The 63118-nt window shown below is 39.8% G+C and overlaps 5 protein-coding genes across 11 annotated transcripts; 3 read left to right on the top strand and 2 right to left on the bottom strand.

The window, feature by feature from the left end:
* Window positions 1-4944: 4944 nt before the first annotated feature.
* On the bottom strand, window positions 4945-10302 carry tra2a (transformer 2 alpha homolog). 2 transcript variants are annotated; one of them, XM_028598262.1, is made up of 9 exons: window positions 10123-10302; window positions 8492-8625; window positions 8183-8348; window positions 7603-7659; window positions 6727-6915; window positions 6253-6368; window positions 5796-5930; window positions 5651-5721; window positions 4945-5483 (listed from the first exon to the last, which is right to left on the bottom strand). In XM_028598262.1, exons 1-9 carry the CDS (start codon window positions 10156-10158, stop codon window positions 5473-5475), a joined length of 915 nt encoding a protein of 304 aa, XP_028454063.1. In that variant the 5' UTR covers window positions 10159-10302; the 3' UTR covers window positions 4945-5472. The 2 variants fall into 2 exon arrangements, with proteins under 2 accessions (XP_028454063.1, XP_028454064.1); XM_028598263.1 differs by having other exon boundaries at window positions 5802-5930.
* A 1628-nt stretch (window positions 10303-11930) lies between these two features.
* Window positions 11931-16248, bottom strand: ccdc126 (coiled-coil domain containing 126). Its single transcript, XM_028598397.1, has 3 exons — window positions 15668-16248; window positions 13011-13732; window positions 11931-12828 (listed from the first exon to the last, which is right to left on the bottom strand). Exons 2-3 carry the CDS (start codon window positions 13246-13248, stop codon window positions 12578-12580), a joined length of 489 nt encoding a protein of 162 aa, XP_028454198.1. The 5' UTR covers window positions 13249-13732; window positions 15668-16248; the 3' UTR covers window positions 11931-12577.
* fam221a (family with sequence similarity 221 member A) lies at window positions 15818-19379 on the top strand. 2 transcript variants are annotated; one of them, XM_028598396.1, is made up of 6 exons: window positions 15818-16049; window positions 16746-16919; window positions 17033-17223; window positions 17325-17398; window positions 17563-17695; window positions 19163-19379. In XM_028598396.1, coding segments are annotated over exons 1-6 (687 nt in total). In that variant the 5' UTR covers window positions 15818-16047; the 3' UTR covers window positions 19276-19379. The 2 variants fall into 2 exon arrangements, with proteins under 2 accessions (XP_028454197.1, XP_028454195.1); XM_028598394.1 differs by lacking the exon at window positions 15818-16049 and adding an exon at window positions 16056-16468.
* A 9550-nt stretch (window positions 19380-28929) lies between these two features.
* npy (neuropeptide Y) lies at window positions 28930-31699 on the top strand. The gene is made up of 4 exons (XM_028597382.1): window positions 28930-29058; window positions 29366-29553; window positions 31194-31283; window positions 31392-31699. The coding sequence occupies exons 2-4, from the start codon at window positions 29366-29368 to the stop codon at window positions 31411-31413; spliced, it is 300 nt and encodes a 99-aa protein (XP_028453183.1). The 5' UTR covers window positions 28930-29058; the 3' UTR covers window positions 31414-31699.
* A 308-nt stretch (window positions 31700-32007) lies between these two features.
* Window positions 32008-56691, top strand: pals2b (protein associated with LIN7 2, MAGUK p55 family member b). Of its 5 annotated transcripts, none has more exons than XM_028598022.1 (15): window positions 32009-32479; window positions 32854-32998; window positions 39092-39154; window positions 41847-42106; window positions 48721-48839; window positions 49077-49229; window positions 51012-51164; window positions 51304-51531; window positions 52332-52463; window positions 52561-52657; window positions 52987-53055; window positions 53147-53308; window positions 53405-53607; window positions 54055-54183; window positions 55450-56691. In XM_028598022.1, the coding sequence occupies exons 4-15, from the start codon at window positions 41974-41976 to the stop codon at window positions 55624-55626; spliced, it is 1755 nt and encodes a 584-aa protein (XP_028453823.1). In that variant the 5' UTR covers window positions 32009-32479; window positions 32854-32998; window positions 39092-39154; window positions 41847-41973; the 3' UTR covers window positions 55627-56691. The 5 variants fall into 5 exon arrangements, with proteins under 5 accessions (XP_028453827.1, XP_028453823.1, XP_028453824.1 ...); XM_028598024.1 differs by having other exon boundaries at window positions 32010-32479; window positions 48721-48821; XM_028598026.1 differs by lacking the exon at window positions 41847-42106 and having other exon boundaries at window positions 32008-32479.
* Window positions 56692-63118: the final 6427 nt, after the last annotated feature.

Below are 63118 nucleotides of genomic sequence, written 5' to 3'. Positions count from 1 at the left end.
TTTGTATATAGAGACAGGAGTCATGTGAGTGCTCGCCTGACTGTGTCGGTTTAAATGAACTGCATGGCTGCAGTGTGTGTGTGTGTGTGTGTGTGTGTGTGTGTGTGTGTGTGTGTGTGTGTGCGTGCGTGCGTGCGTGCGTGTGTGTGTGCAGGAGGAGCAGTGAATGTATCGCTGAGGAATGTACAGAAAGTCTCCCCGCCCCCAGTTTCTCCTCGCTATGGACAAATTCCATAGGGGCACAAATTGACATAAAGTTTCAGACTAGACTGCATCTTATGTGGGAAGATTTCTGCGGTTAATGTCAGTGCAGGAAAAATAACTGACAAAATCGATCTGGTTAAACATAGTCTGGGATATTTCTAGAGAGAAAGAGAAAGGAGAGAGGAGGTAGATTGTTTAAGTAAAACGCAGTTTATAGCCCAACTTTGAGCTGTTGGCCTCATTCCAAGATATAGATAGTCTACATCGCCAAGCGCAAGCCTCTTTTACAAACCCCTTTAGGCTACACTCAATCAAGGGATTCTGTTTTCCGGTGAGATTGCTTTATTTCGTATTTATTGTTAGGCGATTCTAATCTTTAACAATGTTTTATTTCCACTTGAGCCTAAGCATTCCCTGGCTGACCGCTTCGGACAGAGTCAGGAAACACAGTGGTGAACGCCATGTTGAGGAGAACCTAGAGAGCCTTTAACATTAACTGATGGAAAAAATGTCGATGTTAACGTAGGCTAAGGCTTTTTTGGGGGGGTCCAGACATGTGTTTTCTATTTAAGCTACATCAATGAGTTTCATGCAGGCTCCAAAACATAAAAATATGGCTGTGTTTTCTCCACAGATTTGATGACACCCTTCATCTCATTAGAAAATGGCGGTTTGTGCCCCTTCAAAACACATGCCAAGGATTGGAAGATTTGTTTTTAACAGTAAATGACTAGTTATTGGAAACTTGTGAAATATTAAAATGGTACATGTATTCAAGTTATTATCTTTGCTATTTTTTTAAAGAATAAGATTAGGAAAGAAACTATTTTTTTGTCACGATTTCTCTTCACGTACACTCTTTTTTTCTTCAAACAAAAGCCAAATCCTGGAAAATAGAATGAGAAAGTTTACTCTATCTGGATCAACAGTTACAAAAATGATTATTTAAATGTGAGTATATTTTAAAGGAAATAGGTGGTGTCTTATTTTTGTAAAAAAACAACTCTAAAAAGCTATTAATAGCAGCCAACACAGTTACCGTCATACTAGTGTTTCACAAGACAAGTGGCAACATCTATCCCTATATTTGTAATTGAATATTTGTTTAATTTGAAGTCATTTGATTTAAATTCTGCACACGTTGCATTTCACGAGCTGCATAGAAGAAATAGCTTGCAATTTGTATTTATTTTTATTTCTCATTAATTCAACAAAAATCTATTTTTGTAATAATCATCTGTTGATTTTTGTATTGTTTGAAACCTTGAAATAACTGCATTTTTATTGTTGTTGACCATTTAATCAGAGTAACACCACATATTCAGGCAAGTCTAATGGAAGTGGGTGTTTTCACGCATGGTCACATGAATATTTGCAGACTTACTCACACATTGCATAATTGTATGTATGTTTGTCTCTCCTATATGAATATGTCCCTTCTGGCTGCTGTTGTTAGCTGGTTTCAGCACCTTGGTTAATTAGTTACAGTGTGAGAGGGAATTTCTCTTGGAAACAACTCAGCAATCAATTTCTTCAATATCTTGTTTTCTAAAAGCAGAGAGATGATTTGTGATTTGTTGAGCTTCAAATATTCACACTTGTAATTTCACATTAGATTCTGTTTATTCCTAAATAAAATGCATGATTTGTTGAATCTGGAATGGACCACATTGTGTATTTTCTCAAGTGGAAAGGTCTCTGCTGTATGTGAATATTGACTTGATGTAAACGTGTTGGAGGTAATCATTTATCAACTTGATGATATTGGCAATGCATTTCAGTAAAAAAATACACATTATTAGAAGTGGATTTAAAATGCCATGGCAGAGTAATTACCATTTCCGCTGTCTGTGCATTGTCACATATTAAAATCAAAGAGCACAACACTCATCACAAGTTTTAAAGGGTTTTTAAATGAATAATAACATATTTTATTATGTTGATACAAACTAGCCTACAGCCTAAACACAATAATTGCATTTAACCTCCAAAAATGTCATTTTCAGAAAACGTCTCCCTCTGATTAAGATCAAGAACTTTAGATTATCCCAAAGTAAAGTGATAAAAATGTCAGGCAATATTTCTTTTGGACCATCAAGAACACTGACTGATAAGTAAGGTAATCAGCATGTGCTGTTAATGTTTCTTATTTTAAGTGGAGCCTCATGTTTACTGCGTGAACAACTCAGAAGTGAGGAATTTAAGCCTACGCCCCCCCCACCCCCATCATCCTGTGTTTCAAACCATATAGAATACATGAACATGCTGTTAACCTTCAGACATTGTCCTGTACGTTAGGAGTGTGTACCCTCCCAGTTTTATTCTCAGAAATACATGATTTTAAAGCTACAGGTTGCACCTGGTGTATACCTTTGGTTCTCTATTTTTTATATATATATATATATATATATATATATATGGTAAAGTTGATGGAGAACTAAGAAAAGATTAAAGTAGTGTATTTTATATAGAATGTGTCTGGCCCCAGATTGCAACAATGATTTGGCTCATCTTTTGTTTTGCATGGTAGGTGTGTACTGCTTCCTCCAAGCAAATAGTTGACATTACTCTTTAGATTGTCCTTTCTCTAAACCAGAAAACAATGTACTTGTAGCTATCTTTCTGAATGTCTGAGTGCAAGTTCTATAGGTGAAATGTCGCTACATGGAATCCCAATAATATCAAACCTTCTACCCATTCTGTGCCCTACTGGTCAACCTATTGGTAGATGGCCCCTGCTACGCCATGACACAAGAAAAGAAATCCTTACATCACAACACAACCTCACATGTAACCAAGAAAATCAAGTTTTCCTCAATCTGCACCTCTTACTGGAACGGCTAAGAAATGGCTGTACTAGACTATGAATCAGTGGAATGTTTTAATTACACAGTTATACAAGAAAAATGTGTCTGAAGGAATACCAGTGATTAATATTCACTTAACATAAAAAGCAAAAAAACTGTTGAATCTTTATTGAGAAAGACTTCATACCTTGACCTTTGTATCCTTTCGGTTAACAGTTACTTTGGAACCTTAAGAATTATCTTTGATTCAGTGTTAATGAATGCATAACTCTGAGGGGCCCCATGACACGTCAGCCATGATTGTTAACCCTATTTGAATGAAAGTGCCTTACCATTGAGGCTAATGTTTACAGATCAAGAGCCATCCATTCCTTCAGGTTTACTTTTGTGATTAGCCACTCAGCATCAAGATCATATTTGTATCAACTGTGTCCATTTGGGACAAATAAAATGTGTTGATGCAATGTGCAAGATTTGGTTGAATGCAGGAAAATGCTAATTGTAACCTGGTCTTTCTTAGAACAAACTTTGCCACATTCTGTCACCTTTATAATGTAAAGAATACATTTGGCTCCTTTAAATATGTAAAGGTTCCAGTAAGGTTGTTAAAAATGAAGAACATCACTGTTTTGTTATAAATGAGCTATTAAAAGTAAGAAGTTAATTTGCCTCAAGTCTTATGAGTTCTCTATTTACGTTGCTGTCACTTTAAGACTTTCAGCTGGTAACCGCTATGTCGCGTGAGCGGTAGTTAGGAAGTAAACGAACGCTACAAACTAACGGTACAGTGATTCATGGTTGTAGTGTAGCAAGCCAACTACAGCAACATTTGCCTTCATTTATGCCTAGAGTAGCATCGTTGGTATGTATTCATTCACTGTTTTTTAAACAATTACATAGGTTCATAGATCATTAGTTTGATGTCAGTGTTATTTTGTGTTAAGTCTATATTACAAATGTCCGTGATCGCTGGCTTTGGTGCTGTGACTAGCGTTGCATGGTTGCTAGGCAACTATAAGTCACAGGACAGGCTACACTCGTATGAATGAACGTAATATTGTTTACATGTAAACATATCTTTGTACAGCATAATCACTATCAGTTTAATAGTTATGAATTATATTGTGTAACGGTAGAAAGGAAATATTTGAATTGATTAAATTACATTCTGAACAGAGGCTATATAGTATGTTAAAAGCTAGCATAGAATTGATTAGTCTGTTCTTGTATGTTACAGTTTCACACTTTCCTTGAAACGTCAATAAACCTGTGGACGTGGGAACGACAGTCTTCTTCAGAGTGTTGATGTTAGGAGAGAGTTTAGCTGGCTGTCAGTGTATAGAGCAATACCGAAGACGGCACAATCACAAGAAAGTAAAGAAGTCGCTGCCTTTTAATGTGCACCAAAATAATGAATTTTGACAAAGCACAAGCTCTTTCGTTATTACTGTGAATACAGTTACAGAATACTCTGAATAATTGTCTGTTTTCTTACATGTGAGCTTTGTATCTTATGTAATAAAAGCCAAAACTATAAAAGCTTATTAAAAGTCCCTTCTTTGCATGTTTTCAGTGGTGTTAACCTGAATGAGAGAAAACTCGACTTTTGGATAATCTATTGTAGTTTGAGTGGCTCCAGATCAACGACTTTAAATTTGTGTGAACATAAACTTATCATGGACAATGTCTTGGCACTGGTCCTGTTCTGTGAAACTCTCCCAGCGCGTTTTCCCACCTCACCCACTCAATTTAAAGCATTATCTCCCACCGATGCGACCAAAGCCCGATTTCAATTTCATGCGCATTAAATCACAAACTCTGGAGTTTTCATATATTTGTATTTCCATACAAAGAAACAATACAAAATGTAATACATGATAATAAAACTCTCTGGAGAAACTCAAATGATGACTTCCTTGACTTAAAAAAAAAAAAAAAAAAAAAAAAAAAAAAAAGAATGAATGTGAGCAAAAGAACCAACCACCTATTTCTGGTAACACTCCGTTTTACAGCCTGTTACCTGCTACTCACCAGTAAACTCAGTTAGTGCTAGGTAACATTGAGATCAAGCTGTGATTTACTGGACTGATACATTTATTTAATACAGGTTGTAAAATCAAATGTCACCATTATTTATCATGACAAGGGATCAGGAATATCGTTTAACAATCACTTAACAGGTAGAGAAAAGAAAAGGGTATCATTGCTGCAGAAAATGAAAAATGGAAGGAAGGATGCAAGTCTAAAGCAACAGTTGCAGACTTCTTTGCTCAAACTCAACATGGATGCATCAAAACGTCTAAAACTTAAGACATCTATTGCATGTAAACAAGAACCATCTCAAACGTAAGAGTTCTGTTGATATAGACATGCTAATCCAAAATGTTCCCCTCAGAAACACCTTGATGAATCACACACACCGTCAATTATTGGAGGGAAGCTGAATGTTGAAAGAAGAAACTTAATATCGCCCTGCGAACAGAAAATATAAAATTCATTAGTCCAAGTACATTACTTATAAATTCAATGTGCTGTCACCAGTGATCAAGATAATTACATCTGTTTAAATATGCATACTAACAACAGTCTGGATGCAGTTTGGCAAGCTTTCTATTGTATGCATTTCTCTTTATACTTACGTGGGCTGTAAGAGCGAGACCGTGAGCGAGACCTGTATCGACTGTAGTAGGGTGACGGAGAGCGCCTGCGACTGCAAAGAGAAAAATGTATTTACTCCCACGGAACAATGTAACAGTGACTTTATACTCAAAAATTATAACTCACCTGTACCTATAGTCATACTCGTCATATCTGTCGTAGCGCTCATAGCCACGGTCATAATGAGAGTCTCTCCCCCTCCTGCTGCTTCCACCGCCACTTCCGCCGCCACTTCCACCGCCGCCACTGCCACCGCCATTGCTGTTGGAAAAAAAAGCAAAACAAGGCCATGAGGTCCAGGTGTCTCATGTCTCGAGATTTACAGCACCATGTACAAACGGATTTAAATTGTTACAAATCACAGCTGTGTTTCAAGAAGGGATGCAGGATCAGATACAAAAATTAGTGAGCTCTGACATCAGAACTAACGCAGAATCTAACCCGGTTTCTTTGTTAAATTCTCCTGATGGCTCAAATGCACATTTAGGCTTCTTAAGGACCTTAACCATGTGATGAATATTCAATTCCACACAAGAGGTTAAGGAAACTGATATGCAAGACTTGACGTTAGAGTTGATCTTACTGAGTTGGTCGGCCCATGTAGATTCCAGGTGTGGGGGTATGAGCACGTTTAGTAATGGAATAATCCACTCTGATGCGCCTCCCGTCCAGCTCCATGCCATTGGCTCGCTCCATTGCCTAAGGAATACAAGAGGGAGGAGAAGACAAAGATGTTATCAGACTATTGTAAGCTTTTTGGTACTAATCATGTATATCACAAAGGCCTAACTAAATTACACTCGCTAACCCCCTTGCTATGAGATACATGACCGCAAGGAGAGGGAATTTGTGGCAAGGCAGACACCTAGTGGCATACTTATGTAATCACACCTACATTTAAAAAAATAAGAGGCTATTTGAAGCAGAGGACCTTTGACCCAGCATGTTAATACTATAAAAACAGATGACAAGACAGAAAGGGAGTCACTGGGACCAGGACTGAAGATCCTTAGGTATTTAATAAATAAACAAAATCACCACAAAACAATTCACATACCTCTTTGGAATCCTCAATTCTCTCGAAGTAAACAAAAGCAAAGCCGCGGGAGCGACCCGTGCGCTGGTCGTAAACCACATTGACCCCTGCCAGAGGACCGTGGCGGGAAAACACCTCCCTCAGGTCGCGCTCTGTGGTGTACAGGCTCAAACCAAACACCCCCAAGCATGTGCTGGGGTCAGGGTTCGCCTGGAAGGGACAACAGAAGGGTTATAGTTAATGGTGTGGCTTACCACGTATAACCGGCTGCTTATTTGCATTCAAAATCCATTTACTAGTATGCAAAACATGACTCTTTATGCACACCGCAGCACTGTACATGTTTAATGCAGTGTACACACTGTAGAGAAATCTCTCTTCAAAACGTAGCACAAAAATAACAATACTTTAAACCTTTCAAAACCACCATATTTGTATATTGTATATACTTTAGATGTGTTTTTCACGGTTTAATACTACCTGGCCTAATGTATTACTAAACATCAGTGTTTTCAAGAATAAAACATAATTTATCAAACATATTTGATTTTCTCTTAGCCGGTTTGCTTGCAAAATATCAGCCACCTTGTTACAAGAAAGTTTTAGAATGTATTGACTCAAGAAGTATGCCTATACATATTTAGTATATATGTTATCCATTATTTATTTAGTCATGATGAAACTCAGAAATACACACACAATATTGATGCAATAGAACACAGACACACACTAAGATAAATACTAAAGAAAACAAAGAATCAAAGTTATATTTGATCTCCAGAAGGTTGTATTTATCGCTGTATTATCCTCAGCCAGTACTACACCGGGAGCAGCACCTTTGATGACACAAAAACATTACATTGCTCTTGCTAAAGATATGTCAGAAGGTACACATACCCTAACATCAGCATCTCCTCCCCCATGACCGTTTGATTCTTTTGTGAAGTCATGGCTCTGTTGATATAATGAAAGGAATGGAAAGTTAATAAACAAATAAGGGGATATTACATGGTGGTTTACCACAGCATTAACCACATTGTCTGAAAAATTACAATTCCACACAGATAAAAGAATGGGGAAATTCAATTGATCTTGACTTTAAACTAAGTGTCACTTAAATCATATAATCCTTGTAAATATGTTTGACAATTTAACTCCAAGCCATATGAAAACTATTTAAAAAAAGGTATTTGCGATTTTGCTTGTTATAGCCACTGATTTATCTCTCTTCCCAAAACATTTTGAGCACGACTCATTTTGTATTCACTCTATTAACTAACAGGTCATACAGTTACACTCATGTCCTCACAAATTACAGGCTAAGAATTGCAATAAGTCAATCTCCTCAAAAATCTGAATGTTTAGGAGGTACTACTAACACCTTGTAAATGTGTGTGAGCATACACAACAGGTCCTGTGGTTTACTTTTCTATATCATAAGGTACTTTGCACCATCTTCAGATCTCTCGACACTCACCCTGCTGCCAGTCTGACGGCGCCGGTTCGACATAGGGGAAGTGCTCTGGCTCTTCTTGCGGCGGTACTCGGGACTGTAGGAACGAGAGCGGGACTTCCTCCGGCGGGAATAGGACCGAGAGCGTGAGCGGCTATAGCGGCGGTTTGAGTGCCGCCTAGAATGAGACCTGAAAAGGATGTTACAGACGACAATCAGTGACAGAAAAGCATATAGTTTATAGAATATTTCAGCCCCAATGAGCATTTATTTGGATGTAATATGATGCAATTACAGCATCACATGGGCTATCATAAAATGGCAGCAACATACCTAGTTTTGGACCGAGAACGGGATCTGGACTCAGAGCGTTTGGGGGCCCGGGCTGGGCTTGGGGAGGCGGACCTGCTCTCCGACTTTACCCGATCTGGACTCCCGCGATCCAATTTAGATGGGGAGCGTGAGCCCTATTGCCACAGAAGTATGTTAACAACTTACTCATGGACAAATACATGCATTTCTTTATACAGAAAAACAAATCAAGCACAGAGTAGTAAGATGTGGTAGAGTATGTTGGACACATACAGTACACCTGTCTAAATTGTACAGCTTATGTACTGAGGAGGAAAGGGTTAGTAATGCTATAGTTCCAATAAATAGCTACTTTGTTTACAATGTGGCCTATAATTAACCATATAAATCAAATGTACATGACAGGTCTATTTCCATGTCCACCTGGGTCATAAAGGGAAAAATAAAACATGCATTTTCATGTTACATAAAGAGAGCATGAAGAAAAGACATTTGTGACACAAACAGTGTATTTACTTAACCTAGGGACACATTCATTCTTCCAGATTCTTTACGCTACTCCCTTTTCTCAGGATTTCTATCCTTCTTCGTTCTTCTTTTTTCAGTTTTCTCATTTTCTGATTCCAGGTCTGTTTTTCCTCTCTTCACCCAAACTGAAACCAGTTTCATTTTAGCCATTACACTGCAAGCGCTTCTATCTGACACCATTCTTCCGTCACATTTTCTCCCTTTCCACTTCTATGTTCTGCTCTGTACATGTTTTCATTAGCCTTCTTTTATCTTGAAATTTTTCTTCATCATTCTTGGATAAAACTCTTCAAATCCTTCACGGTCAATAACCTTAATGAAAAAAGAACATTTAATAAAATTAAGATCATAGGTTTAAGAAAAGTAGAATATTTTAAATAAAATGAAAAGGAACACTGAATGCAGTACAATTACATTGTTGCTACATAAAGTTGAAATATTCCAAAAAGTATGCAAATGAGCAAAGTTACAACAATTACTTTACATGCTAACAAATAAAGAGCTTAGATATGTTTTAGCAATATTTGAATAGCAATTTGATAAAATAAGAGTGAAAGCAGGGAAGGAAGAGGTGCTTTGAACTTAAGTTACCTCTAAAGAAATTGAACGCTAGCTAGATCAGGAAAAACAAGGTTGCTTGAAAAACGCAGGTTGCCAATGTGCTTGAATGGCTGCAGTAGTGATATCCGCACAAAAGGACGATATACAAACGTCGTAGACAGTTCGTATTAAGTTTCATAAGCAAATGTGTCAGGTGCAATATGTTCAACTAGCAAAGCAAAAACAGTAACATTTGCAAATAGTGACGTCTAATCGCGGTGGTTTTAAGCTAACGATAGTTAGCATGCTAGTGGAGGAGGCTGGTTGGATCAGTCCTGCTAGCAGAGTGGGAACCGCTCATGTAAAAACTAAAACATGGTTGACAAAACCAGAACACTTCTCTGCCTCTATAGCACAGGAAACAAAGCACGTAAGTCAACGTCAAGCTATTAATTTAGCGTTGGCTCAAAGTTTGCCGTTACATTAACGTTAGCTATACATTAACGTTAGTGGTTTTCATCGACAGCCACACGGAAGGAATAGGAAGAAAGGGAAATATTTGATCATTCGATGTAACTACTTACCCGTCCTTCATAGTTTCCATCCTCAATATCACTCATTGTTCAGTAACGTTATAGTTCATACAACCGAGTATTTTTGATAGGAATGAGTCTCACTGAGGTTTAAACAGTTTTATCCTGGCCGGTTATTAGCTAGAAGATGGCGCGTGAGGAGGTGGGTAATATGTTTATGTACTGCAGCATCTGTCGTCACGTCCTGTCTCGTCTTCCACGCCCCCTTAATGCAAAAATGTAGCTAACGTCTCAAACTAAACTTTTTCATGGTCCCCCATGATCAGCAGTGGAAGTAGCTGTATCACAAGTAATAGTCCTGCATTCAAAATCTTCAAAAGCATAACCCCACAATCAGTTGGGTTATGCTTACAATTCAGTAAGCATTTCAATGTTGAAGCTGGTTGAGATTTTGCTAGTTTTAACCACTCTGTATAATTTTTGGTAGCTTTATCTGTACGAATGGATCACATTTTGTAAGCTGACCATTTTCATTTATGTAAAATCCTTATCTGCAAAGTAACTATAGTTACTTTACTTGACAGCTATCAAGTAAATGTAGTGGAGTAGGATTAGAACTACCATAAAATAGAAACACTCAGTTAAGTAGGAGTGAAATTGTACTTTAGCACAGTGCTGTTCTTGTTACTTTCCACCAGGGTAAGACATGATTTGGCTGGTAAATTATAACAATTCCCTCCGGGTTTTGCGGTGTGGTCATATTCCCCCCAACACATTGTATGTATAGCAATACAATTCATTTAAACGAGGGGACAATTCTTAGCATAAGGTCAATTTATTAGTAAAGCTATCTCACAGCAGCTGCCTGGCTCACCATCTTTTCTACTTTAGCATTATGAATCAAAGTACAGTTATGGCATTACTCAATGCAGACACAGACAAACCAGTTTGTAAAGGCCTTCACGTATATTTAAGTTTGTAATGTGTAAGCAACATTATAAAGCATGTTTCTCCTCATATTTTATTATGCCACCCACATAGACTTTGTCTCATACAATCCCCAAGTAGTATCAATGAAAGTATTGCCCATCTTACTTGACGCACAAAGTCATCATGTTAATGACCATCATGATGTGCAAATTATAGATCTTCTTCCTCTGTGCAGGCGCCAGACTTTCTCAGTATTATGGAAACCATACTCGGGACAATTAGAAAGGGTGGAAGAATGAATATTCCAGAGTCTGACGTCCACCCTCCTAAAAATATCCCTTCAGTCATAGTTGGAAGAGCCCAGTATTTTTAGAAAATCTCTATAGAGTCACAGTGCAACATGAACCCTGAACATGTGTAAGCAGTAGCTCAGTCATCTTAACAGCACTAAAGGGCTTAAGACTGACTACACAGTACATTCAATCAGCTACACACTTAAGTTGAAACATTGTGTCAACACTGGACAAGGGAACCATTCGATTTCAACTGAGACAAAGCACACACACGCTCATGTTTACAGTGGCAAATAGGCATCATCCCATCATATTCTGCATAAACCTCAAACTGTCGTGCAGCAACTGTAAATACACAATTATGTACTGCCTGCAGATAGAGTGCAAATAACATTCTTTGGATTATCTCTTCCAGGCGATCTATTCCGTTTAATTATTCTTAAAACTATGTGTAAGCTAAAAGTAGTCTTCGGTAACATTTTACTTTAAGGTATCTACATAAGAGTTACATGACACTGTCATGACACTGTCATGACACATAAACCCTAACCTTAACCCTAACCATAACTTGTCATGACAAAAAACAAATGACACTTACTGAAAGAAGCGTTATGTCATAAACGTTTATGACTTCTTTATAATGTTTATGACACGTTCATGACAGTGTCATGTCACTCTTATGTAGATACCTTCAAGTAAAGTGTAACTGAGTCTTCTTCATACAGTAACTACCAACTGCACCAGCTAAAAACTGATAAATAGCAGTCTGCTATTCCTAACTATCACCGAGTGTACTACAGTTTAGTTCAGCATTTTGATATATTGAAGCAGTATTGTAAAATAGTTTACAATGTAGATGGGGGAGCACTTCAAGCCATTTTTATGATAAAGCGTATGAGAATCTGGTTCAGTTCCAAGAGTATTTATACCTCTCTGAATTTACTAACAGTCATATGATTCAAATATTGCATTATAAAAAAAATTGCTAAAATCTAAGCCAAATAAAATTAGCAAAGCAAATATAAAAAAAATAAAATAAATGTGCTTGATAGTCTTGGTAAAAAATAAATAAATGTCAGCATATGAGAGGACAGAGCATAAAGTCTCCCTTCTTCCCTCTGAGTTGGCTGAACATTTCTAAGAAGCATCCCAAATGTGAAGTTTCTGGAGGTCCATATGTCTCACTATTGCTTTTCATTTCTCTGATGTTGTGACATCAGTGATAAATGCTGGAAAAGTGTGATGTGCTAAAAATAAAAAATAAATCAATACATCTTTCAAGACTATGCTCCTTGATGTGGCCGAGGCCTATTAGGGATGTGTGGGTGAAGGCGAGATGTCTCTGGGTGGCTGCCAGGGGACTCCTGCTTTAAAGGTTTCTGTAGGGCAGCGGGAGCAGAGGCAAGAACGCCCCCTGCTGTGTGGGAGGTGTTAGTGGAGGAGGCATTGACTGCCAACTCGATTTTCCCCTCCAGTTTGACCAGCCGCGTCAGAATGTCGTCCAGTAGCACAGCGATAGTCCTCTTCAGATCAGCTATGTGTGCATGTGAGAGAGGAAGAGAAGGAGGGAAAAACAAACACGAGGAAGAAAATAAGTCAACGCTTGAGTATGCTTTGTCACAACTATGAAACACAATGGTCATACAGGAGTGATTCATTTCACGTGCAGGAAAGAGAGCATTAACCCCATATATTGCACAACATTCTGCTGCTTACCATAACCAGCCATGGACGTTCCCTGCGGCCCACCTGGTGCATTCTGGTTCTCCTCTGTCAGAACCTTGACGTATCGCCGGCTGAGCTCCAGGATCTGCTCACGTAGCTCGGCGCTGCTCTGATGGCGAGGCTGCTGCACAGTGTAGCGCAGCAGCATAAGTCCCCACGCCAGGCCAAATACCAGTAGCAGCACACTCAGCTTCTGGGTCATGTTCCTCCGCAAGAGTGCACCCAGCATGGTACTGCGGTGGCGAAGCGGAGGGGAGCTGCAGAGGCTCAGTCCGAGGCTGAAGGTCTTTTTTGGGGGCTGTGGCTATACCAATAAAGTGATAATTACTTGATTTCTGCAGGGAGATTCTCTTTCCCACTGTCTGTATCTAGAGAGAGTTCAGAGGTCCAAGTCCACTGCAAAGCATTCCTGAGAGCTGGTGTGGAATTAGTGCCTCACTCAAGTAAAGTCCAGCAGGACACATGCTTGCATTATACCCATACAGCCGAAGACGTTTCTCTAACCACTAAAGGCATCCTGCCCCTCCTAAGAGGAGATGAGAAAGTGTTAAACAACAGCAGCGGGGCCAGGAAGTGGAACCAGAAGTAGGGTGAGGCCCACAGACAATTGTCAGTCAGGGGTTTTTGGAAAGGTGCTGTGGTTGCAAGATGTCTAACACCAAATCACCAATGCACACTGGGCGTTCAGGCAGGGGGTCCGCAGGCATTGTTGACTATGTTGGAGAAGTGTACAAAGATAGACAGAAAAGATAGAATTAACAAAAAGAGAGAAACGGACATACATTAGTTATTTCCAACATTTAGAGATTAATTTAACAGATATTATTCTAATCTCCTTTATTGTATGATGCAAACATTTCCATAGTGCAATGCTGCAATGTCATGAATTGGGAAAGGAAACTCATTCCGTTCACTCAAAGGTAATTTCTTCTTCAAGCCTTTCTGTAGCTTCTTCAAAGTCCAGTTTAGCACTGTGGTTTTTATTTGTAATGACTGAGGATTTCTGGGTGGATAAATGCACTCAAATGTTCCAGCAGACACACAAACACCACTGCAAGTGGCTTCCTAAACTATGTAGCTCTTAAAGACAGATTTCTTTGCTGCTCTTAGTCAGGGTGCACAATAGCCCAGTCATTAACAAATCAACAAATGTTTTTCAGACTTCTTAGCCCAGAAACCTGATTACCAGTTTAGATTTCATGGGACCCACTTTGCAGCTCATGATATCAGACAGAGGCACAGAGGGCATTCATTCTCTAATCCCCACCCCCACAAGGGCTGTTCAACTGACAAATGTGGTGCACATGCAGGGCAAATTAGGTGATCATTTGTCAGTCTTTGCAAGTTTTTGTCACTGAGTTCATTCTCCGCGCTCTCTCTTTCTTGGGTGTGGTAGTGTCACTTCCTATTGAGGTCAGAGAGGGGACAGTGACTGAGGGAATAAATTATGAAAAGAAAGGTAACAGAATCCGTTTAGTGATGCTTCCCAGTATATATATATATATACACACACACACACACACACAACATTTAGTTTCTAGTCTCAATAAGCAGCTGGACAATATTTGAGCATCACATTCTGAACATAAAAAGTATAAAATCTGTTTTTTTCATAATAAGGTGATAGAAGTCATATTAAATCCAGTTTTAACTGTTCACCAAAGGGCTGTACATTTCAAATAAAACAACCAAACAAAACAAAACACACACTGCATAATGCATAGGGACCTTATGCATAATCAAGTACAGATAATATGTGCTATGTTAACAGTTCAGGGTGAGCTATTACAGCCTCAAGGCAAATAAACCTTCAAGGTGATATTCGGTGCCTTCCATATGTCAGGCAACAGATCACATAACACTTGGTAACAACCAGATGAGTTTTGGTATACAGACACCGTCCCATCTTTCCTGTCATATACTATTCACCAGGCCTGATCATTGTTCCATGGAAAGGCACACCATTTAGAGGCAACGGCTTCGGACAATGTTCCACTTGTTTAGAGGACTGTTTATGTATAGTATACCTAATGGGAGGATTGACAGTGATAGGGCACACAGTGTCAGCCAAAATACCTAATCTACAGGTTAAATATTGACCACAAAAGCTGTCACTTGTGTTTCAACCTTACAGTCTATCTATGGTTTCAACAGCTGGCAGGATGCTGGGAAACATACTTAATCCCCAGAGTATAAACTACAAACTGAAATGTCAATAATGTTAGGGTGGAGGAGGTAAAAGATATGAAGATTTAGATAGTATGGATGGCATGACTCTGTAACTTGGACAAAACACACACAGTCCTAGCTAGTAACAAAACAGACGAATAACTTGTCAAACATGTTGATCCGGTGAACTTGTCATTATAATCGCAAATTGTCAAGTTTCACATGCAAATTAATTTAACTAACTAACCTACACTCAGACGACGTTGGTTTGTGGATGCTTAGCTTCAAGACGTAGCCTAAAATTGATTATTTAAATCATTATTAGCAGCCGTTCAAGCTCAGTTGAAGCTATTTCCAACTCCACTAACGTTAATGTCATGTTAGCTCGACATGTCAGGTCGCAACGCGCGAACATGACCGTCGTCAACAAAAAGGCTAAATATTATCTGCAAATGTAAGAAGAAAAAAAATGAATTTACCCCAGTGTGTTGAAGAAGGAATGAACAAGCTCCAGCGAAACAGGGTCGAGGCGACTTGAGAGCTCCAGCTGCTACCTCTGGCTGACACTGAATGATGCTTGTTGTTTGGCAACCCTGGACTGTCGTTGCGGTCTCAGGGGGAAATATCTCGAGCAGCCCACAGTCTCCGTTAAAAAGATTAGCTAACTGCCCAGCTTGATGTTGAGATGTCAGTTTACTCTGACAGTAATTTCGGCTTCCTTATCCACGGTCTCGAGGTTACAGCAAGTACAAGTCATAAAGTCGGTAGCTAGAATAACGTTACAAGCATGCAACTGTGCAAACTGTCATGGTTCCCCTGAACGTCTACTGCGTGCGTCATTACTACGGAATTATGGGAAATGTATGTATACTGCTTCTCTTTCGATTCAACACCAGTGAGGGGAAATTAAATAGCTAACCTTAACTGTATAGGATAACCCAGCCTAAAGAAAGCAGATATATATAATATATAAGCATATTGTTGGGAAGAGTGAAGCTTAAAGAAAAAAATCAAACGGCGTATTGAAAGCATTGAAAGGGAATGGCAGAGACTATGGGAAATGAGACCAACGCTGGCAGTTCGGTTTGTGGCCGTTAGATGGACGTCTACCAACATTTCCATGGCAACTACTGTGGTAAACAGTAACGTTAGCTAGCTAGCTAGTTGTTTTCATAGCTGTGGAAGACAAAAAGCCCACAGCCTCCAGTTTTGGCAATGGAGACAATATGTCTCGATAAATCAGCTTTACAAGCAGTGGATGACTACTGGGAGTACAGAAGGTTTGTCTCAACGTTAGACGATATGCCTTTAACTCCTGACTTTAACTAATCTCCAGAGGGGATGTGGGTTTTAAACACTTGTGATCAAGCTACCATGTGACAACTAACAATGCTAACAGAGGAAGGAATGTAACGTTAACAGTTAAAGAACAATACAAATGCTAAAATAACACAATAACCATGTGTTATAGGCAGGTTAGCTCGGTACATTTTCATGCCAACAATATTCTTTTTCTAAGTTTTAATTTTTTATTTTATTTTATTATTTTTTTTTAAGGATTGTGGGTGATGATGATGGAGGAAAACTGTTCACTCCAGAGGAATATGAGGAGTACAAGAGGAAGGTTCTCCCTCAACGAGTGAAAAACAGGCTGTATGTCAGCTTTGGGGTTGCAGGAGGTATCGACTGCAAACTCATTGGTCCTGAGACACAGTGCTTCTGTACACACAGGTAGCACATTACTCAATAACACATGAAATCAGATATACTTATCCCTTACACGCCCCCACACACATGTATATACTTAAATAAACACATTTGGGAGTAATATAATTTTTTTCCAGATATAAGCAACATAAGACCGACTTTGAAGTGGTTCCCTCTGAACGACCCCTGGCCCTACCATGCCAGGTCAGAGGATGTCATTGTTCTGCCTACCAGTATGTTCCCCGGATGGGGCCAACCCCTGTCCGCTGTGGGTGTAAACACTATCCTCAGGATCACAGTGAAGCTACTGGCAACTTGTGCAAAAAGTGTGAGTCTGAAATCACTACATTTAAAGACAGTAGTCAATCCATTCTAGCACAAATGTTCAAGATGATTTTCCACATACTTGTTTTCTAATCCATTTTTCAGGCAGGTCCTGTTCTGGATTCAAGAGTCCCTACATCTGTGGGTGTGGCCAGCCTAGCTCTGCCCATCAGACCCTAGTGAGTAGAGTCAAACCTCAAACGTAGGTCCTTGGTGTAAAAAAAAATAAAAATAGCAAACAAACAGGCAAGTGCTGGACATAGACTTACAATATAGATAGATTTACATAAAGTTGCACACTTGGAACTCAATTTGAACTCAAATCACATTATTTTCTTGGCAGGTTGAGACAAAACTAGAGAGGGAGGCACGTGGTAGGCCCATAGGCAGGGATGTCCCTTATGCTGCCATGGGCGGGCTCACAGGTTTCAGCTCCTTGTTGGATGGTTACCTCGCTTTGGAAGACAGCAGCTCAGGTAAGCACCAGATATGTAGCCCTTATGTGACGATTTAATCTGCAATGGAAAGCTTCAGCAGAGGGGCTACGCTATCATGTGAGAGATGCTCAACTCTATTCCTTGTAGGGTGAGTCTGGAAAATTCCATGCATTTGTAGTCACGTGGAGCAACAACAGCCGCAGCAAGAACAAATACAACTCAGACGTTCTTTGATTCACAGAGTCAATGTTTTAGTGATTCAGCCTTTGTTAGCCGATGTGGGACGTGTGCATGCATTGCACTAAAGGTGAAGCAAGTTCCTTTAAGAGGCATGTGAGGGCAGCAAAGAGCAGCACATCATCAGTGTTGAACAACCAAGTGTGCAGAGTAGGGATTTGTTCAGATCAAATGTGTATAGTGGATCTGTTAGATTTCATTAACACAATGATTTCTCAGCCAGACTACATTTGTAGAAGAGCTCTTCGGGATGCAAAAATTGTCATAGTGCTGCAATATTAATTGAGATTTACTTCTTTTAGAACACATCTTTAGTGTATGGGATGATTGCACATTGGTCCTTAACTGACATACACAAAGTTTACATGTAAGGAGAACATTTAATTATAATTTGACAGTGTAATCAATGGAGTTTGGGAATTATATAAGTCCCAGGCCTGTGCACTTAATCAAATTTTTATCTTGATTTCGACTTTGACTCCTAACAATGACAAAAACAATATAATTGAGAAAAACGACTATTTTGCACATTACATTTTACAAGTGAACTCTCATTTTGTCTTGTGTTGTGAAGGGGAGTTCAAAAAGTTGAACAGGAAAAGATTTGTTTAACTGTTTTTTAGGTTCAGTAAATGCAACATCCTTCTAAAAGTCATTTAGTAATTGTGATAAATATTAACCAAAATAATTGTAACTATTATTTTTTTTTCCATCGAGCAGCCCTAATAAGTCTTGACTTCTGCAGCTTTTAAGAATTCATTTCACCTCCTCTGAAAAACTTGGAAATGTAATTAATGTATGAATGTGCAACATTAATTACCCATTTTTTACCCATTTATGTGTAGTTAATTACGTGTGATTTAATATTCTTTTGACTGATTACTCCACGATTTAGTATACTTTGCGCACACAGTGGTACTAAGTTAAGAGTTTGAAATCTCACGTTCAAATGCCACCATAACTTCTATTATAAAGTTATCACTCAATATATGGTTTTATCCTTAATTGGGAATAAGAAGTTTGAGTTTATTTGTGATAAATAAATGTTATGTTCATCAGTGACTGCAGATACTGTAAGTGCATTGTATAAAATATAAGCCTTTACTTTTAACAATATTAACATTATCAGATCCTGGTGTATTTAATTCACAAAAGAGATTTTTTTTTTTTTTTATTTCAGTAAATTAAGTTTCTTGCCTATAAGGTACACAACCTCCACTGCTGGTACCCATCACATGGTGTTCATAATCTCTGCCGTGTGTTTTTCAGATCAAGACAGAGAAGATGGCTGCCAGCAGAGATGCTCCGCATCAAGCATCAAAGAAACGTCTACTAAAGCACCTAGCTCTATTCATTGTAAGAGAGCGACCAAAAAACAGTGAAATGCAACCATCTTCTCAGAGTCCAACTGTCAAACCATCCATTAAATAAATACTGGACAACATTTACAATATCTAATAAATCATACATATCTTCTGATCTGTCACATTTATTTCTTTTTTGATTGTTTCACAGCTAAACTATTTTCTTTTTCAGTGAAGTGTCTGTCTTTGTCAGTGGCGTGACTTACGGGAATAATCAACTGTCAGCAACAGTAGTGATTAAATCCCTCTTCACAACTAAACAATTAACTGACATATGGATCTAATGTGGGAGCATTACTATGATGATGAAGTTTGACACGGCCGTTTGTTAAATTTTAAGACACATCACAGTTTGACAGCCTGAAAATAATGAAATAATTCCTAAGCACAGTTAGGAGATCTTATTTGTGTTTTTTGTGTGTTCTGGCTGCCACATGAGCTGTAGAAATACCAATGCATAAACTCACACATGTATCTGTGTGATAAAAAAACATAGGTTTTGAGATTAAGTATATCAAATCCAAACACTTTCAGAATGAGTTCTTTTAAACTTTTGAGTTTTCAGGGTAAATATATTGAATTACTAGGTCATACCCAGTTTAACATGTAGTCATCTCTACTATTTAATTCTTCACAGATATATTTGATACCCTAACTAACCCATACTTTTATTTATTGCTCTTTTTTTTTAGCCTTGCATTTTCTTTCTTGATACACGTTCCATAAACCGGTCAGTTTACACATCTGAGGTTTGTATGATTGATGTTCTCTTATTGAGAGAAGGCCGCCCACTCACCATGTCACCAAAATAACACCAGAACCATGGAGCTACGTGTTCAGTGATGAGCAGCGTTTTTAATTTGCAGATAGATGTACTGTCTCCGATTGATTAATCCCATTCGTCACGGCAGATCAGCAGTGATGAGAGCTGATTTAATCCACGCTGTGAATGGAGATTGAAGGAGGTCATGTTTTCTCCATTGGCAGCCTACTTTCTAACGTCTTTAACTGAGAAATAAAATTAATTTGGATCTAAATGAGAATTTACTCCCACTCAAATGTTTACACCCTGAGGACGGCAAGTCATACTGGATCAGCATCTACCCTGGTGCTGGCCAGTGCATCTCAAGTCACCTGTATCGTAATCGTAATGTAAATATTACCTGAGGGAACTGTGTGTGTGTGTGTGTGTGTGTGTGTGTGTGTGTGTGTGTGTGTGTGTGTGTGTGTGTGTGTGTGTTAGTGAGCTGAACAGGTGGTCTTGAGGGAAAGGAAGTAGGGCTACATCTGAAGGGTGGCATGGATGCACCTGGGTCTCTGCATGCAGCCTGGGGGGCTGAAGAGGAAGTTAAAGGGGTCCCATCTGAAAGCTAATACTTCAGATTCAGCCTGTATCTGCGATGACCATGGTATCAGGTTGCCACAAGATAAAGTATGTACACACACATTTGCAGCACATACACACTTTAAACCAATCATGTTCCCCCTTTACTCTACAGAAGTGTTTTGTTGACTCCTAGAATCAAGCATCCTTTAAGAAAAAAACACTTGACCTGTTTTTTTTTTCTTACAGAGAAAACCCAAATTAATTTAATAGGTAAAGGCCCGACACATTAGTCTGGCACAATTACAATTTAGGGAAATTGTCTTCCCATAGCAACCTTGTTTAGGAGGCTACAGGTAATTAACTTTGGCCAGTGGTTGAAGGGAATGACTACTGCACTTCCCTTATCCCCATGGAAACCACGCCCAGCTTGACTGACAGATCCGACACTGCAAATCAGGGCACGATCACAGATGATTAAATTGGCAATTACTGCGCAAGGAAACACTTAATCACCCCAGTGACAGTTACGGTAAGCACACACTGAGACAAAGAACACACTCCCTAATTTCCCCACAGAGAGAGAGAGAGAGAGAGAGAGAGAGAGAGAGAGAGAGAGAGAGAGAGAGAGAGAGAGAGAGCGGTAACAAAAACTCAGGTGCGCATGAGAGACACAACAGAGTGACAGTTACTGACAAATCACTTGAAACTTTCAGTCAGAAACGTCCCTTTTCAGAGGGAAAATACAGCTTGACATAGAATTTCTGAAATGCAAAACATCTATTGGGTATCTGACCCTTTGCTTTTATTCCCTCGTAGTGATAATGATCACCCAACTCCACCGTTCTGATGCATCAAGAAGCGTTTTTTTGTTTTTAGAGAAATGCTTAGTCACTACCTGCCCTGCACCAAAGACAAGGCGCTAGAGGTTTGCGGCTAGCTAGTGGACGTAGTGAAGCATTTAGCAGCATAGATATAGCACAAAATCTATGTTTAGCAGTTAAAGAGCCAGATCGTTCCCGCAGGAACAGGTGGTGGAGACCTAAAACAGAGCTAAAAGAGAGTGAATGGACACTGTTACTCTGTTTACTTGATTTGTAAACAGGCAACAGTTTGCTAGCATGTTTGCGATATTAACTTTATAAGGTGATGTTTCCCCAAGTGGCAAAAATTAAATCTGTTAGGCTATTGCAGGTAAAAAAAAAAAAAAAAAGTTAAGAAATAGGCCTAAGTACATATCTGAATGACTCAAAGGTTACATAATGTTTTAGGACGTTTAATTTACAGTACCTTATTAACAGAATAATTAATACAAGCATGATTTATCCCGTGGGAACACAATACTATTTCCAAATGTGTGTAAACATTTGTTTTTATTTTAATAATTATTGTTCACATATAATAATACTGTATATGGACATCCATTGATTCACTTAAGGTCTACTCTACTGTCAGCTTGTTGTGGTAGCCAAACTTTATATCAGCATTTCATTAAAAAATGGACCTCTATGCTATCAACTGAGATTTTCACAGTCTCAGAATATTTTTTTGTCCTCCATGTACTGATTATCAGGAGAATCAGCCTGATTTCTATTTAGGACAGATTTTACTTGAACAAAATACAGCTTGTTCTGTTTCTAAGAAGAACAAAAAACCCATCACAACCTCCTAAAAGCGAAGCACAATCCTATGTATTACTTTGACACATTGGACACATTGGACGTGTGTGTGTGTGTGTTGCCTCTCTTTTGTAGTAGAAACAGTGGGAAATTGACAGTGCAGCGACTTCATAGAGGCTCTGCTTCGATCCCCTCCGGTGTCGACAGACTCCAGAAGGGGGATGGAGAGCGAGTCGTGAGAAATAGATTTGCTTTTTCAAAAAGCACAGTAATAACAGACAGAATGGGATGTTGTATAACTGGGTTAAATCAATAGTAATGTTTGACTAACAAAAGTGTGTTTAAGCACATGCAGCCGCACATGGCATACTGTATGTTTGACAGAGGGGAATTAGTGATTATAATTCTTGTATGTATAGAGCAGTGTTATCTGTGCCACTTAGCAATAAGGCACTTGTAAAGGGTCTATAAGTTGTCATATATTAAAAGGACCAAGTCAATAACAAAGGGTTGTAGGGGTTTCATGTTACAGTAAGCCCTGCTGTTATAGATCAAGTTATTATTATGCTTTTCAGAAGAGGGGGAAACAATCACAGTGATGTCAATCACTGCTCATGCACACACATTCATTCTCCCTTGTGGGGGGAGTGGCTTAGGAGACTGTTTTGGGCTTTGGGGGGAAGGACTGAGAAGTTGTTGATGTTCAAATTTTTGGGCTAAGTCCTGGATCTTTGCAGTCCTACCTACCTACAGCACCTTTAAAGCACTTTAAACTTTGTGCCTTGGCTGTTATGTCAGGCCAAAACAAATGATGGTCATAAATCGCGATTATGGTTAATAATATCCTTCTTGTCTCAAGAATCATTTTTGACCTGGGCTTAATTTAAAGGATCTTAAACACCATACAATTCTGATCAGTAAAGCAATAATACATTGCTTATGACTTGAACCTTACAAAGCTATTCCTAATTACAATACTGCACTTGTTATTAAAATGTCCCTGTAGTAGCTGTAGAGTGTAGTGTGCTCCTTGTGAGTTCTATGTCCTTGTGTGTAACTGCTTGTGCTCACAGTAATTCAGCATTATGCACTTGAATAATACCATTCAATCTAGAAATGCCTTTAATTTGCAAAATAAGTGATTGGACACACTCAATGGCTGATTGACAGCCATGTGGAAAATGTGTTCTTTCATGAATGTGGCACCCTCTTGAGAATCCACGCTTTCAACTGCTTTCTAATGCATTAACCAGACTGCCTAAAATCATACATTTACCCTCCATTATCAGGCTCCTCGTCGGTGAAGCCTGCATCTAGCATGGTGTCTAACATGCTGGTAATGTTTTTTAACATGGCTGTGCCAGTAGTTATCACACTCTACAGAGCTACAGTATGGTAAATAGCTGAAAAAGGTCTGTCAAAAAGGTATTCAGCAGACATATTAAAATACTTATTAAACCACAACAGTGACTTGGGCATTTTGATGTCTTTCTTAATTTGTCTTGTGTTTGAAGACATTAAAGTGCTTGATGGTGTTTTAAGTCCCCAAAGTCTCCTTCCAGGCAGCGCTGCGACCGTTGACTTCAAGGCACCTAACCATAACCATTGCCTAATCCTAGTGCCTAGACATTGAGACGTTGTGGGCTTAAAACACAGATAAACCATTAAAGCCTGTTAAATGAGGTTTTTAAAATGTTTTTCAGTTTTGTTTTGTCTTTGTATTGCATAATACATAGGTTAAAGGTCCCATGACATGAAAATTTCACTTTATGAGGTTTTTTAACATTAACATGCAATCCCCCAGCCTGCCTATGGTCCCCAAGTGGCTAGAAATGGCGATAAGTGTAAACCGAGCCCTGGGTATCCTGCTCTGCCTTTGAGAAAATGAAAGCTCAGATGGGCCGATCTGGAATCTTGCTCCCTATGAGGTCATAAGGAGCAAGGTTACCTCCCATTTCTCTGCTTTGCCCACCCAGAGAATTAGGCCCACCCATGAGAGAGAGAGAGACATCATGGCTTTCAAACAAGCAAAGTGGCAGTTGGTCAAGACCACACCGCCACTTTGCCGTCTACCTTGCTCCCCCCCCCTCTCCTCCTCAATAGCTACAGACACAGAATTGGCTCTAGTGGCTGTAATTCTGCACCAAGGCTGAATTTCGGGAAAGAGACTTCGGATACAGTATTAGGGGACCACTAAGGCCTATATAAAAGCATCCAAAGAGCACCATGTCATGGGACCTTTAATGTCTTCTTTTTAATTCAGAAGTGCTGTATTTAGACACTGCATCCGTCATAACCTCTAAGGATAGTCAGCAATTCAACACTGATTTTGTAGTTTATAGTAATGTTTACTGGAGGTCACCCATTTTAAATGTTTTCAACTCAAAAAATAATGCATCCCTATTGCAAGAAATACCACTAAATGAAAACATAAAAGTTACACAGGTAAAATCAATTGAATATGAATACAGAGCACTCGTAATTATTTTTGATAAACAGCACTTCTATAAGCTTGATTAGCATTTGAAATTTCTTTTTTTTTAAAGTTCAACAAACATGCAGACACACTGACATAACAGTGACACATCTAGACTGTTCTTGCATAGGTCACAACAGTTATTAAAATAACGTGTAGTGCCCTTTGGCATGGTTACAGCTTTCATCAGATTTCCTAATATCAAGACTCAGGACTCTGACCTGCACACCTGAGCCAAACCAACCTGTCACAGCGTGATGGCTAGACCTGTCTATTCATCTGTCAATCTAAAGACCTTATGATGTCACTCTTTGTGCTGCGTTCACCTCAGGAACAGATGTGGCAGGGACACATTTATACACAGACACACACAGATCACAGAAAACCGCAAGGAACATTGAAAGAAGAGGTAAAGACAGGTAAACACTTTGAGTAGATAGGGTGACTTAATTAGAGCGATAGAAGAACAAATGACAAAGGGCATACTTTCTTGTTATTTGCTCATTGAGCAGTTGTCAGTATTGTACTTTCTCTGAACTGAGAGTGGAGGAAAGCTTGTGTTCTCGGAGATGTTATATGGTTCAGTAATTGATAATGAAGGCTGTCATTAAATATCAACATCCCTTAAATATGAACCTAATATAAGGACCTCTTTATTAAAATCACTTTCAGTTTGCAGCTGCGGCCCACGTAGCCAATCGGGGGTCTGTCGATGCTCCATCTAAGTAATAGTAGTGCTTGCTTACCCGAAGTAACACATTGTCCACCATAGCACGATAGCGAAGTAGAAAGTAGCAATTTCGATGTCAGACGTCAGACGTGTGCAAAAGAGGTGTAATAGCCAAGAAAGTACCAAAGTTGTATGAGATGTTGCCTTTTTTCACTTGTCTTCCCAGACCGTTTACATGCAACTGCCTGATAGGGACTGTAAATTTGAAAAGTGTGATTCACAGCAGCGGAAAATTACAGGCCTTTTCATCTCAACAAATCTTGGAGAGAACTTATTGTCCAAACCAGGAGGCTGATGGAAGGAAGGGAAAACCAATTTGCATTTAAACAGTTTGATCTCTTAAGGACTTGTTCTCCATAGAAATGATTTCTGATAACGACAAACCAAGAAATTCTTTTACACACCACTTACCTAAAGGTGCTACATTTAAAGCAGCATATTGTTAAATTAATTGGGGGTATTCTGATTAGCGTAAACAACCGGGACTGTACTGGAGATGATTGGTAGCTTTTATATTATATATATGAACTCTATTTGCCCTGCCACATCTGCCATTTGTCTTCCTTTGAGCTGGAAGAACGGCGCCCTCTTCCTCTTTTGTGCTGCACAAAAATCCAGTGGATATTTCCAAAAATCTGACCTGGTTGTCAGAGAAATTTTAATTATAGAACATGTTATAAATATTTAATGAATAGAATACTGGCTGAGACTGATACTACCCCAAGCATAGACTTATCCACTGTATGTGCAGTGATAGCTTAACTGAGAATAAAGCTGCAAACAAGCAACGTCTTAGGGAAAAGCATCTTCCAACTCCATGGTCCCACGTTGATTTTGTTGATTATATTTTATTACTGTTTGTTGTTTGCATATTTTTAACTCGCTTTCAATACTTTAACGGGTAAGACCCAACTAGGTCTCACAGTGTAAAATGCATTGTAGAGGATGTGATGTGATCTGCAGAAGCAGCACTAGCATGAAGAGTTGTGTTTCTGTGTTCATGATTTGTTTTATTTTTCCAAAGTTTAACTATCTACTAAGCTTCTCTTTCTGACTGTCTAAAGGCTGTTTGGCTCCTGGTAGTAGGGAAGCATGCTGTTCAAAAAGCTAAAAATGCATCCCTAAAGACGTGGCTTTGTCTGTGTGTGTTTCTTAATCCGCTGTGTGAAAAGCATATTTAGTTTGGGATTCATCCACTATCTTGTTAACATTTAGTTCCACCAAAGGTTGAGATCAAGAGCAAGCAAGGGCTATAAGAGAATTGTGCGATTAATTACTTTGGTGGAACCCTTTTGAGTCAATGGTGCATTATTTTGCTGTAAGCATTACTGAAAAGGTGAACTTTGACAATGAAGGAATACACAACAGTATTTAGGTGACACTGAGGAGAAGCCCCCCAAAAATTTCCCAACCATTACATTACATTTCATTTAGCTAAAGCTTTTATCCTAAGCGACTTCCAATAAGTGCATTCCACCATGAAGGTACAAACTCAGAACAGCAAGAATCACATAGACGCACATGAGCTTTCAATAAGCCAAACTACAAAGTGCCACATGTAAATGCAACATGTACGTTCAATGTATTGAATTATTTTATATAACCATCATATTCTTAGCCAAGGTGCAATCGGAAGAGATGTTTTTTTAACCTGTGGCAGAAGATGTGTAGACTTTCAGCTGTACTGATGTCAACGGGGAGCTCGTTCCACCATTTCGGAGCCAGGACAGAAAACACCTGCAACAGTCTGTACTGATGACACCAGACATGTTCCATGGGTTTAGGTTGTTTATGCCAAATTCTGACCCTATCATCAACATAGAAACAAGGTTTCGTCAGGCAATTTTCACTCCATTTAGCCATGCTAGCATCGTGGCTCTTGGGATAACAATGTAGGTTGGACGATCGGCCTTCCACTGTGGTCCAGACTGAAATATCTCAACAACTATTGGATGGAGTGCGATGATGTTCCCAGAAGATGAATCCTACTGACTTCGGTGCTCCTGGGACTTTTACTGTAAGTGCCACCAGCAGGTCAGAGTTTTCACTTCAAATCTTAAGATGTCGCCTGTGATCAAAACACTGGAGTTGATGAATTGATCCCTAATGATCATAATGAGTCACTTTACTCAGTCTGATGTTTGAGCAAACATTAACTGACCTCTCAACTTAGTCTACGTGCTTTATACATCTGCCTCATTCACATAGCTATAATATCAGACATTTACATAGGAGCAAGCTGTTTGCTTAAAAAAAGGTAGCTATTGAAGTGAGCCACTGAGTGTGCGTGTGTGTGCATGTGTGTATCCCCTGAAGAGGACTAGAAGTTCTAATTCCTGCTTGCGATCATTATGATTCCGTCATGACTTTGTGCTCCATGTTCTCTCACTTGTGTCTCATTCCTCATCTCCCTCTTAACATCCTGTGTTATACAAAAAGCCCTTAACACATCCTCTGCGCAGCACTGCTGAAGAATACTGATTTTTATAGATTATATGGCTGCGAGCCGGTATACAAAAGGATTATGAATAGGAGGTAAATGAAGCACTTGGTGATACAGTTTCATTTGAAGTGCTATTTGGGTTTTCTTATTAAGTAGGTTTCTTGGAAATTGGGCTCTTCTTTGACTGACGTGTCTTGATATTCATATTTAGGCCTTTTGTTCACGTTGATGTCCCAGTCTCTCTTTCCTGATGGAATGAACTGCAAAACGAAATTGGAATGATTCAGTCGAACAGCGTGTCAAAAAAGGGCTCATGTACTGTACGTGTGAGTCTGTTTGAAATCTTTTTATTCCAGATCACCCGAGGCGTCCTCGTTGGAGCTTCTTTTGGTGAGGAGGATTAATTTGAAGTGTGCCCACGGTGTCACATTACTGCCAATCTTTTGTGACTTCAGATGGGATTATTGATCCCATTTTGCAGAAGAATCACTACTTGATTGTAAAATAATGTATCACCTTCATCATAGAGAAGCCTCATAAACACCAAAACATCACACTTTGCATGTGTGTCTCAATCTGTTTGACAGTGTGTTTGAATGCCACAGTTATTAAGAGGGTGTATATGTGCCAACCGTGTGTGTGCCTGTTTACGTACACACACACACACACCTGCATTTGAGACATAAAATATGTTTGTTACATTAACAACACAGTAACTTAGTTTAGTAATATTTCCAAAGGGAATATTGTTAATCAGATGCTTCCCAGTGACTTTTTAGTGAACTTATCAGACTTGCTATGCCGTTATTGTTACTGCAATAGCCATGTAACGTTTCTATATGAAAATTAGTCTTATTTGGTTAGTCTCCTAACGTGATTGTAGCATTAAAAAAAGGACTTCGTCCCTAATCCCTTTTGACTTATTTGGAAAAATAATTATTAACTCACTATAGTTTTAGTTTGTATTGTTATTTGTACGTCATGCAAATTAATTTAAACAGCTTTTTCTTAAGCACACTAATGATAGCATCACCAGTGACGTTCACGCGAAGAGAGGCAGAGACTCGCGCTAAACGGAACGCAGCTGTGACGCGTTTTTCTGTAGCGTGTCTGGCGAACACATATAAAACCCAGCGCGCACCAAGCGCCCAGTAGAGCAGAAGATACGCCTCAGGACAGCCGAAAATCTCCCTCTATCCTCTGGGAAATGTAAGTACCTTGATATTTGATTTACAAAAACCTTGACTAATATTGTTATGTAACTTATTAAAAGTATGTTGATGATTGTCATGCTGGCTATGCAGCTGCAAAGGTCTAGGTTATATTATCCAATACAATTATGTTTGGAAGTGTTTTTAAAAACAACAAAAAAAGTATTCCACAAGCAATGGCTTCCGTGATAAACCTTAGGTCAATACATTGTAACAATTCATTAAAAACGGACATTTAAAGCACAGTGGAAGTGTCCAGTGATCTGGCGTTGACTAACACAGTTGTATTGTTTTTGCTCGGTCAGATGCATCCTAACTTGATGAGCTGGCTGGGGACCCTGGGGTTTCTGGTGTGGGCGCTGCTCTGCCTGGGCGCCCTGACGGAGGGATACCCGGTGAAACCGGAGAACCCCGGGGATGACGCCCCGGCGGAGGACCTGGCCAAGTACTACTCAGCCCTGAGACACTACATCAACCTGATCACAAGACAGAGGTAGGCGGACAGATTACACCTCTTTGCAAGAATATAGAGCAGAAATTGACAGAGCTGGAGTTCATTTGTTTACAGGTTTAAACTGGTTACAGGGAATACTTACAATACATGTGTTGTTCTCAAATGACTGGATTGGTAATATTTGTCCACTGGCTGCTACTTTATTCTAGTTTATATTATTCTGTCCATTGAGTATAATGAGATGACTGTTTTCAGATAAAACATGCTTGTAAGTTCAGTGATGCGTTAGTATATTCTTACACTTACGCCATTTTCTCCCATAGCCTTAAATACTACCAATTCCCAGTTCTGCTGAGTAGGTATGCAAGATTTTAATTTTGATGGTTGTTTATCATCGTGTCTGTAAGACTCACACAAACAAAATAATATATTTAATGTTTCCTCAACATTTGGCATTTTCTGACTGCTAACATAAACCTTTCTTGATCCCCAGAGGTAAAATTCAGTTGTTACAGTAGCACAAAGACAGCAATAGTACAGCTAATTGAGAAAGTAAAATAATAAATAAGAGGTTCATAAAAAACTAAACTAAAATAAGAATAAAACAAAAAATAGAAAAACTATACAACAATATATGAAGACAAACATCGCAAGGTAAAGTCACAGTGGTAAAGTGACAGTGGTGATTAATAGCAGCAGAGTCATTAAGTCTATTACCAATGTACCAGACTGATGATTTGATTAAATAATGGCACTTAGTGTTTGTCTCTATTAATATAGAGATTTAATACAACTATAATATAGAAACTTCAAAACACATTAGCATAATCTAGTGTAAAATGATAAATTGTTAAAGGATATAATATCTACGTATATGTAAATAGTATAATGTGAAAGGTATTACTATAATTTAACACAATAGGATGGAATAGAAAAGGGTATCAAATATAACAGTATAAAAGACAGTATTGGTGTAGTATAGTATAATATATGAAGTGTAATATAGTAAGTAACATATAACAGAATATATCAACATATGTAGCAATGTGTATATATAATAGGTATGTAATCCAACAGGCCAACAGTCCAGCAGGGAAAAAAAATCTGACAATAAAGTGCAAATCAAACAAAGTCCACCTAAAGTTGTGCCTGTTGGAGCTGCCAGCCTGTCTGCAGCTTTTCACATCATGTTACAGAACAGGGAACACCCGCTGCCCAATTACCATCTGCAAAAAAATAAATAAATAAATAAAACACCTGAGGAGAAATGACTGCCACAGACAGCATGGTGTGTCCAATCACCCACAGTTTTCAGCTTTCCTCTGAATGTTAGGGACTTGCATGCCGGCTACAGGCGATTAGCCACCCAGGGGAACAAGCACGCCAGCACAGCTTATCATCTAAGGGAGGGAAAAGGAAATATGACCACCTGCGATGCAACTCCTGTCTGCCCCTGCAGGGTCTCGGTCTGGCAGTGTTCACATTTCGCTAAGCTTATAATTGGACTTATGACCAAAAGGACATGCAGAGTAATAGGTTCTGTTATTTATTTCCCTGTGCTCAATACACCCAAGGTCTCTCTCTGTGATGTTTTTTTTCATTTGACAGCCGAAAGGTCCAAACCATTTAAATGTCCACCTGTCTGACTGCCTGTCTGTCTGTCTCTTTCTGTATCTCAGGTATGGAAAGAGGTCCAGTCCTGAGATTCTGGACACACTGGTCTCAGAGCTGCTGTTGAAGGAAAGCACAGACACGCTCCCACAGTCAAGGTGTGTGTTTGTGTGTGTGTGTGGTGTGTAAAAGTGTGAATATAAGAGCTCTACTTGGTTGTAACTCTCACTGGAAGCTGACCTTGTCCTGTGCTTCTCTTTCACCAGATATGACCCATCATTGTGGTGATGCTGTCATCAGAGTTGGCTCCACCTCACTGCTGCCACACCGCCACTGACATTTTGGCCTCTACACAGCTGTCACTACATACCCTTCTACACCACCAAATGACCACCCTGCTTCTTCCCCTTCTACCTTTATGAGCCGCCACGTATATTCAACCCCTCCTACTTATCCATCAGCTATAGTCACAACTGCTTATAGTATGTGCCATAAAATTGTAAATAGTTTATTCAGAGTTATCATCTGTGAAACATAAAAGTAAAGTGGGGGAGGGCATGTTGATGGTATTGTATAATTGTGCTATTAAAGATTAATTGTTTGAAGAAATGTTATTCTTTGCATTGTTTGAAATGTATTATTTTTTAATCAGATTTGATTTAAACCGACTGCAAGCAGGGTGCCAATTCACTAAATGTTTTTACAACTGCTCTCCTGACAGTGTTTACTTGATGTCATCCTGCATGATGAGATCAAGTTTGGACTTGCTGTGCCTCCCAGCTGAAATCAATAACAGTAGCAGGCAGCTAACTAGCTCAATGACACTGGATAATGGGGCAACGGTGCATTAAAACTGGTCTAAGAAGCATGAATGGTGCAGTAAGGGCTTATATGGTCAGAAAACATCAGTCAATTTGAAGCTGCCAATTGGGTGGCTAATGGCGCTCTCTTGTGGCCATAAGGATAAGGTCTACTTTGAAACTAAATGAAAGGAGAAATTGCATTTCCAGGAGCATTATTGCAATTACACGAGTGGTTAGCCTACCGCAACCTGACATCAAGTCAGCCCATAGAGCACAAATCAAGCAGTTAAGAGGCATTGCAGACACAGTCTGCAGTGGAAATGAGATACAACCCAAACGACGAAAAAACATTCACAGTGGAGCCCGGTGAACTCCTGGCTTAATGTGGTGGTTCAACATTTTCAATAGAGTATCCAATCATTAATACAACTGTAACATTGACGACACTCCACGACCATGTTCACCGCTTCGTGGCCTCTCCCAGCTAAAGGCTTGGATTCTCTGGAAATAATAGAAGATGAAGAATGAATGCGGACACTACATGGAGTCTGGTAACATTTTGAAATAATTCCACTAATTGCGTTCATGAGACCGTCAGAACTGTTGCTAACCGCCACTTTGGCTAGCTGTTTTAGCGTGTGAATTATAGTCTTGTCTCGTATGGGATGGATAGGCAAATGTTGTGTAGCTATATTTGTTGTCTTACACTTTTTAAATAGCCTATTTAATTATAGCTTCATAGACCCCATCATGCGTGTGTTTTCTTTTCTTTTTAATATGTTGCATGTGAAATGATGTTCACATGTATTTATGTGAATGGGCGAGTGTATGACATTGTGATAGAAAGAAAATACTACATGCAACAATGTATTCACTCAGCGAGGGTTGTACCTCAGCTGCCAATGGTCGATGTTGTATGACGCAGGCAGAGGAGGCGGGGCGTGTGTGTTTGATTGGCGTCGTGTTCTCTGGTAGTCTGTTGCGGGACCGGGACAGACAGCTGAGGGGGGCCTGAATGTCCAACCGGGACGGTCGGTGGACTACCGCGAACTCACACAAACGATTCACAGGTAAGTCACGGCTCGTGATCATATGTGATTTGAAGATTTTGAATTAATTTACCCTTTGGCTTTAAAACGGGAGACAAAGACACTTTGCCGTATTTGAGGTGCTGTAGAGTGTGACAGGAGGGGATGTTTGCCCCCAATAGAGCCCACTCTGCTGTGAGAACAGGCTTTTATTCTGACACCTATTAGTTTGCGTTGGACGTCTATTGTGGAGTGGGACGAGTCCTTTCGCTTTTCCTGTATATCACGAGGAAGGATATAGCGGATGGGTTGTAGTCTTAAGTGTGCACACGCCACAATGGCTCGGATGGGTAACAAAAAATGGCCGCACGTGTGGCGAGATCGGTGTGAATGTAGGATACATGTTGTCTGGTCAGCCAAAACGGCGCAGGGGTTTGGCACAGATCTGGCGCACGGTTCAAGCGCACGGAATCTGGCGCACGGATGTGGCCATGCGTCACAGTCGTGGCGTCGATCCATGACTTGGAAGATATGAGGAAAGCGCTGCAGGTTATAGTGCTGACAGGATGAGGAGGTTGGAACGCGCCACCGTCCAGAAATGATAGACTGCAACACAGCAGAGGGTGGTGGACTTGAGGAAAGACACAGGGAGTGCGAGTTCACTATAAGAGCAAGACACAGTAATATGTTCACTAGGTAGAACATTTTCTCTTATTTTGTTTTCAAGAAAAACTTTCACGACAAATATCAACCAAGCGTTGTTGGTTTTGAGCTGATGTTGAATGAAAACGGAGAAGGGGACCGGTGGTTTGGCACAGGCTGGTCGACTGGAGACGCAGCCAGACGATCCTATTGATTTTTATTTGTTTGTCCTCCACTGAGATGTATGAGTGCACCACCTAATAGTAATGAACTAACAACGATGTCAAATCCATTTTGTGTGAGCACTTAAAATATGAAACCACTTACATATCACAAGAGACTACAATGAATCTTGGGACTTCCTTGCGCAGAAGAGCACAGGGTCATTTGGCAAGGTATATAAGCTGTTTAGCCTCGCGCACGTGATGGGGGAAGCCCATGCACATACGCAACTTGATTTGGGGATCTTTCCTGGGAGGCCACCAGACCACTAAGTGATGGGGCAGCATGGATCTTGTTGCATGTATACTAGAGTTTATGAATCTTTCTCTCTTGCTCTCAATCTTGTAGGAAGTCCAAATCAGATCTGGTGAATGTAATAGGAGGAACAAAAGGAGGAAGAGAAGGAGACAGTTTAGTGCATTAGTAAATCTGCGGTCCCCGGGTAGGGATATCCATCAAGACTTCTAATTGAGGACCCAGGATTACTTTATTGTGCTGCTGAAGTAGATGGACTAAGGCACAAAGTTAGATTTCTCAGCCCATGTATATTCCGTCAGCAGGGCAGAGGAAAACATGAATTTCAAGTCAAACATATGCTTCCAGGAACATAACCTACTGTTTGAGAGTTTTCTTGTCAGTGAGTCATTCAGAGACCAAATCCAAAGCTCATTATTAATACACAGCTATGGGAGAGATGGTACATAAAAAGGAGGGAGGGGTAGAGTTTGAGAGAGAGAAAGGGACACGCATGTATGCGCACACACACACAAACACACACACACACAAACACACACAGTGACTCACACTTTCCAGCTATGAACAACACATGTATCAGAGTGTTTGTTATCCACACAACTACAATCAACCCTTCCTGCACTGCAGCAGGCTGCACCTCCCTCCAGTTATGACCCTATCACAGTTATCATGAGCGTCATTGCATCTCTGTCAGAATAGTACACAACTAAATGAATAACCTGTATAGAGAGGAATATTGTTTTGGAGGGAACTTTGTAAGATTTGCTGCCAGGGAAATGTTTTTTGGCAGTTTTTGCTACACCCTATAGTGCTGATTCGCCAGATTTTGTCCATCACTAAGGCCTTAAAGGGGCAAACCACTGCAGATAACCAATAACATTATCAATGTAGCATAAGATAGTTTGGTTTTGTACAGAAACACATCCTTTTGTCTTTCACCACCTCAATCAAGACATAAATGTGGAATCAATGATGCAACACTGATAAAACTCCACAGACAACAGACTGATAAATATAACAAAATAATTATGTATGAGATATCCAGCATATTTTCTGTTAAACAGTCATCCTCTGATGAGATTATTTAAGGTCATTATGTAAGCATACCAGCTCAAAGTCACATTCATTTGAACTGGAGCAGCACCAGCTAGTCTAATGTCACAGTATTGCTCTATGAAGGAGATGCGAAGGAGATGTGTTTGCAATTCTTGCCAATATTAAAAAATATGACAAGATGAGCTGAGCAAAAGGCAAACACGCTGGATAAACTCAATTGAGACTAATTTATTTTCCTTATCCCTTCCTCCCTCTTCTCAGATTTTTAACATCCAACATCACAGAAAATCAATTTTCTCTAAACTTTGCAGTCATGTTAAGTGCTGTTGCATCACTCCCCCTCCTCCATTGCCTTCCTGTCCTTTCCTTAATACTAATGATCAGTAACAGGAGGCTGGGAAGGGAGAGAGACTGAGACGAGGCAGGCACGGCCATGTGGCGGTTAGATTATGTCAGGAGGTGCTCAGATCACTGCGCGGTCGGTGCTGAAGGGTTTTGACGAGCCGCGGACGCCCGTGTAATTATATCATCGAAAGCTGCGTGGCAAAGCACAGAACCCCCCACCACCTGGAACATCACAGAGAAGGAGAATGAGGTCATTTTTGGTGATGCGGGGAAAGTGCAATGATGCAACAATTGATGTATTTGTGTTAAGATGTGGTAATTTAAATTGCAGTGTCAGATGAAGAGTAGAGGCAAGCATGAATCAGCACAAAGGTGTATTAAGCTGCATTCTCATCATTTGTGGTAGATGTGGAGAAACTGAGCGGATTTAAAGAACTTTCTGTAGACAGAACCATCAACACCTGCATAATAAGGTGATAATAACCAGTTAGAAAACTGGGTTATGATAAATATTCTGCAGATATTAATCTGCTAAAATGGCCATCTTGGGGTAGCAGTGTAATCCTCGTGTTGGGCGGCTGTGTTAACACATGGAGTGACCTACATAGGGTTTGTCTGGAGGCAGAGGGTGATGGGTGTGAGGCAAGACAGGATAGGGTTGGTTATGGGGGGGTTATATGAATAGCCAGTCATTACACACATACAGTATAGGTCCACAAATACACACGGGCAATCTAGCACTCACTACCGTACTGGTGTCATCCAGTGGAAGGCACGCTGCAGCTCAGCGCTTGGGGAAGTTTACCCTGGAGTCAGCCTGGACAGAGCTGACTGGCCTCTTTTGTGATTCTCAAGTCACTGAGAGGAACTGAGAGGGACGGCTGCTCTGAGAGCCTTGTGCCCCCGGCTCTGTGGTGCACAGAAGGGAAAGGTTTTTGTCAGGCAGAGAATAGAGGTGGAGAGAATATATAGACACAGATTGAAGGAATTCTCCAGGATGAATGCCATATTGGCTTGACTATGTGTGTAAGTGCATTTCATGACCCATGAGAGCGATGTAGTGTCGTTTCGTACTACATTCAAGACTATAAATCCACAAAATGTGCCCATTGAGACTCAAAGTCGGAGGTAAAGCGTGATTTCCCGCTAGCGTAACTAGAACTGGATGAATTAAAATCACACAGCCTGCTGTTTGTCTGTGCTTTTAATAGCATGCATACAGTATGCACACACACACACACACACACACACAGGTTTACATGTGTGCGACAGCAAGGATGTTTTGTAGATAAACAAACCCTCTGATCCTCCCATAATCCCGCTTCCATGAGCTGTCCATCATCTGAATGCTTGGAAACCAGGGGGCATTCAGAGGGCTTTTGTTGGCTCGTCCATTCCTATGCATCAGCCAATAGCAGCTGGGATTGCAAATGACCACTTCCTGTGATTTTCCCTCTGTCCCAAAAGCAGTAAAAGGAAGCGCACAGTCGTGGTGATTAAAGTACATCAGGGGAGTCCTGAGTCCAGTGCGTGCGCAGAGTTTAAATCAATGTAAAGGTCGACCTGGCTGGGGAAAAATTCAATTGCGTGTTGTAACCCATTTACAAACGCTCCACGTCTATTCTATGAAAAGCAAATTCTCAGAAAGCATTCACTGGCATTCAGATACAAAACGATTTTCAGGTGGTGCAACTATCACAAGAGGAACTACAGTTACCTGCCAGTTTCTGGATACAGCAAAACAGATTACAGAGGTGTTTGTATTTGACGACCACTCTCACCCTTTTCTTTTTCTCATCTGTTCCCTCTCATCCTCCCAAGACTTGAGATACTTTTCCCACAACTCTATCTAATCTTTAGGGATTCTCCTGTCTTCCATGCATCCCAATGTTCCATTTATCTCTTCCTTATTTATTCTCTTGCTCTAAATCTCTTCTCTGATTCCTCTGAAATTCTCCCAACTCCCTCTGTCCCTTTTTATACATTCCTCTAAAATCAAGTTGTGACCCCGCCCCATCTTTTCCTACTTGCTTTTATTCACCTTATCTTTTTCGCTCCTCCCTCCCTTTTCGGACCTGGCCCGGCTCTTGCCCTGTGGCTCAGCTCCTGCCCTGTGGTGCGGATGATTTGGCGAGAAATTGCACCTGGTGGCTTTGCCTTCATTAACATTCTTCCAAGGGATATCTTTCACTTCCAATGAGTGTTCCGAGCCTGACAGTAATCTGTGTTGTGTAATGAATCAACCTCTCACTCTCTCTCTCTTCCTCTCTCGTTCTCTCATACAATAAAGGACCAATTAGCCCCAGCATGATGGGTGAAAAGACCCCAGAACCAGACTGATCTCATGAAGTGGCGTATGTATGACATGCCAATTCGTATGCCATTATTAGCGTGTTATCAAGACGCATACTCGTTTATCAACGCCGTTTGGCCTCCATTGACTTCCATTACCTTGCGATTGCGTGTGAATTGACGGCGTAGCGAGTAGTATGAAAATCGGCGAAAATCTGCGTATGATGTTTTCTTTCCATGTTTGTTGTTTTCCTAAACCCAACTAGTTCTTCTTTTCCTAAACCCAACTAGTTCTTCTTTTCCTAAACCCAACCCGCGTGTGACGTTTCCTAAACCCAGCTGTAGCCTCGCGATAACATGTAGCCTTGCGATAACACGCCACGTGGCGTGTATGTTTACGCTGTGACGTTGCAGACTGCCGTCCGCTGTATACAGCGTAAACATACACGCGGATAGCTCAAAATGTGTACAGATAACATGCCACTTGGCTTTAGGAAAGTGGCGTGTATGTTTACGCGAAGTCATGATATCACGTTGCCAGAACAGCAACAAGTAATAATAGCAAAGCAGCGCTGAGGAGACATGCCCTGTGTGTTGAAATCACCTTGTAAATCTTTTGGCCCATGGAAACTGTGTTCGTTTCCAGTAGAGACTGGGTTGGTATGACCTAGACCAAAGAGGAATGTCAAAGGTTAAGTGGACGGTGAGATGTCCTCCTGAGTTTGTCTGAGAAGGTTGTGTACTAATAGTACTAATAGTACACAACCACCTACAATGATATAGATATATCTTTGATTAGCACGTATCTAATAATAGCTAATAATATGAACCCTCCAATATACAGGCCTAATTCTACATTATACACCTATACAAGGTGTGTATGCATGTGTTTGCAAGTGTCTTGCAAGAGTCTCTCTGGGAATGAATGCATACTGCTTTGTCATGACTTCCCATTTACTACGTTGACGGCACCGTGCCAGCTGATGATGCAGGCATCCTTGGATAGCTGAAGACAATGAATTGTCCTGGGTGACTGTGCATCGCTCTAAACGAACAACGGCCTCAGTCTGCAGATGAGACTCCTATTTTGCAGGAGACAGGGATGACATAGATAGATTAAACAGATAATCCACTGGGAAAAAGACAAAGTCATTGAGTGTGTGTGAGGGATAAGCACGAGTAAGAATCTGAATGCTCAAGCAAGTGTGTGTGTGTGAGAAATGATGAAAAATGGTGTGCAGGAATGCAAGTAGGACTGAATATTTGTGTCCTTTAAAGATGAGTCTGACTAACTTTCACACATCTCTCTGTCTCTCTCTTTAGGTCTTCACAGTTGACTGATGAGCAGCCAGTAGGACTGAGGTTGTGCTACACCGACTGGCACAGGTAAACACAACTTCCTCCCCGCCTCTTCCTCAGTAGCAACACACTGGAGACATTAAGGCACATGCTTTCTGCGGGCTGACATGATTTTGTCAGTTCAGTGGGAGGACTGCCAGTCCTTGAAACAAAGATGTGCTGATCACTGCTCTTACAAAACAACTTTTAAAGAAACAAGGAAGCAGCTGTTTTTTTGTGTGTTTAAATGTCCATGTGGATTACACGGTTGATAATACTTTCTCTGGCCGTACTAATGTTAAATGTGAAATTAAAGTTCCAGTTTTATATAACAAAGATCTGTATAAATGCATTTACTGCCTATGAATCTTACACAAGTATGGCTGGCAGAAAGCACAATTGTTACATTATTGGCCTTTTTGTGCTTGAGCCATGTGCTCTATTTTGAGTAGTGATGCCTCTAATTGTTCTGTTGTAATGTTGATGCTGTTGTAATTTTTGTGTTGTACTCGTCTTTTGTTCTTTTACCCTTTGATTCTTTTGTAAAGCACTTTGTAACCTAGGTTTTGAAAGGTGTTATAGAAATAAAACTTTACTTACGTACTTAGTTACATACTATAATCCACTACTAATTGGCTTATTGCTAAGTAATGCTAGTACAATCTTATTTTGCTTATTATAGACTTGGAGCTTGGTGATCAGTTCTTTTATTAAAGTATTTGTTAAGTTTCCATGATACTTTGTTTTGGAGAAAACAAAGCTATGTTACACCACAACAAGCTAAGTGCACAGCTGTTCTACCTTAGCCGAACTCTATGTGGACTTGGCTCTCATCTTCTTATTTTCTAAAGAGGAATAATTAGGTTGACATTTTAAAAGGAAAGTTATATGTGTGATAAACAAACTGTGAACGGCACCAGATTTTGTGGGTCCAAAGGGAAAATCTTCTTTTACACTTGTGTACTAACTGTGGTTACTAAAGGCCATTTCAGCAAGCCACCTTACATCAGCAAAGAAGGCAGTGTATCATAATGTTAGCCGTGTAGAGATGTTTGAACACTGGATATGGTGAGAGAAGAAGAGAGAGATTCTGTAATCCCGTGCTTTCGTGGCCAGATTAAAATCCCATGTCCCTGGTTGGGGGAGGGGTTGACTGGTCATGTTGAGGATGGGGTGGAGGGAGAGGCGGGGCAGATTAAAGCCTACAGATCTGCTCTTTGCACAGCTGTGTGGCTGTGGGAGGGGCCTGTTTCGGATGACTCTAAACACAGGGTGTATTAGCTGCCTGTTTTGCTTTTCCTTTGTATCTTGACAGCCTTAATATTTCAAATGCAAGACGGACAAACAAAAACACTTCTGCTGAGCTTTGGCAGTTGGGATGTGTTATGTTATATTGTAGCTTGAACATTCATGTTTGCAGTGCCTCTAAGGATGGCAATGTCAATCAGTCGGCCCAACACTTTGGTCAAGACCAAAATATGGAATTGATTGCCTTGAAAATCCCCAAAGGAGGAATACTAAAGAATTTGCACCAAATGTGATACATTCAACAAATGAACTGTAATACATAACATATCAGGTCAAAAAAAAATTGTATATTTTGGTTTATGATCAAATACCTGCAAAACTAGTGACACTCCCATCAGCTTCAGCTCTAACGTAAGTAAAGTAAATGTTAGCATGACTAAGATGCCTAACTACCGCCTCACAGAGCTGCCAGCATGACTGTAGACTGCTGTTACCATTTATATCCAAGACTACCCTAAGGTTAAGTTTTTTTTATGGTTTTTGAAACAAGGTTCCTACTTAGAAAGTAGCTTCCCCAAAAGTATTTAGGCTCAGGCATGAAGGAGCTTTAATTGCAGCTCCAAAATGTGCATAATCCAGTCAGCACCGCCAGTCTACTGATTTAGTGAGAAGTAAGGTGGTGAGGGCACATTCATTTAAGGAGGAAGAGAGACCAAAAAAAAAAATTTGAGGAAAAAAAAGCTCCCATTAGGCTGACACATGCTGCTTTAAGGAGGTGGACGACCGCTGAGGGAATACGTACAAGCACAATCTGCTCATGCTGAGAGTTTGCTGCAGAGGGGTGTACAAACCCCGAACAATGTGAATGAGAGAAAGAAGAAGGAAAAGAATTGGAATGTAGGGTCAGGCCCCCTTCAGTAACACTTATGTAAGATTACTTACATAATGACACATTCAACTGGTGTGTGTGTGTGTGTGCATGTGCGTGTGTGTGCGTGTGTGTGTGTGTGCCTCTGTCACGACAAGTAGGGCAACTCAACTTTGGGTGGGGTCGGGAAACGAGGAGGGGTACTTAAGCAAGCCCTCAACAGCAGGAGGGGATTGTGGGATTATGTGTGTGTGTGTGTGTGTGTCATCAACTGAGGGGGGTTGATGGGTATGAAGCGAAGGTATTAAAGCCAAAGTGGAGGGAGGGGACTGACAAGCATTGAACGCTTGTCCACATCTGTGTGTGCGATCCAGCTTTCTACCTCTCTCTGTCTGTTTTCATGCCTGTCTTTCTGAACTTATCTTGACATTAGCCTCTTCCCTTCTTAAATGTTTCCCCCTCATCCTTCCTCTTCTTTTCCACTACTCTTTCCCTCCTCGTCTCTTAATATCCACTAATCTTAATCCCACTCTATTGTCACTCTCTTTGTGTCTCTTTGCTTCTCTCATCTTTGTCCTCAATCCCCTCTCTCTCTTTGTACTCTCTGTGTTTTTGGGAGTTTAGCGGGTCAGCAGTTACCAGACAAGACGATTGGAGGACAGAAGACATAGTTGCAGAACTACTGGTGGTTTACTAGTGGTTAGCCTTAGCATACTTGTGGCAGCAGAGAGGAAGAAGGAGGGCATTGGCGATGGTCACAGCTATGGAGGACGCCTGTCCCAATGGGGTACGGGAGGAGGAGGAGGAGGTGATGCCCCCGGGACAGCCTGGCATGGAGGGGCCCCCGGCAGTGCAGTCCACCCAGGAAGCAGATACGTCTGGAGGTGAGAAAAGGAGAAGGAAGAGGTGGGGTGTCACCTAGGAGGAGAGAGCTACTGTAGTCTTTGACTTTGTTCTAAGACGTGAGATAGAGGGATTGATAGAAGGGTTTAATGAAAAATAAATAATCAGAAGGCAGTATAGTTTGTCAGGTAACTCCAACAAGTGGTTGTCAAATGTTTCAGTTATCTTTAAATGATCTGATGATCCTTTAGAGAACTGGTTCCCAACCATTATTGTCTGATGTATCCCCACAGCTCTGTCAGATTAACTTTAGTACCCCTTCATCATGTTCCAAAGCTGTCATTGAAATTGATTTTAAACTAGATGTTATTTAACACTGTTAATTATGCAGCCCACCTATCCCCAGTTTAGTCAGGGGAGGGCCCTGAGTTTGTTAAATCAGCTAACGTAATTTACAAAAAAGAATACCTAAAGTAATGTTAGATGTACTATTTATCTTGTACTATTTCTCTTTTACCTATTTACACTTTTAAATGTCCTGAGTTCCTTTAACCACCTTAAATTAACAGCAACTATGATTATGCTTAGTTTACTAAATAAATGTACTGTAATAGCTTTTAAGGAATTAGCATATGGCAATGAGATGAATGTATCACTTATTTAACACATAGGTTACTAAGCTTTAGCACCTTAGCTTAAAAACTTCTAGTAAAGTAAATAACCAAACATCACACTGTAATCCGTTTTAGAGACAGTGGAAAATGGCAAAATATATAAAATGAAATCAAATTAGTCTCCTTCAAAACTTAGTTTTTTCTCTTTCCCTTCAATAAATTGAGTTGGAGCAAAACAATAATAATTCCCTTCAACTGTAGACACAATTACTGTATAACCATAATAATTATTCCCTTTAACTGTAACACACACCTTAAATCGAGTTACCTTAAGTTCAAGTTCACACTAAACTCAATGGGCCCACACTAAAAGCATGCGCAAACACACAAACACACACACACACACACAAAAGCCGGCATATATTAAAATAAACCACGTTGCAGGCCTGATAGCGTTAGCTGGGTTAGCTACGTTGGCTAAAAGTCCATTTACTTTGCAAATGAATGCTAACAACATAGGCTATACTCAGTGACTAATGAGCTAGCAACGCACCAACTGTCCGAACTTCGGATAGAATATAGCCTATATAGCTGCTCGCAGAAGATATGTAGTGTACTGAATATCTGGGTGAAGACTGTCTAATAGATAGTCTAAGACAGGGGTTCTCAACCTTTTGCAAGCTGGGCCACCCCAAAGCTGGGTCATTTGTGCACGATTGCGGTATTTCGTTTCTGAGAATCCTGCCTCACACAAATATGCCGACGCGAAAGGGAGGAGTATCTTCAAGGTGACGTCACAGAGTGGAGAGTATTCCTGCATCAATGCTGCCCAGAATGACGAAAGAGGGCAGGACGTCAGTGGCGTAACTAGCCAACACCGGGCCCCTATGCAGGATTATCAAGGCGCTCCCCCACTACAGCACGTGATGACGGCGCAATGTCCACGAGTAGGCTACCATGAATAGGACAGGATAGGATCATAGAGACACAGTATATAAGAGATGAGATGACAAAATCAGGAGTAGCCTACCACAACAACAAAAAAACACTGGTGAATGCGCATCATAACACATGAAAAAACACACAAGGGCAGTCCCTCCAGGATTTCACGGCCTTTTTTTGAGATTGTTGCGGCCCAAAATGCCTGATTTCACGGGAGCTTTTGTTAAAAATTGCGATAAAAGTTGTGGTGTCTTTTGTATGTGTGTTGCAATGAAGTTGCAGAAGACAATTTTTTTTATAGTTCTTTAAAAATAAAAAGGAATCTTGTTTTGGGGAGAATAATAATTAGTACTATTAATTAATTACTCTGGGCTGAGATTTCCTAGGAACCTTACCAAAAAGGCTCTGGATGCTGCAAATGTTGGTATAATATGAAAATGGCTGGTGGATTTAAGACAAAAAATAATAATTTATTGAATGAATCAAATATGAACATATCTGTCACTGTCAGTGGCTTTTTGGTCTTTAGCTACATTGTTAGTTAATGTCCTATCCTGGCCACACACACACACACGCATTCATACTGTTTGATAAAGGACTTATTGGACTTTAACTTATCATTGCACTTACAATAACGAGCATAGCTGTCCTCAATTTAGGTTATTGTGTCGTCTCATCTGCGTTTTTTCCTGCATCCACCGTGTGTCATTGTGTGTGTGTGTGTGTGTGCGAGCGCGCGTCAGCCCCGCCCGCTGCAGAGAGCAGACAGTACTGAAACAGCACCCGCTTCAGTGAATAATGAAAAAACGTTACAGCGTACATTGATGTTAAAATGTACACACGTTGGCAGTACAGTCTGAAATGTTTTGCGCGGTCTTTCGCTGTACGTTTTGTTGGTAAATGTGAGATGTTAGAGTCACACACACGATCATCTTCATAACAAAAACAAGGAAAATAATTTGACCCGTTCTCACTCCCGCTTGGTCAGTGGCTTTTCTCTCATTGCTGATTGAAATAGAAAGGAGAAGTCGTGTGACGTGCATCAGTGATAAAGTCTGCAAGGCTGGGGGACATGTCGCAGTTCCCTCGACTGATGCGGCCATGTCAGAGGTCAAGTTTTTGTGTGAAGGCGTCCACTCTGTCTGCAAACAAAATCTGAGTTTATATGAGGAGTGGTGCGTGTCTCCTCTCTGGTCTGACTGCAGGCTGGGACTGGTGCGCGAGGCTACTGAGAGACTGACCGCCTGTGAGTGCTTTTGGACGGGGGGCTCACAGCAACACCCGCTGCTCGTTGAGCACAGTAGCTGCAGAGTGATACGTGCTTTCGAGTCTCCAAACACCACAAAAGTCTCCAATAACACCAGTAAAAGTCGCTAGATTAGTTTTTGACAAAAAAGTCACCAGTAGGATGATTTGTTTGTGTGTTATAGTCCAACCACTTGCATTTCAACATGGGAGAAATTTTTTTTCTGAATTCTTTTTTTTTTTTCTCCCATCCTGTAGCCTACTCGCGCCCCTCCGGGAGAGTGTCCGCGCCCCCCCAGGGGGCGGGCCCCACCGGTTGAGAACCACTGGTCTAAGACAACAACTTCATACTTTTTTGTGCAAACTTTTACATTCCCCGTGTTCCGAGTTTGTCAGTCAAGCGGCAAGCCATCATTAACACACGTTGTCACACTTTTTCTTCCTGTTTACCTGTGATCCCATCCACCTTAACCAATAGATGACCAGTATTACTCTTATTCACGAATACCACTTCCTCTTACAACCATGAACTCTTCAAAATAAAACAAGATATATATATATATATATATATATATATATATATATATATATCTTGTTATATATATATATTCGTCTTTTTTAAACATTTATTACACTGTACTTTTTTACCCTTTCATGAAATACTTTTTTAACCATATTTATAAAAATTTAACCGGGTTACAATTATATAAAACAATAATATTGTCATATAATTTAACTGAATTTTATGGTTGGTTTGGTCATGTTTGCATTTGTACTACTACCACTTGGTAATGGCAAGAGCTGGGCATTTCAATTATTTATCCATGACTTTTAGCTATTTCAACCATTCCACTATGTATATATTGCCTTTAGCTGTTTTACCTGTTTATAGTTAATTTAGCTGTCTATTTCAACCAATTATGTATTAATTTTAGCTAACGTTAACTATTTCAAGCGTTACCCATTATCTTAAAGCTTAAACTAACATTTCAACAGTTTATCCATTACTTTTAGCTAACCTCTAGACCTCAGCTCCCTCCTAGTTTTCATGCACTCTTAATTGCAACAGGTAGTGTTTAGATGTTACAGCAGACTCAATATATATTTAAAAAATCATCTAATTTGTACTTTTTCACTTTAGTTTAGCTAGCCTACAACCTTTCCACATACCACCTAGCAACTGCAGTAGTACCACCTGGGGTACAAGTACCCCTGGTTGGAATCCCTGCTTTCTGTGAGAGTTGCCTATTTTCCCTGGAGGCGGTTCAGTTCTTGACTTGCATTACTGGAAAAAACACACTGGGTGATGTTACTTTTGTGCTAGTCAAGGTACTCCTCTGATTCCCATCTTGTCTCGCATTCCTTGAAAAACAGAGTAAGGAATTCTTAAGCAGAGAGGTTCTGCATTGGCATTCAACACAGTGCTGGTAGTTGTACATATAGAGGCGCTAAATAATGAGAGAGACTGTGGATGGACCACAGTGCCACAGAGGGAGGAATTGAAAGCAGGTAAGCAGGATGATTCATTATGTATCTAGGTGAATGAACCAGCTGGGGAAAAACACTTCACTCTAACTGTCCAGCGTTGTCATCTTTTACAACTTCTTCAGACCATGCTTAGCAAGAGGCTCATAGGGGGTTGAATCTTTGTATTCATGCCATATTTATTAGGATTATAGAGACTTTTGGTAGGAGGCTTTATTTCATCTCCAATCTCAAACAGGGAAGAAAAGGCATCTGAGGGTTGCTTGTTAGGATAAGTAATGTACACACAACAAGTACACGTGGCAGGGGGGCTATGGACGGGCTGGGATGAGCAAACATTCCTGTGGTCGAGGGTGCAATTCTGACCAAGTGGATAAAGGTCAACACAGAGAGCACAAAAACTCGGGATCCAGCTGTGTGTATTTATGTTAGTGTATTTTTAAGGTTTTTTTATTCAGATGTGTCCAAGTATGTAAGTGACTTCCGTTGGATAAGTCTTTGGAAAATTGGAAAACACATTATTCTCCAAATTTCAGGAGGTTGTACCATGATTCATTGTTGTCTTAAGTGGGTGAGTGTAGTGCAATCACGGTGGTGGTTTAATGCTTGTTTATGTGTTTGCACATGTTAGTGTGTGTGGATAGGTTTACTACAATTACAGCTCTGCTCTGAGACTTTGAGTTTATTCTAGCCTGTGAAACATGTTGTGGGGTCCCCACAGGAACTGAATATGTTTTTCATACATACTATATGTCTGCAATTTATTTCTTTATGGATGTACATGTTTGACGTCCCTCCCTTATTTGTCCTTATTTAAGAGGATCATAAATATTTAAGGTTTATTTTTGTATGGAGCCTTCTGTTTATGCAGTCAGTCTGTGCTCTGTGGTTGTCAAGCCACAGGGAGGTCTTCGGGTCATTGTTGCATATTTTTTGCCAATCTCCCTCTCCTTCTTCTTAATCATACAACCAGGCGACTTTTGTATGTATGATGAATGAATAATACAAAAATGACACTGTCAAGCTGTAGTTTAACTGACGTGACATTTGTTGTGCTTTCCAAACTAAAAAAAAATGAATTTAAAATGACACTATCTAAAATTGAACTGCTTTTATTTTGGATGAAAGTTATTACCCAACTGACAAAAGAAGCAAATGTTAAAATTATATTTGCATATACAGTATGTCACGTATGTCCAAAAACCACATATACATATATGTGAAAGTATCACGTGAAATTGCTGTTACACATGAGATTTTACATATGATTCTTATCATCATATGATTTTTTTTTTGTATCCTTTCAAAAAACACACATGAAATGTATGTTTTTGCATTTGATGCATACATTTCACATGTAAAATATCTGAAACTGCAGATATGTGAATTTATCACATATGCTTTTTTGAAAGGGGAAGTTGATTAACATTTTAAGAGTACACATATCAAACACCATACAACACAACATATAGTTTGTACTTTTTCAAGGCAGCAATGTATTATGTGTCATATTTTTCTAAAAAAGCGATAGGAAGTATTATAGCGTGACTTAATTTTATGACATAGAACATGATTCAAGGTTAAAGATGATAATCATAAGGCTCATAATCATTGAGTGACTGTATACATGTGCTGAATGGACATATTTACTACCCACATAAGAGTATGATGACAATGAGAGACACACTAACACATACGTGCGTACATTCCCATGGCTTTATGGTCTTAAATGGGTCTTAAATTGGCTTATGTGGGCTTTGAGACCCTGGCATTAGGGCGTTAACTGGTTAACTGATACCTACAGTCCACACCTCTCTCTCTTTCTCCGTTTGTGTGCACAGAATACAAGACTCAACAGAGTTAATTCTTTCAAACAACGGAGAACATTTGAATCCTGGAGGTTATATGCCTCAGCATTTAATTTTTTTAATATAGGTTTATGTGGGGACTTAGTTTTATCACTGGACATTTTCCAAACAAAACATATGCAATCATGCTCATTCTAAACGGACCTTTCATACTGTACTTCCAGATGGAGCTTTAATTTTATATTTTTGGGGGCAAGGAGAGTGAATGGGCTCTAAACATGGCTGCTGAAGGTCTCATCATCATTATATAATATTTATGTGACATATGCCTCTTAATTTGAAGCATTTTGGCTTAGATTTGCAATTATGAGTAACATGAAAGTATTTGGTACTGATACTCTTAAGCCAGTGTTTACTTCTCTATCTCTCAGTTGCTGCAGTGTCTGAACTTCTCTTGTGTATGTTTATGCTTTGTATGACTTTCATGCCTGGCTAACTTCTTATCACTGTCTCTCTTTGTCCTTGTCTGTATCTTTCTTATCTCTTGACCCGTCCATCCAGCCATGCAGCAGGTGTTAGATAATCTGGGTGAGCTGCCCACCTCCACGGGCGCCAAAGACATTGACCTGCTCTTCCTGCGCGGCATCATGGAAAGTCCCACTGTACGCTCCCTGGCTAAGGTAGCACACAAACATAGCTCGGGGTGAGCAGCAGCGAGCAGACTAACCGCTAGCCACCTCCGAATAATAATCTGCTCTTACCTGTATGTATCCAATATAATGTCAGCAATCACTGCTACGCTACAAAATCCAGATTCATTCATTTATCCACGCATTCAAATAAATACTAACATAACACACAGAGTCAACTACCAACTATCCACGCCTACCCTCCATGAGCCTCTCTGTCTCCCCCAGGCTCCTGAACAGCTGGAGGAAGTGAAGCTGGAGGCGGTGCAGGACAACAACGTGGAGCTGGTGACGGAGATTCTGGGAGACATCAAAAATCTCAAGGTGAAAGACGACAGCGCAGCCGAACTGTCCAGGATCCTCCAGGAGCCACATTTCCAGGTGAGACAAGGGGGGGGCGGGGGGATACGCAGTCTTACACACACACTCGTACACACACAAGTAAAAGTAAAACAGACTTGATTTCTGGTCTGCTTTGTCCTGCTAGTGGATTGAATATTGACTCAGTTTGGGAAGTAATTTATAGGTGCCAATAAGATAATAATTTGACCTATAGCCACCTCACAAAGGCTTTTCAAACTGGATCTTTTTTAGGCCCAAATTAATGCCAGAATTCTGTAACATGTCACTGTATGTATGCGTGAAGGAGAGATTACCCTTGATATTTTTATTCCGTTCAAAGGTTTAAGCTCAGCCTAGAGTTGTAATGTTTTGACTGTAGTTACAGTAGCACAGAGCTGATGTTTTGGATCCCTTCCTCCTGCATCAATAAACATGAACCTTTATCCTTGGACCTACCAGGGACTTTACACAGGCTCAACCAATAGGAGTTAGACTTCTGAGCAAAGTGCCTGCACCAATCAGAGCCCTTTGTGCTGTAAGCTGAAGGATTAGACCCTGTTGACCTACTGAGAGTAGAGAGATAGGGAGGGACGGGTTGGGACGAAAAGAGAGAGGAAAAGAGGGTAACAGATATTACATCAGCTATTGAGTGTGAGTTTACAGACTTGCTTTCTTCACCAATCTATTTGTCTAATTGTTGCAAAAATATTAAAAGTAGCACTGGTAGCATTTAAAAAAATGGGCTTGGATGAAAGTTGATGGATGGATAGTCAGCAAACCAAGAGTTAATTGATTAGATTTTGGTTGTAATCCATATTTGGGATTAAACCAATAGATTATTATTTTATTATTTTTTACCACAATTAAGGCACATTCAGGACTTTCTAGTTTAGTGTTTAAACAGCTTGGCGACTTTAATTTTGAAATGTTTTCGGAAAATCAAACCCAAAAGAGCGGATAAACTAGAAGGGCATTCAGAGAGTGCAAACCTTCAATAAGACATACAATATTAATGCAGTGTGAATTTTCCCAGTCTGGAACACATTTCTCAGATTATACCGACACCACATGAATGCAGCACAAACGCTCTATCTTGCTGTTATGTTATAAATAATTTAATAAATAATTTCTGCCCGCCTCATGATTCAGATCTGCTCAAAAAAACGCTACACCCTTCCACCAGTTTCATGAAAATCAGGCATAACAGTAGTTCTTCCGTAATCCTGTTGACAGATAAACCAACAAACAAAAATAGACAAGCATAACCTCCTTGGTGGAGGTAACAAACTGTTCCAGATGCTGCAGCATTGCAAATTAGACAATTACTCATGTTGGTAAAAGCTTCTGCTCTACTGTCTTCCCTTGATGTGACTCTGTTACTGCTTTTATCCTACTATACCATTCTGCCATCTGTCCACATATTTCACATTATGCAGCTATCATCAAATTTCTGCTTTCTAACATCAAGTAGCAGTTTTTGTTGACATCATTTACAGCGAGCTTATGTAACTTTCACTTAAAAGTATCCACAAGTTACAATTACAGGATAATGCTAAAACATAGCATAATAGTAGCATAAATGGAAAAGAGTCATAAGGTCAACAAACTCACTCAGTATTGGTACTTATACAGCAACATCTTTTCTAAAGCTTGCCAACATTGGCCACCATAGGCTACTTGTAATACCAGACCAAGTAATGTTGTAGCACCAAAACCACTGAGTGTGTTGTATTGAACAAGGGTGCATTTTATTGCAAATTAACTTTTCATTTGTAAGAGGAAAAATGTGCCTTTTCTTTTTTTCATGACTCTTTCTTTCAGTCTCTTTTGGAAGCACATGACATGGTGGCCTCCAAGTGCTACGAAATCCCGCCCCCGACTGAGACGACCAATGATGCTGCAGTAAACAGCGCTCTGATGCAGGCCGATGCTGTGCGGATGATTGGCATCCGAAAGAAGGCCGGAGAGCCGCTGGTGAGTGGAAAAAGTGTCTGTGTGTGTGTGTGTGTGTGTGCGTGTGTGCGTGTGTGTGTGTGCGTGCGTGCGTGCGTGCGTGCATGCGTGCGTGTGTGTGTGCCCGATTAACATCACCCTGCTATCTTCTCTCTCTCAGGGCGTGACATTTCGTGTGGAGAAAGACGACCTTGTCATTGCTAGAATCCTTCACGGCGGCATGATTGACAGGCAGGGTCTGCTCCATGTGGGTGACATTATAAAGGAAGTGAACGGGAAGGACGTAGGCAACAACCCTACCGAGCTGCAGGAGATGCTCAAAGACTGCAGCGGAGGGATCACATTGAAAATACTCCCGAGCTACCGAGACGCTCCCGCACCTCCGCAGGTAAACGCACACACACGCAGAAATCTCACATGAGATGATAATGTAAACACAAGCACCTACACTTATGTAATGAGTGTCAGATGTTGGCCAGTGGTACAGGGCTGGTGATCTGTCCTTACGGCACTCCTTCAATCCCCTGCGCAGGAATGTGAACCCTGGGAGCCCTATTAATAACACTCCACATGCCATCTGGGTCACACTAGCTGTTTCTGTCTCTTGCAAACACACACACACACACACACACTTCTGTAATCTCATGCTCCCTCACGTAGAAAGTACAGTAATTTACAATATTTTCTCTTATGCATGCACTACAGATTTTTCGAGTAAATAAAAAAAGGTATTGTGCATCCTGAACAAAATAAGCTTATAAGGCTTACATTGAATGAAGAGCAGTAAAACTGAATGAGATATAATGCAACATCACATTCTGCTCTGTGGCTCGGGGCGCGCTGCACAGTATATTTTACTGGCTTGTTTTATTGCTTCCTCTGGCTGCTTGTTTAATCGAATACATCAGCCAGAGCACTTACCCCTCCTGGCAAAAGCCTCCACGGTTGGCGCAGCGTGAACAGCTGGGTCGGGTGCAGTGTGGAACGTCGGACATAATGGGTGTGTGAATGAGCCACTGTTACTGTGTCAGTGTATGAGGCAGCATGCTGAGCTTGAGTCTCTTTTTTTTTCTCTTTTTATCTGTATGTCTCTCTCTAAGTCCACAACCCTTTTTTATTTCTAAGCGAGCCAATGAAAATGAATTAAATCCCCGCTAAGACTCAAAACTGTGCACATGTTCGTCACAGGTGTATGTGCGGCCATACTTTGACTACAACCCAGCAAATGACAACCTGATCCCTTGCCGAGAGGCAGGGATGGCCTTCAAGAAAGGTGACCTTCTTCAGATTGTCAACAGAGAGGATCCCAACTGGTGGCAGGTGAGCTTTCCTCCATCTATTTCCTTTTGAGTGTCTTGTCATTTAAAATCACAAGATTTCAAGACTTAACTGTGACCTGATCTGTAATCTGTGCCAGGCTTGCCATGTGGTTGCTGGGGCAACGGGACTGATACCCAGTCAGTTCTTGGAAGAGAAGAGGAAAGCTTTTGTCCCTCGAGACTTTGATGGATCAGGTATGTTAGTGCGCGTGTGCCTCAGTGGCGTTGATACCTGACCTTTGAATAAACACTGTGAATGGCGCTTTAGTTAGACCTAAAACATCAACAACAACAAATGTTTCCTGTTCCTCTCTTTAGCAATACTGATGCTGAAAAGATGGATTGGTCTAAAGTTTGTCAACTGGTTTGCTGCCAAACCTCTGTCACTTCCATATTTCTTTAACCACTGAAGGCCTGGGTAGCCAATGTTAACAACAAAAGAAATGGTCCATGCCTGCCCTCATCTGGCCAAATGCTGTAATAGCACTGACATACAAGCGCATAAATGTGTCTCGTTTTTGTAGGGATCCTCTGTGGAACCATAGCTGGAAAAAAGAAGAAGAAGATGATGTATCTGACAGCCAAGAATGCAGGTCAGAAGACTTTTCATGCTGTTGGTTTTCATCTGACCTCTTTAGTATCTTTTTCTTTCATTGGCTAATAATTATGCATGTGTTTAAACAGAGTTTGACAGACATGAGCTGCAGATTTATGAGGAAGTGGCAAAGGTGCCAGCATTCCAGAGAAAGACGCTGGTTCTGATCGGTGCTCAGGGTGTGGGCCGACGCAGCCTGAAGAACCGGCTGATGGTCCTCCAACCCACGCGCTTTGGCACCACTATACCATGTAGGTCATGCTTTTGCCTGTATTTAGGAATTCTGTCTGACACAAACAGCTAAAACTTTTACAAACGATCAAACATTTAACTGAGCTTTTTCGTAGACACTTCACGGCGGCCCCGTGATGATGAGCTGGACGGCAACTCCTATCACTTCACTACAAGGACAGAGATGGAGGTGGAAGTGAAGGCCGGCCGGTTTCTGGAGCACGGCGAGTACGACGGCAACCTGTACGGCACCAAGATCGAGTCCATTCACGAGGTGGTGGGCACAGGACGCACCTGCATCCTGGATGTCAACCCACAGGTAAGAGGAGGTTTAGAAAGGTGTTGAGGTCTTTGGAATATAAAGAAGGGGCTTTTAAAAAGATAAGCATGAGACGTTGATTGGGAAATTAAGAATTTTTTTATTTTTTTTAAGATCCATTTTTTATTGTTTTTTATATTTTTGAACATACAGAACAGAACAAGAACAACAAGCCTCTCCCACCCCCCACCCTCTGCGGTCTTGAGGAAAGAAAAAAAACAGGAATCACACCTTGCCTATAGTCGCTTTCCTCTAATTCTTGTGATGCTGAGGTCATTAGGACTGATATTTGTGCTGCTGCGTTTTTCCATAGGTCTATAGTCGATGACTTGGCTTTGTTAATCCTTGCTGTAGAGAGCTATTAAGACATATTTTAAAATCAAATCTCCCCACTCTCCTTAGTTTGTTGGCCATGGCTGTAATGTCACCCACTGTGTCTCTCCTCAGGCTCTGAAGGTACTGAAAACCGCGGAGTTCATGCCTTATGTGGTGTTTATTGCGGCGCCAGATTTTGATACTCTAAAGGCCATGCATAAAGCTGTGGTGGACGCAGGAATCACCACCAAGCAACTCACGGTAGGTTAACTCCCATGCACATCATCAGGACATTACCCACATTGAGCCATCCCAAAAAAAGAAAATTAAGAGCTATAAATGCTTTATTATACATTCACACATCCATGTCCATACCTATGTGGTGGCAACCGAGACACAAAGGAAACTTTAAAGTACTCCATACTCCTTCACAAGTTAAAGTTCTACATTTGAAGTTTTATTTAAAGGTCCAGTGTGTAACGTGTTTAGTTGTTCATTATCAAAATCTGTGTTGCCCGTTCACAAACTCGTCCTCTTTCGTGAATATTTACCTCCACCATCAATTCCAAGTATTCCTATTGGCTTGGAATTTGACATTTGCATTCACATGAACTGGGGGTAGACATCAGTGAAATACGTTAGCCGGTAAGGGACAAACAGGACATACTGCTCCGCCTTTCACGTTTTCGCTGTCACATGATAAACTTACAGGTGCTGCTAATGCTGCTAATGGGTATCGTAGCTTCCCGGCCCCAGCAAGTTTGAAAAAGGAAACATGGAGGACCACACGTATTCAAAATCCAAATTTCAGGAACAGGAGTCTTCTTCTTCGCCCAGAAAAAGAAAAAGGATATTGAAAAGAGCAAGAGACCGGCACCATCAGCAAAAAGCATGAAGGCTACCGTAGCTGTAATACGTACTTTGAACTGCGTGGCGCGAGAGAGTTGATTGCGATATATGATCTCAACTCTAGATGGGAGAAATTCCTACACATTGGACCTTTAAGTAAAACTAGCAGATGTAGTAGTAAAATGTATACAAAGAATCAAAAGTACAAGCAAAATTAGCCTTGCCACTTTTATAGTATCACTATATATTATATCATGGAATCCTTATTACTGATACATTAACACGAATGTTCATTTTGTATTTGGTTGAGATGGGGCTCACTCTATATATTGTTAGGAACCCACCATATATTTTGTATGTAATGTAATGTTTTCAAATTAATTATACTGGCATCGAAGTATGAAGTAGTATATAATTGACCAAGTAGCCTAACTGGTACTTGAGTAAATGTACTTGGTTCATGTACCACTATCATGTCCAGACATCCAAAATGTCTGTTCCTTTTGCATCAAAATTAAACAAAATAATGGATGGCAGGCTACCTGCTGTTTTTTGTTGTCGTGTGTTTTTCATTCTGGAGATACAAAATGCCTCGAGCAGCAGTAATAATAAAGTAAAGTAAAATACCTCGCATCTCTAGTGTGTATGTTTACTCATCTGTCCTCTGTGTGTTGGCAGGATGTGGACCTGAGGAAGACGGTGGATGAGAGCGCCCGGATCCAGAGGGCTTACAGCCACTACTTCGACCTGACCATCGTCAACGACAACCTGGACAAGGCCTTCGAGACGTTACAGGCCGCCGTGGACAAACTGTGCAGTGAACCCCAGTGGGTCCCGGTGAACTGGGTGTACTGAGGACCAGCTCCAGCGACCACTCTGAGCGGGTCACACTGACCCACCAGCATGTCTGTGGCCACAAAGGCCAAAGAAGAGGAGAAGAGTGCAGAGATACTTGTGCAAAATAACATAAATAATGAAAAAATAAAAAAAAATCATATAGCTTTTTCTCCTCTTGGGCCTGCACGCTGTGCAACTTTTTTTCTACTCAAAACTCAAAGGGAAAAAGTGCTTATTTATTTTATAACTTTTTATGAAAGATCTTTCTATTCAATGTGGAATTCCATTGAGAACGAAACAAAAAAATCTGGTCACGTACTCAGGCCATATTTTTGCATTAATTTATTGTTGTAGTTACACGTCTTATTTTGTAGTCGTTTCCCTTGATTTCTTTGTCTTTGTCTGTCTTCGTGGACATCGAGGATTTCTGATCAGCCATCCAAACTTCAGTATGAAGACAAGGAAAGGAGATGGATTAGAAGATCTTTGAGCAGTCATCGTCCAAGAAACCTGTCAGTTGTCACACATCCTTGCCATGCCTGAGCAACTTGTGTAGCTGTTTTATTTTCACGTCCAAACAACTTTATCTTTTAGTGTTTCTGTTGCCGGCCCTAAATTCTTCTATCAGTGTCATCCACGGGATCAACTGGGCAGAAATAAAGAGGTAAAAAGGCCTGTTTGCGCACAACTCCTCCAACACGTAAAAGAAAAAAAAAAAACTTTATAATGTACTTTTTCAAGATCAAACACTGTGTCTGTTAATCATGTCTAGTTTTGTTTTCTTACACTAGTTTTTCATCAGTGTGGTGATTTATACATATAGAGTGTAGTGTTTTGTCACACTTGATCCATTGATTTGTTTTGAATGATCCTGTTATCAGCCTGTCTGTCTGTCTGAAGTATGGCCATCTACATTGTCATTGGAGGTCATCGTTGCGGTTTACATAAGCCAATTTGTTCATGTTTTCTATATGTGAATGTGGCACAAAGCCAGTTCCTCCTTATGGTCCTTCTCTTAAGTGTTGCAGTATGCCAAAGCCCTGATCATACTCCAAATAAAGTTTGAAATTCAGTATTGTTAAATTTGATTAGTATTTCCACGAATTTAAATGTATAATTTAACATATGACTTTGGATGGTTAATGCATCTAGCAAAGCAAAAGGGTAAAACGGGGCAATATGGTTTGTCTTATACTGTAAATCGTTATAACAAGTAATGTTTTTTTTTTGTTTTAAATCCATTAAGATCATTAACTAGTTTCCTTTTCAAATTAATTTGTTCTGAAACCAGTCTTGAACCTCAGGAAAATACATTTAAAAACCCTAATAAATAACCATATAAGGATATTCTTTACAATATATAACCTTTCAGAAATCTGAGGCCAATCTGTTTCACGTTAGAGAACAGTTCTACCGCCTGTTGAATTGTCTTCACATCGACCTTGTATCTATAGATATGTTTTTACATTTTTATCAGCAGTAAGTTATGGCAAATAAACTTTAATAAACCTCAAAATAGTTTTTTTTTGTTTTTTTTAAAATCACATATTTTATTTGAATATATGCCTTACAAGACAAATTACTGGCAAATACTGACATAAGGCTAGGTATCAAATCTCAGTAGCATACTTTTTTTTGGGCTTTTTATAAATAAAGTTTTGAGGAACATGTTCACATTCCTTTAAAAAAAAAAAAAAAAAAAAAAGGCATCTGAAAAGTTCTTTAAAAAAGCTCAAGCTGTCAAATGACTTTACCATACTATGGAAGTATATCTGTTTCATCGGATTTTGAATTTAAAAAGCCATTGAATTTCTAGCATTAAATATTTATGCATTGAAATTATGTATCTGAATTTTTTGCCTCTGAATTTTACTCTTCAAATTTTCACCCAAGTTCATAAATTCAGAATCAAAAATTCAACATAAAAAAATTCAATATAACAAATTCAGAAGCAAAATACAATGTATTAAATTCAACTAATATATTTTCAACTTGCTCAAATTCAACAGGCCAAAGTCAGCTGCAAATGTAAAGTTTAAATTTTAGTGTTAACATCCGGGAACCCAAGGAAAAGCAATCGATTCTAGAATCTAGATCGGGCGTGTGCCATAGCAGCCAACAACTGGAAACTTTTTACAATTTTAGTCTTCTATTTCATCACTAAATTTACTATTACGAGTATTGGTTGAATTTCATTTAACTGCTTTAAGTTTCAGGGTCCTGGTACTGTACATGCTGACTCACTGTCACAGCTTATTGGGACACTTGAATAGAACAGAGCCATAATGTTCTTAACCACACCTGTGATTTTCCTATGACTAGTCAAAAAAATGTCTGCTGCAATAAAAGGCCTATTGTGTAAACAATCATACAGTGATTCAATCTGAGGATAAAAACATCAAATTATTCCACAGAAAAGTCACAACAGGAAAATGTTTTTAAACATTTTTTATTAACGCAACTTACAGTCAAGCCAAAGAGTGAACTATATTAAGTGATACATATTCACATTATGTCCTAACAGGGTTTACAGCATATCTTGTGTTCTGTAAGCATTGTTGTTAACAAAAATAACGAGATGTGAAATAGAAATCAAAGCTTACATCTTTACAACAAGAAACGAGGAGCTTAGCAGTGGATGTGAACAAATTAAATCAGCAACATAAAGACCCTCACCAGAACAGGAATGACAGCAAATTCAGTTTTGGCATGTCGTGGTTTAAATAAGGGAGAAAAAAAACTCAAAACTGAGCTCAAAATGACACAAATGAAGGGAGGTTTGAATTCACACAGCTGTGCAGGGCTGCCTTTGCCAAGAGACTTTGGTCACTTTGCTTCTCCAACATGGCTTGCAATGAAAAAAAAGCACAATGTATAAAAAAAAATGCACAATGTATAAAATGAAAAAAAAAAAAAAAAAGAAATAAAAAAAAAATATATATATATATATATATATATATATATATATATATATATATATATATATATATATATATATATATATATATATATATATATATATATATATATATATCATGAAAAATGGAGTGTCCTGGAATTAGTACTATGTATGAATGAATAGGGCAATATAGTTTATATTTTTTAAGAAACTACAGATGATTGTCTGTTTTCCATAATGAGCGAGAAAAGCAAAAGTTTTGCAGTCGACTACAACTCCAGGACAGCCCCTACATTCATAGGAGGTAGATAACACGGCAATGACGCAACGCAAACTCTTCAAGAAATGTGTCTGAATGGGAATCGAGCGCTCTGTCAAGTCTGTGAAATTGTAGTGCATAATTTGTTCAACTTTTAAGGCCAAATAGGAACCTCACATGTAGATCTAAGGCTATTTTAAGACAAAGGTGCAGAAGGGGGGGTTAGGGGGGACAAGGACACAGTAAGCAGATACAGCCCTTTCACGACAATACCTGAGTCAACAGTCGTGTTATACCACAGAGCCTCGCAGGACGCTTGGTGTGTGTTTCAACTCTTCGTCAACTTAACCCGATATTTTTTGGCTACACAGAGAAAATGCAAAAACAAAAACGACAGAGCACAGAAATATGATGTGGATACAAGTGAGAAATAGTCTGATGAGATTTGCGTAGAAATTGCATAAATGACACATTGTTTGGCCACAAGGTGTAAAACTCCTTTGTTCCAATCTCTATCAGATTTACTGGTTTTGGCCTGTGCACAGCCTGTAGAGACATTCAAACCTCCCAAAAGGGGAAAATTAAAAATCTTAAATGGACAATATGAAGTACACTACAGAAAAAAAGTCAATGCAGCATATATCAGGCTTATGAGGTACTTCATGAATATATATAGATATATCAACCTTTTTAGAAAAGCTCTTCAAAGTCATATTATTCCTTATAATTCCTATTGATAGCATAAAATACCTCGTCAGTTATTTCATTTTACTTTCTGCCCAACCTCAAGAGGGGCATTTCTTTTTTTGAGACTGCTTTGAAAGTGCATAACACAAATACTGATCGTTCTATGCAGCATCTACACGCAAGATTGCATGATAATTAAAAATGGAAATTATTTTTATATGTGGCGCAGCACATTTTGTCAAAACCATTATGTTGAAAGGACTTACAAACCCAATGTTGGGGCAGATGAAGAGAGAGAGATCTGACAAAAAGGCACACAAAACAACTACAAACACGCTGGATGTTTTCTATTTAGACTAAATTACAACTATCTGTAGTTAATTGCCACACAGCCTCATATGTACCTTTCGTTGAAGTCTACAATGTTCTGCTACATTGTAAAGATGTTCAAATGTGTATATTCCCTTTGTAAATTGTCGCATGCCAAAAACTACATCTTATACCCTTAACAAAAATTTGGTTGAGTCTGGCTAATCATAGGAGAAGCAGAAATGAACTGAGTAGGAGACAGGGACATCCACCCTGATTTTATTGCAGTACTGGGTTAACATGGCAGAGAAATGTAAGCATTTGATCACGTGGAGTGGCTCTATCCAGTATGAAACCTTAACATTTCAACATTCTGTTAAAACAAAAACTGAAAAGGCTGGTTCCAAATATTGACACAAATGAATCTACCCATTTGCAAAGTATTGTCCTGCTAACTAAAAGTCCAAAATGTGTACTGAGCCTCATCTTGACCTGCGGAAAGACAAACTAATTACCACGACCCACAGCCCACACACCGACATTATTGCTGTACCAACAAACCTTCAATGCCGCTACAAACATTCCTCAATATCGCCAATATTTTACTGGCAACACATTGTCAAAGTGAATAGCAATTACTTTATGATGGCACATTTGTCAACAAATGATCCAGTCATGAATTTCACCACATGAATGAGTCCTAGGTTGTGCTGGGTTGTTTTTGTCGCTATCTTTTGAAGAAAAAAAAAAAAAAAAAAAAAAAGGACTCGCATGGAACAATGAGACTCCCAATTACAAAAATTTGGTCCCCTAACATGTAAGCAACCAGTCATACATGATTACTTGGTTTTCCATTTATTAAGGTTCAAGAAAAGAACAGTGCTCTCACACGATATTGGCTTGTGTATGGGTTTGGTCACAACAATTTTTGATTTTGTTACCATTATTATAAATGAGGGCTACTATTACCTAGCACCTGACACTGCTCTGAGGTAGTTTTTTTCCAAGTTGGTAAATAAAAAGCCAAGTCATTATGAAGACTAGAAATGCTTTGAAAATACAAAAATACCCATATGAGTCATACATGATTGGATACATGTAGATCAGCTGGATGGCATTGGATTGGAGAAGCTCGGTAACGGCTCTACTCAGTCAAGGTCAGATGTCCTACAGCCCCCAAGCCGAACGCCAAACGTCCACCGGACGCAGTTACAACACATTGTGGCTCAACTGCCTCTGCCAGAGATCATCGGTTCCTATTCTCACTATACATGGCTATATTTACTGGCAAATATAATACCTGGGACATAATATCCGGTATTGACAATTAGAACTTAATATAAAGTACAGCTGAGGCTGACGGGAAAGTCATTAGTTTTGCACGTATTTGGTCATAAATAAATGTCAGTATTGGACATATTTAAGTTTTGATCCGAGATGAAAAGTTGAGGTCACACCAAAATCCTTGTCTGGGAACAATGAATGTTTGTATGTTTTTTGGTCCAACCCATGAAGTAGATGCTGAGATTGGTTACTGGAGGAGTGAAAACTTTGTCCTGCTAGTGGCATTAAGAGGAAAACATTGAAACCGATTAATACCGGACATGACAACCAAAATGGGACGTAGCTGCATCCAGTGGACATGAGCGTAATGGTACTTTCCTCAGGTCCACTACCCCATTCAAATTTCTACTCAATAATTCTGACTTGTAGCTAAAAACAATAACATAGGCAAACTTTAACTGAGGACACCGCACCAGTGTCACATGGCTACAGGTAATTGGGTGGACATTAGCATGATCAAGGACAAATTGAGGCTTCAGAAAGGTTTATCTAGGAATAGGAAGAGGAAAACCATGCTTGCTGAAGCCTGTAGAGTGCCATGTAAATCATAAAGTGTACTAGTTAAAATCTGGGGGGAAAAAGCAGTGTAGCAATACAAGCAACAAAAGTAAGAACACAAGCAACACTCAAACACAAACCTTAGCTTCTTGCTTTCAAGTGGCACTGACTGCACTTACGAGTTAGTGGGCTGAACTGTGGTGAGGATTTTACAGGACAGGAATATCAGACCGCAGGGCTTAAGCAAAAGCCAAAATAAATCCAACAGCAAACGAGATCACACACACCAAAGCAACCATCATATATACACACTCGTATGTTAAAGCACCTCACACAAGCATGACGCCAGAAACAGAAAGACGATTACTCTTCGCAACAGTGAGAAACATTTGTCTCCTAAAACTACAGTAGCAAACATCCAGAGAAAGACATCCTAATTGTAGACTTGTATACCTCCTGTTTATCAGTGAAAAGATTAATGATCTCAGCTGTGATGTGGGCGATATCCATATCAATGGAGTATTAAAGAACAAAACGGAGTACTTTCTGCAATTATTAAAGCCTATAAATAAGAGAAAAACACAAAAAAAGAAAAAGAAAAGGCTGTACACAAGAAGCAAACATGAGTATAAATGTACTGGATGGACAGCCTATACAATATTACAAACCACGCAGGCTCTACTTTAAGTACATTCATTGTTATTATTTGGAGCTAGGAAAATAGGTTCTACTCTACAAGAGATTTCTTTATGTCAGTAATAGTTTCTCTACAAGAGACGGATGAGAGGCAGGGAGGTGAGACATTACTATACAGTGGGTCATGTTTTGAAATAAACTGATGTATAGGTTGTTGCTTCATTGGAAGTTGGCCTTTATTTTATTCCAAGATCATTCAAAAGCCAAAAAATGTAAACAGGCAGATCGTTACACTTGGAGGAATTTGATCTCAACCTCTTTCAACCCTACATTTAAACATACTTACAAAAGAAAGAAGGAAAAAAACAACAACCTGGTATCGAGAAAATAATATTATTCAATCAATTAAATTAGCTTATGATATGCCATTTAGTTTACAAACCATTTCAACAACCTGCTTTGTCCTAGTTTTGGACACTCTAAAAGATACGAAAAAAAAAAAAAAAAAAAAAACAGCCAAAGTGGGATGAAGTCATGTCATTAGAGTTACCACTGCGGGGGTTTTGAACGCCTAACTAAGCCAGCCATCCAGGCTGGTGTGTTTATTAATTTGCTCCATACCCATTCTTGATTTAGCTCATCATGATCATGCAGATTCAGGTAAAAAAAGAAAGAAAAAAATTTTCTGAATCTCGATATGTAGGCTATAGTCTATGTGGGTGTCTGACACATGAAGAGGCCTTAGTTTAAGCATTCATTTTCTATGCACATCTTCAACAGGGACTGTGACCGTCAAACCTTCCGGCACACTTCATCCTCACAACACTTTGGCATCCACGCCTCTACAGAAATCTTATTGTCGAAAGCTAATCAGCTCT

The sequence above is a fragment of the Perca flavescens genome, chromosome 14, assembly GCF_004354835.1.
Source record: "Perca flavescens isolate YP-PL-M2 chromosome 14, PFLA_1.0, whole genome shotgun sequence".
NCBI classification, from domain to species: Eukaryota; Metazoa; Chordata; class Actinopteri; order Perciformes; family Percidae; genus Perca; species Perca flavescens.
Note: the sequence above shows the minus strand (reverse complement) of the source record. Positions and strands in the feature narration are given on the sequence as shown.

Coding starts and splice junctions, on each gene's coding strand:
- tra2a (XM_028598262.1), bottom strand. CDS start 10,158: ATGAGTGATATTGAGGATGGAAACTATGAAGGACGG. Junction 6,369..6,726: donor GAATTGAGGATTCCAAAGAG/GTATGTGAATTG, acceptor TGTATTCCTTAG/GCAATGGAGCGAGCCAATGG. Junction 5,722..5,795: donor GAGTATGACTATAGGTACAG/GTGAGTTATAAT, acceptor TTCTCTTTGCAG/TCGCAGGCGCTCTCCGTCAC.
- ccdc126 (XM_028598397.1), bottom strand. CDS start 13,248: ATGCTGGGTGCACTCTTGCGGAGGAACATGACCCAGAAGCTGAGTGTG. Junction 12,829..13,010: donor AACGTCCATGGCTGGTTATG/GTAAGCAGCAGA, acceptor ATGCACACATAG/CTGATCTGAAGAGGACTATC.
- fam221a (XM_028598394.1), top strand. CDS start 16,404: ATGGAGACAATATGTCTCGATAAATCAGCTTTACAAGCAGTGGATGAC. Junction 17,399..17,562: donor GCTCTGCCCATCAGACCCTA/GTGAGTAGAGTC, acceptor TTTTCTTGGCAG/GTTGAGACAAAACTAGAGAG. Junction 17,696..19,162: donor TTTGGAAGACAGCAGCTCAG/GTAAGCACCAGA, acceptor TGTGTTTTTCAG/ATCAAGACAGAGAAGATGGC.
- npy (XM_028597382.1), top strand. CDS start 29,366: ATGCATCCTAACTTGATGAGCTGGCTGGGGACCCTGGGGTTTCTGGTG. Junction 29,554..31,193: donor AACCTGATCACAAGACAGAG/GTAGGCGGACAG, acceptor TCTGTATCTCAG/GTATGGAAAGAGGTCCAGTC. Junction 31,284..31,391: donor GACACGCTCCCACAGTCAAG/GTGTGTGTTTGT, acceptor CTCTTTCACCAG/ATATGACCCATCATTGTGGT.
- pals2b (XM_028598023.1), top strand. CDS start 41,974: ATGGTCACAGCTATGGAGGACGCCTGTCCCAATGGGGTACGGGAGGAG. Junction 51,165..51,303: donor AGAAGGCCGGAGAGCCGCTG/GTGAGTGGAAAA, acceptor TCTCTCTCTCAG/GGCGTGACATTTCGTGTGGA. Junction 53,608..54,054: donor TCCTGGATGTCAACCCACAG/GTAAGAGGAGGT, acceptor GTCTCTCCTCAG/GCTCTGAAGGTACTGAAAAC.